This window comes from Canis lupus, chromosome 7 (assembly GCF_048164855.1).
Source record: "Canis lupus baileyi chromosome 7, mCanLup2.hap1, whole genome shotgun sequence".
NCBI classification, from domain to species: domain Eukaryota; kingdom Metazoa; phylum Chordata; class Mammalia; order Carnivora; family Canidae; genus Canis; species Canis lupus.
Window position 1 is genome coordinate 2,855,769 of NC_132844.1, and position 72,089 is coordinate 2,927,857.

Below are 72,089 nucleotides of genomic sequence, written 5' to 3' on the forward strand. Positions count from 1 at the left end.
CCCTTCCTTCCTGCCGTCGGCCTTCTGGGTAGTTCTGCTGCTCAGAAACACATCTCTGCGGCTGCTGCGGGCCGCGTCTGGGTGCAGACAGTGGCCACCCAAGGAAGCGGAGAGAAGGGATGACCTCGTGGCAGGAGAGGCCTTGGGATAAGCTGAGCCCGCCGCATGCCCGCCTGTGAACGCGGGGAGCAGGTGAGCCTTGGCACATGGAAGCACCGAGGTGGTCGGAGAGTCGCCGGGGCCGTGCGGCCCAGTGGGGAGCTGTTAAGTACCGGCTAATGGAGCGAAGCCCTAGAGCCTCCCGGGCCCAGAGGATCCCCAGGCGGCGAAGAGCTGCGAGGCCTCTCTCCTCGCCTCTTGAGACGGCGATAGGTCAGCGGGCGCTGCAGCAGCCCCCGAGGCGGCCCATGACAGCAAGTAGCGCTGGTGTCAGCAGCAGCAGCAGACAGTGAGGAGCTACCGAATAAGACGACGTATTTTGATTTGTTTTAAAGATTTTATTTATTTATTCATGAGAGAGAGAGAGAGAGAGAGAGGGGCGGGGGGGAGGCAGAGACCCAGGCAGAGGGAGGAGCAGGCCCCATGCAGGGAGCCTGATGCGGGACTCGATCCCGGGACCCCAGGGTGACACCCTAGGCCGAAGGCGGCGCTAAACGCTGAGCCACCCGGGCTGCCCAAGTATTTTTGATTTTAATGTAGTTTTATGTCAGGCTGGGTTCAAGCAGGCGGCAGGGTCCCACGGCCTGGGTTCCAGTCGGTCCCTCCTATACGCCAGCCCCGGGACTATGGGCACGTTACTCCCTTGTCCTCTCTGAGGCCTGGTTTTCTGTGAAGTGGGGGTAAGACGGTACGTTCCTCATCACCGTATCATCTTTCGCAGGTGGTTTGGCATTGTAAGAAAAATGGGCAGAGAGAAATCCGTGTTAAAAAAAGTCTTTTTCTTTTCTTTTTTCTTTTCTTTTCTTTCTTTCTTTTCTTTTCTTTTCTTTTCTTTTCTTTCTTTTCTTTCTTTCTTTCTTTTCTTTTCTTTCTTTTCTTTTCTTTCTTTTTTCTTTCTTTTCTTTTCTTTTCTTTTCTTTCTTTTCTTTTCTTTCTTTTCTTTTTCTTTTCTTTTCTTCTTTTCTTTTCTCTTTTTTCTTTTCCTTTCTTTCTTTCTTTCTTTCTTTCTTTCTTTCTTTCTTTCTTTCTTTCTTCTTTCTTTCTTTCTTCTTTCTTTCTTCTTTCTTTCTTTCTTTTCTTTCCTTTTTTTTTTTTTTTTTTTTTTACCAAAATACTTTTTTTGTCCTTCAAATAGCAGTGTTCTGGGACACGTAGAATATTCTCTCCAATTTATGCAATCTTGACTTAGAAAGCCTCATGTAATCATATAAAGTGATTGTTCAGTCCCCAGGGTCTGGATTTTGTCCTCTTCTTTTTTTTGTCCTTTCCAGAAGCCTCAGCTCAGTCACCATGGCAAAAAAGGTGGCGTTTGGCAGGAGAAATTCTTCAGTTCTTTTCCGTTGACTCCGGCAAGTCAGCACGGGGACGGTGTTACTCTAAGGGTGCGTGTACCATCGGGGGATGCAGATGAACTATAACGTACACACTGAGAACTTGAGCAGTGCCTGGAGAAATTTAAGCAATCTCCCATTCTCTGATGTAAAAATGGTGCTCGGTGGGTAAGGCATCTGCCTTGGGCTCAGGCCACAATCCCAGGGTGCTGGGATCAAGCCCTGCATCAGGCTCCCTGCTCAGTAGGAGCCTGCTTCTCTCTCTCCCTTTGTTTTGGTCCCTGGTCTCTGTAGCTCTCTCTCTCTCTCTCTTTTATTTTTTAAGATTTATTTATTTATTATTTATTTATTTATTTATTTATTTATTTATTTATTTATTTATTATTTATTTTAGACAGAGAGAGAGAGAGAGAGAGAGAAAGAGAGGCAGAGACACAGGCAGAGGGAGAAGCAGGCTCCATGCCAGGAGCCCGACGAGGGACTCGATCCCGGGACTCCAGGATCACGCCTTGTGCCAAAGGCAGGCACTAAATCACTGAGCCCTCTGTCGCTCTCTTTTAAATAAACAAAATTAAAAGATACCCTACAGAATGGGAGAAGATATTTGCAAATGACCCATCAGATAAGGGGCTACTATCTAAGATCTATAAAGAACTTATTCAACTCAACAGCAAAGAAACAAACAATCCAATCATGAAATGGGCAAAAGACATGAAGAGAAATCTCACAGAGGAAGACATAGACATGGCCAACACGCACATGAGGAAATGCTCTGCATCACTTGCCATCAGGGAAATACAAACCAAAACCACAAGGAGATCCCACCTCACTCCAGTGAGAATGGGGAACATTAACAAGGCAGGAAACAACACATGTTGGAGAGGATGTGGAGCAAGGGGAACCCTCCTGCACAGTGGGTGGGAATGTGACCTGGGGCAGCCACTCTGGGAAACTGTGTGGAGGTTCCTCAAAGAGTTAAAAATAGACCTGCCCTACGACCCAGCAACTGCACTGCTGGGGATTTACCCCAAAGATATAGATGCAGTGAAACGCCGGGACACCTGCACCCCGATGTTTCTAGCAGCAATGTCCACAGTAGCCACACTGTGGAAGGAGCCTCGGTGTCCATCGACAGATGATGGATAGAGAAGCTGTGGTCTATGTGGACAATGGAATATTCCTCAGCCATTAGAAACGACAAATACCCACCATTTGCTTCGACATGGATGGACCTGGAGGGTATGGTGCTGAGTGAAGTAAGTCAATCGGAGAAGGACAAACATCATATGGTCTCATTCATTTGGGGAATATAAAAAATAGTGAAAGGGAATAGAGGAGAAGGGAGAAGAAATGGGTAGGAAATATCAGAAAGGGAGACAGAACATAAAGACTCCTAACTCTGGGAAATGAACTAGGGGTGGTGGAAGGGGAGGTGGGTGGGGGGTGGGGGTGACTGGGTGACGGGCACTGAGGGGGGCACTTGACGGGATGAGCACTGGGTGTTATTCTATATGTTGGCAAATTGAACACCAATAAAAAATAAATTTACTATTAAAAAATAAAATATTTAAAAAAGGAAAAAAATCTATTTAAAAAAATGATAATGGATGTATTGCAAGGTCGAATTCAAAATTCACATTAAGACTTTAAAATAAGTTCACACTTGAGGTGGGCACAATATAAAATGTGGAATGTGGAAGTCTTCCTCCCTGGCATTAAGGCGCTGTGAGGCCCTTATGGAGAAAGGCAGTGGGCTCCGCATTCCTGAGCTCAGCTTCCACCCGTCTCCACGGTGGACGATCACTACTCGTAGTCCCATTGGACTCCTGTGAGACTCATCTTGTGGAAGGAAATGGTTTTTGTTTGACTATTTTTTCTAGTGAAAAAGAGATAACTCTTTGCCTTCAACTATGTTTTTTAAAAACTAACCCAATCAGCTGAATTCTTATTAATTACTGCTGTTTACGCTTGTCGATTTGTTGTAATATTGTATACACATGTTTCTCATTCTGTTCCTCCTTCTCCTTTTTTTCATAACCAAACCAAGAATTACCATTATTCCGGTGTTTACGGGAAATATATAATTATCCCTCTAAGGCTATCTTAGGTAACTACTGCCTTTCAATGTATATTTCTTGAATTTTAGACGAATAGATGAAGAACACTTTTTTATTTTTGAAACTACACAATTTTAATTAGGCACTACAATGATTTTCCTAAGTTTACTTTTTTTTTTTTTTTTTTTTTTTTGAGACAGAAAAGGAAAAGAAAAACTGACAAGTAATGCATCTCTTTGACTTGACACCTTGGATTATATTTTTAAGACATCAAATTTTTTTGTTGTTGTTTTTGGGTTTTTTTGTTTGTTTGTTTTTTTGAGTTTATTTTTTATGACATCAAATTTTTAATCACATTTGAACCGTCTCCTTATTGAGTTCTTTTTAAACAAACAGGACTTTTGATTTCTAAATCTATATTAAAAAAAGAATTTGGGACGCCTATGTGACTCAGTGGTCAAGTGTCTGCCCTCAGCCCAGGGCGTGACCCCGGGGTCCTGGGATAGAGTCCCACGTCGGGCTCCCTGCATGGAGCCTGCTTCTCCTTTGCCTGTGTCTCTGCCTCTCTCTCTGTGTCTCTCAGGAATAAATAAATAAAATCTTAAAGAAAAAAAGAGTTTATTTGATTTTTATGGGTATAAATTGACTAAAACAGGGATTGGCAAATTTAGAGCCTTTGGGCCAGATCTGGTGTGCAGCTTGTTGGTGTACAGTCTAAGAGTTAGAATGGCTCTTACATTTTGAAGTGTTGTAGGAAAAACAAAGGACAGTATGCCACAGAGACTGTAGGTGGTCCACAAAGCCCCGGGTCTAAGGATTACATGAAATGTTGTCTTTGCATTCCTCCTACTGCGGTCCTCATCCTTTCCAGGACTCGCTGCTGCCCCGTGGTGCAGCCTCCTCATGGAGGACGGCTTCAGTTAACCAGCGCGATATCTCAGTTCTCACAGAAAAAGTTGTTTTTTTTCCTGATTGTTTCATGACTTAATACAGTAACATCTTAAATTAACTCTCTGACCTTATGCTAACTAGGATTACCCTTCCCTGATCCGGAGTAGAATCTCGATTTCTGGCCGTAATCATTCAAGACTAATTCTCCTTAGTGGGTGATAAAGGAAAGCACTGAGGTTTGGAAGACTAACTAGTCTTCGAACTCAATGACCCCACCTGCAAAGAAATCCTCTTTCATAGAACAAGACCGAAGCTCAGGCATTAACCAGTTAAAGAAAAAGTGCTTTTGCTTTTAAAATGCAGATAAAGGGACCCCTGGGTGGCACAGCGGTTTAGCGCCTGCCTTGGGCCCAGGGTGTCATCCTGGGGTCCCAGGATCCAGTCCGAAGTCGGGCTCCCTGCATGGAGCCTGCTTCTCCCTCTGCCTGTGTCTCTGCCTCTCTCTCTCTCTGTGTGTGTCTCTCCTGAATAAATAAATAAAATCTTAAAAAAAAAATGCAGATAATGGAGAACAATCCAGGGTCTTGGGAAACTAAACTGCCACTTGTGTTGCTTTTCTCTTAAGTGGAAATGCACACCTGAAAAACAGCGTTCTCTTCCTGCAGGAAGAGAGAAAACCAGTTCTCAATTACTCTCTCGTTTCTTGTGACCAGTGGTGATTTACCCCTTGCAGTCCAGAACATGAGCTCCTGCTGACATCCTGGCCCTAAATACCTGACCTTCGTTTGTACCATTTCATGCACAGAATTCCTTCCATTAACTGAAGAATGGCAAACAGCCCCGTGCAGAGCAAAAAGCAGTAACTACAGAAAAATACGATCTAGAGCAAGGAGGTTTTGAAACAAATAATAACAATAAATTAAAAAAATATTAGATTAATATTATAAACAGTTATCAGACACTCGTCAGGCCTGTGTAAGATTATTTCTACAAGTTCTCTGAGCATTTCCTTCCTTGTTTCCAAAAATCTAAAAATAATTTTACCTACGTGTAGTATTAAATATTGTTTTTTTTTTTTTTCCTCCAGTGATTGGTTAAATCTGTGTATTCCATTTGCAATTCTCCTGCCTGCCCAAGTCTGTTCTCATTTTGACATCAGTCTCCATGGAGCAACAAAGAAACAGAGGATTAGATGAACAGTTTTTACGTAGACAGGCAGGATTTGGGGCAGGTTCCTTAAAATTGCCTTCAGCTCTTGTGGGAACGGTACAACCCACCGCAAAGCCATTCCTGGCATATTTACTCTTGTTCGGCTCGGGAAGATTTTTGGTTGTCACATGGCCTTGGCGAAAATGCACGGCCTGGCTTCCTGGCTAAGGGGCCCCTTCCTGAGGTGCTGGCTGTAGTTCTCTGCTGACCTTTGAGGGAGGGTGGCGTCCACTTCCTGGCTGCCAGCTAGCCTCAGCCTTGGGCCTTCCTTCAAGAAAGCAAATCTCAGGGAATGGGTGTCCAGGCGGAGGAAGTCAGGGAGCAAGGCAGGGATCGTACCAAAATGAGACAGATGGAGCGTGTTCGGCTGACTTCAGGGAGCGCACTGCAAAGCTGCAGCCTCTGATCCACCCCATTTCCTTCCAGATACATGTTCAGAGCCGAGCAACACCACGTGTGACTGCCTTCAGCGCGCAAGGCCGCTTCCCACCCGGCCAAGCAACCGCCTTGGAACCAACAGGCTGGGATCCGGGCCACCTCGTGGTTGTTTAAGTGACAGTACACCTGTCTGAAGATGCGTGGGGCCGGCCGTTGTCTCTGGACGTTGGGAGTGGGGGGAGAGGGCGAAGCTGCGTCACTCCAGTTTTAACTACACATTTGCGTATGCGTGTGTGCGCACAGACACACACACACACCTGCACACAACTGACTGGCGCGGGTCCCCCTCCAGCATTACCTCTCACCGCCGTGTTTAGAATAGTCCCTGCATCGTGGGATGTGCTCAGCGGCTGTTAGCTATTATTATTGTTGTTGTTGTTGTTGTTCTTTTAATCACAAAAATGTTCCAGCTCTAATTTTTGTTAGAAATTAACAAATTTAAAATGAACAAAGATGGGGAGCTGCTAACGTTAGTTGTGCCAGCATTCTCTAGACCTGCCTGGATACCAAGCTCCCCTCCTGCAAATACGTCAAATATCATCTCGTGGACGGGGGGTTCTACAGAAGGTATTTTAGAAAGTGCAGGCCTAGTGGGGCCTGTGTGGAACCTCAGGCAGAGCGGGCCTTCATCCCAGAACCGCCTCTTTGCTTGTTGCATGGCCTAAGCGTGCTTCCAGGCCTCCCTGAACCGCTTTTTGGATTCTCTGGAACACGGTCGGTCACTCTAGCAGGGATGCCTCGGGGTGACCGTCGGTGATGAGTGCCCTCGTGTAGCTTCCTCTTGAATGTGACTGTATCCAGCCCACGGAATAGGGCAAAGGCGATGGGCTGTCCCTTAGATGAAGACGCAGCCTTTATCTCGGCAGCCTGGAGAGAGACCGTCCTGCTGACCTCAGAGGGGTCCATTGCTACCTTGTGAATGGCATAGAGGGGACCACACGGCAGCGCACACGGGCTGCTTATGGGATCTGGGCCTCAGTGATACAGCAGCAGGACTGTGAATCCCGCCAACACTTCAGAGTCCCCGGCAGCTCTGGCTGACTGCAGGCCGTCGCACCTGGGGGCCCACCTGGTGCACACTGACCTCACGGAGCCGGGAAGGAAGCCCATGCTCTGTTCCCTTTCTGGAACTCGCCATCACTCTCCCTCCCAAGCAGGCGACTGAAAGGGCCGGAATTGGGGCGAAGCTAGTGCAGGGTCAGATTCTGTCTTGGTGTAAAGTTTTGATATTTTATTCAGTATAGGTGCTTTCTGCATTAATTTTGATTCTTAAAAATATTGCGTTAAAATACACAGAGTTCTCAATTAGCGAGTTTTGATGAGTGAGTCGCCTCCCTAAGATGTGTACTCACGGGGTGAGTGACTCACTAGCCTCGCCCCGGTCCCAGCCCTGCAAGAAGCCCAAAAGTTAACATTAATGAAGGCCTTTCCAGATGGAAATATCAGGAACAGGGGATGTATTTCTACCTGCCGGGATATTTAGCAGCTTAGTCAACCGTACCCTCCTGCAATTGTGCTAAGTTACTCAAATAGTCGGGGAAACGTTTACTTCTTCAGTTGATGTGTCACAAAATGGGTATTAGGGGTCCTAGAACGTGACTGTAATATTCAGCGAAGCTACCAAATAAGGTGGGTCCTAATGGTCTTCAGAACCAAGTTGTTCTTTGCAACAAGCACTTGCTGTGCCTCCTTTCCCCCTAATTAAAGCCCAGAAAAATATCTGGATATATTAAAAAAAATACAAAAAAATGTAAACACAGATTTGGATTTGTGGAGCTTAATGCATGAATGCGTCCAACTAAGTCTTGAGTTATTTTGTCCATCGGGAGAATTGCCTGTTCTTTGACAAGTGTGAGCCTGCCTTTGGAATTCACAACACATTCCAGGAAAATCATATTCTAACTGATTTGTTGTTTACCCCGAAGAGGGTATTTTTGCACCTCATTTTTCAACTCTTGAGTTTGTTTACATGGAAGCAAAACATTCTCACGCAGGAAGAGACTAGATGCGCCGTCTCAATGAGGGGAGGCTTCTCTTTTCAGGGTCAGCAACTTCATGTCCTCAAATTTAATTATCACGAGATTATAGCCCAGTCCTTCTGGCTCCACGTCTGTGTCTCTAACCTTCCAAGGGCTCGGTGCCACTAGATATACCCCAAGATAGGCAAAGGATGGAGTCTAACTTGAAGAGCCTCGTTAACTTGTTTCCTGATGCTAATATAGAGATTCATAGCCCATTTAGGTGCATTTGAGAGAGCTCAGTTCAAAAGGTGGAACTGCCTGGACTAACAGCCTTGCCCAGTTAACTGCAACGCCTCACATCCTCGCAGCCAGGCCTGTGATGGAAGGCCTTTTACATTTAGGCAAGGTCTCAGCAAGTCATCGGACCAACTTTATCAATTTTGTAATTTGGCAAGCTTCGACCAATCAGAAACAGTATTTCTGATTTGCAGCTTACCTTGAAGCAAAATCTAAGATCCTGGCCATTAGGCAAGTTTCAGTCCATTACAAAAGCTTAATAATTCAGAAGAATTGTTCTGAGTCTAGAGTTCTGTTCCAGACGGCTTTCCCCACCTGACCACCTGGGCCCGTGCTGTTCGACGTGGTGGCGTCAGCCACTTGTGACTCCTGAGCCCCCGCAGTTGGCTCCTCCGAGCGGAGATGTACTGTAAGCATAAAATACACCTGAGATTTTAAAGGCCGTGGAGGTAATATTTTTAGATAAAAATACCTGTTTCTTTTTACTTTCTTGAAGGGTGCCACTAGAAAGTTAAAAATCACGTATGCGGCTCTCATTCTATGTCTATTAGACGAGCACTGGCCTGGACACCTCGGAAGTAAGCGTCATGGAGAGACCCTGTGGTATACTTTGTGCATTTATACTCCCTTTGAAGTACTCCAGAAGCAACATTAATTTACATAAAACCCTTGTGAGGAGGATAGAAAAATGCCTCTTACTAACATTTCAAGGCAAATAACTTCAAAGCATATTGTCGTCATGACTGTGATTCATGAGTCAGAGAAAAACTTTGGGTTCATGCTTCGGAGAATAAAGCATTCAGGGCCGGCTCTTTCCCTCACTGCTAACTCTTCCTCAGGCCCAGTTGGAAACCAGAAAACTCTTGGGGTGGGAGCGGGGAGCGGTGTGCATTTGGGGAACTACAGGTAGGTAGTAATTTTGGCAGAACACGTCGCAGAGAGAGGGTTTTTAAGAAATGCTTGTTACACTGAGGGAAGGGGACTCACAAACGGAGGTTGAAAGCCTCGTGTTGCCAAATGACAACTGGCTGGAGGGAAGGCCGTGGCCCAAGACGGCAGTTCAACGCCTCCTCGCAGTGCCAGTGGTCACCGTCCCTCGGTGGCATGGCTAGGACAGGTCTAGCGACAGTGACGAAGATGGGGATCGCTGGGCAGACGCCAGGCGTGAGGAGCTAGTACAGGGATGTAGGGTTCTGAGGTGCTAGAAAAAGGGAGAGGTCAGGGGTCTAAGGACATCAGGACACCATGCAAAACGTTGTGACAAGAATTCAATGTGTTTCAAGCCAATGAGCTTCAGGTCATTGAAAGAACTGCACCCAGGGGTGGGTGTAGGTACAGTACCGAACCTGCCAGAAGAGGAGGTGAGGTGTCAGGGGGTGGGGGGGGGGGAAGCCCCGCACAGCAAAGCTTCGAGCAGCCACGTGCCTCTGACCTACCTCCGGCCTGAGCAGTGACGGTTCCGGATCACATCCGAATGTCTCGGTGCCAACAGGAGCGATGTCACTTGGTTGCTGATGGGATGGGAAAGGAGCCCAATGTGGATTCTGACAAATTTTCTAGGCGTTCGGGGTGTTGCTGTTTAAAATATGAACCAAGGTCCTTTATTTTTATTTATTATTATTATTTTTTGAACCAAGGTCCTTTAGTCGGTCCGTGGGGCTCTGGATTGGAGGGAAAAGGACAGAAATGAGGGGCTCTGATGCTACCGTGGCTCTTCAACACGGTTTAAGACAACAGAATGCTCCTTTTCTGACATCACCGCTGATACTGGGCATAAACTACTTGGCGATCGAGACATATGGTTAAACACTTCCCTTTTCTTTATGTTCTTTGCCTACGTGGAGGAACAGAACCAAAACTAAATATGTGGCATATAGGAAGTCATCATACATAGGACCATCTGCTTTCACTATAACAATCTATCAAACAAGCCTAATCGAAATGATCCTGTCTCAAAATGATTGTAGGGTATCAAGCTTGAGAGCTGGTCTTTTTAACCTTAATATTATAAAGTATAGATGATGCCCAGCAGAGGAAATGCCTTCATGATCTTGTGATCCTAATCTGGGTTGAAATAATGGCTTTGGTGCCTTATTGATTTTGACCAAATGACAAAATTATCAGTTTAAGTAGCAGTTGCTTAAGAGCTGTGATCACTCTGCTGCTCTGGGGGGAATTCATGGGGTCTTCGTGCTATTATGATGCTTTGAAATCAAATTGATGACCCGTGTCTGAGCTAATAGCTGCTCTGAGACCATCCTTAATGATTTAGCGATGGAGTCCAAATTATAAGCGCAATGTTTGGTTTCCTCCAAGAATCCGAATCGTACCTTTTTCTTAAATAATCTCTGGACAGCATTGTTCTCTCTTAAAAGATGAGCTTGTCTTTACCTCATTCCCAGTTATGTGGTGAATTATAAAAATAGATACAGCTCTCAGATCTGACAATTTAATACTTTTCCTCAGTACTGGATTTATGTAGAAAATAGACATCTTCAAATTCTTGGTTATGGAACATCTGAACAAGCACAAATACTTCTATAACCCATAATTGCCAGTTTGGACCAAAAGGAAAAAAAAAAAAAAAGCATGGCTTTTTGTGGATTAAAGACTTAGATTTCAAGCACCAACTCCCCTCATCTCCCACTACCAAATCCAGCAGTCTTATAAATACAACATAAATTTGCATGCACTATAATTACTGTGGTCAATTATGCCCAAGCAAGCACATAGTTTTTCCTCAAACATTTTCATAAGCAAGGAAGAAACTGCCTTTGTGACTCATTTTTAGAGATGGCCCAACAAATTCAGGTCATGTGAGAGCTGACTTGCTGGTTTTTTTTTTTTTTTTTTTTTTGCTTCCACATTTATGATGTGTTCATGTTTAGGAGAATCTAACTAAATCAACTTTCTATTACTTTGATCGGGTCCAGACGAAAAGTAACTACAAAATAGGTCAGAGTTCTTAATCCTGAGGATGTCTTTATAATAAGCAGACCTCTTGCTTACAAAGTAGTTTATGACCATATATCCTCTAATATAATGCAATTATTAAAAAAAAACAGCTTTGTGGGAGTATCCTTTACATACTATAACATTCACCCATTGTAAGCTCAGAATTAAAAGATTTTTGTAAATTTATGTAGCAATGCAAACATTACCATATTTCAGTTTTAGAACATTTCCATTATCCCTAAAACTTCCCTGGTGCACTTTTATAGGTCATCCTGCTTCTACCTCTAACTCCAAGCAAAACGTTGATTTGCATTTTCCCTCTACAAATTTCCTTTTCCTAGATATTTCATATAAATGAGTTTTACAGCAGTTATGCCACTTGTGTCTTCTTTTTTGGGATTCATCTATGTTATACCATGTATCAGTTGTACTACCCTTTGATCGCGGAATAATATTCTATTTATGGATATTTCACATTTTAAAAAAAATCCACTTACCAGTTGATGAACATTTAAATTGTTTTCGTTTTTTGGCCGTTATGAATAATGCTGCTGTGAACATTCACTCGCGTGTCTTTGTGTGGACGTATGCATTCATTTGTCTTGCGTAGGTTCAAGAGAATTGAACTGCTTTGTCATATAGTAACTTTATGCTTAAATTTTTAAGAAACTATCAAACGTTTTCCGAAGTATCAGGGCCATTTTACTTTGCCACCAATAATACACGAGGGTTCTCATTCCTCCACATCGTTGCCAGTATTTTGTATTGTTTGTCTTTTTGATTATTATGCTAGTAGATGTAAAGTGGCATATCATATGGTTTTAACTTGCATTTTGATACTGACAAATCCCCCCCCTTTTTTTTTTGCCCATTTTTAAATTGGAATGTTTGTCTTATTACTGCGTTGTAAGTGTTCTTGACATGTTCAGGGTTCAAGTCCTTAATCAAACACATAATTGGTAAATATTTTCTTTTGGTCTGTGGCTTGCTTTTTTGTTTTCAAAAATGAAGTGCAAATGTTTGTAACCGTGATGAGGTGAAAATATTCCAAATTTTGGTGGAGTCCAATTTATCAGTTTATCAGCTTAAAAATATTCATGGGCTTTCCAGAAACCATAAGGGCACAGTCCAAAATCCACAGCACGACATACAAAGTCAGATGTGACTTCTGCGCATCACTGTAAGGCTTTAGCCCTTGACCTGATTTTGTCTCTTGTTCCATGTCCTAATCAAAATGGTATCTCTTGCACTCTCTCTCTCTCTCTCTCTTTTAAAAGATTTATTTATTTACTTGAGAGAGAGAGAGAGTGCATACAAGTGAGGGGAGGGTCAGAGGGAGAGAAAGAATCTCCAACAGACCGAGCCCACAGCCCTATGCAGGTTCAATCTCATGACCCTGAGCTCATGACCTGAGTGGAAATCAGGAGTTGGAGCTGAGCCGACTGAGCCACCAGGCACCCCTCGCTGGCACTCTTTTAATTGACCATGTCATTCGGGCTCCCTGTGCCTTTGTTCAGGTTGCTCTGTCCACTCAGAACAACATCCTGCTCTCCTTTCCGGAAACTCTCTGGCTGAGTTCTCTCTGTGACTAACTCCTCTAACTAAGATAACCTGGAAAAACCCTCCCTATGACCCAGGCTGGGTTAGGTGCTCTTCCGAAATGCCTATTTCAGTCTTACCACATCTCATATTATTCTATAACTTTAAAAAAATTATATTGTCTATTCTCCTTATCCAAGAATAAAGTCCTTTAGATGAAGGGCCATATTGCAGTATTTCTTTTTTTTTGTAGTGCCTTGCATAACTGCAATTGTATTATAACTACTTAATAAGTATTGATTCAGTATACTGTGTTTTGGAAGTCATCAAGAGCCTGGCTTTAAAGAAAGCCAATCGACTTAGTGGATTATAGACAAGCAAAGAAAGGCATTTATCAAACCTACATGTTCAGGGGAATAAGAAGGATTCTGGAGTCAGCATCAAACCATTTATAGTTCATATTCTGGAAAGACACTGAACTATGTGCTTTACATTCATTTTCTCTAATACTCAAAACATTCTTGTGTGAGAGAGGTAACTTGATGTTCCTGATTTATAGGAAAGGAAAGTCAGACTTAATGCTTTGACTGAGGCCACCTAGCCACTTGTAACAGGAAATAGTACAGGTCATTTATAAACTTAGCATGAGAAGAAATCATGGCTTCAAGGAACACATTTAACAAATGTCAGCGCTGTATGCCAGGCAGCATTCAAGGAGCTATGATTTAGAAGGAAAAGAAGAGACAATGTTTTCTGCAGTCATGGAGCTTACATTCTAGGTGGTAATGGATATAATGGATGCTGCTCTAACCAACGTTTTGAAAAAGACAATTATGAGCATTCAACTCACTTGAGATAATAAAGATAGGAAACGATTAAAAAAAAAAAAAAGTGAGCCATACAGACATGGGAATGCTTGTTTTATCCTTCATTTTTTTTTCCCCCTAAGTGGTAGTTGAGAAACAGGAACAGATTTTCATACACATAGGGCTTTGCCAGCAACATAGACATCATAACCTCGCCCTGGTCCTGGCCCTGGCCCTGGAGTAACTGTTTGGCCATGATATTTGTTAGAGAGACCAAGCAATGTCTCTGTGTGCAGTGTATGCTGAGGAAAGGGTCAGAAGGGAAAGGAAAATTGGAAAAGGCAGGATAAGGTAGGAAAGTTGAAAATGCAGCAGGAAAGAGAGAGAGCAGAGACACATAATCACTGTCAAGACTACCAGCTGTGGTTCTGCTCTCTAAATCCTCAGGGTAGGGCCTGCCCATACTGATCATTCTTCTTCTCCTCCTCCTCCTCTTCTTCCTCTTCCTCCTCTTCTTCCTCTTCCTCCTCCTCCTCCTCCTCCTCCTCCTCCTCCTTTTTCTTCTTCTTCTTCTTCTTCTTCTTCTTCTTCTTCTTCAATTTTATTTATTTATTCATGAGAGACACAGAGAGAGGCAGAAGGAGAAGCAGACTCCCTTCAGGGAGCCCGAAGTGGGACTTGATCCCGGGACCCCAGGATTGCCCCCTGCGCCAAAGGCAGAGGCTCAACCACTGAGCCACCCAGGTGCCCCACTGATCACTATTCCATGATTTAGGGCCTAACACAATGCCTATCACTTAACTGGTGTTCATTAAGTGTATTAGAAATATGATTTATGAAATAAGTCTATTCTTTACATCAAAAAATATATTTGTCGATTGCTCTGATAGCCTAATCATAGGGTAAGGTTTCGGTCTCTGCCCTCAAGGGATTGCACCCAATATTTGGGGAGAGAAACATAATCAGATTATTCAAAGGAGAGTATGATAAATACTGTAACAGAGAGGTGAATAAAGTGCTATGAAAATGCTGGAAAGAGATGCTTGCTCTGTCTCAGGACTAGGGGAAGGCTTCATGGAGAGTATGGCATTTGAGCTAGGCGGGTTATTTAAGGCATGGTCCGCATATACTGAGAATGGCACAGTGGCTAGAAACAAAACACACGGACAGAAGAGGTTGGGGACACATGTGAAATTTGCAAGGCCAGTCTAAACATTTTTGTTACGGCCTGGAACACCTGGCAGGCAGTAGGGGCACGCATTGGTTCACCCCCTGCTTTGCCATCAGAGCTATCTTCTTAAAAATATGTTTTACGCTGCTAATACCCTTCTCAAAGCCACAAAGCCACTCAACCATCACAAAGTATTATGTAATATGGGTTTCCACATGCTGATGAGGTCTCTAGATAGACATGAACACGAAAGTCCCATTGTGGAAGCCCTAGTCCCCATAAGTCATTGAACTTTCATGGCCTTGGCCCCGCTTCCCCGTATCCATGACTGGTATAATCCTCACTTTCACTGAATTAGTGTAGGTCTGTGTAACCAGTGGGACACAGAGGGAATGAGGTACGCCTCTTCTAAGCTACATCATAAAATATATTGGGGCATCTGTCTTATTCTCTCTTGGTTTACTTGCTCTGGGGAAAGCCAGTCACTATGTCCTAATGTGGCCTATGGGGGCCTCCTGGTAGCAGCTGTGTAAATGAGCCACCTTGGAGGCAGACTCTCCAGCCCTGAGCAAGCCTTCTGACGGCTGCAGCCCCAGCAGGAATCCCGACTCCAGCCTTCTACGGACTCTGAGCCAGAGCCACCAGCTAAGCCACTCCCAAATACCAGACTATTCAGCATTTTTAGATAATAAATGTTTGTTGTTTTAAGCCACTATATTTTAGGATGATTTGTTAGGCAGTAATTGATAATTCATATATCATTGATCATAAAGTCTGGTTAAAAGGAGCTCCAGAGATTAAGTGGGGCAGGCACTGATAACCGGGTTCAGCATTTCCCACTGACGCTGGAAGAGATTTGATCAGAGTTGGCACATGCTGGGACTTCTTTATGATCCCCAATTCCAAGAGATGTAGGGCTTAGTCCAAGCTTGCATGTTTAATTAATGATAAGAACTCCAATTTCTGACTGTAAGTCCAGGTCTCCTGTCACTATATTGTCCTATGATCCATAAAAATGATTAAATTTAATCTTTTTCATTTATAGGAGATATCTACCCACTTGCCGAAGATCAGTCACTCAGTTTGTCCAGAATTACTCATCTGGGAAGAAGATATTATAGTGTTTAGGAGAATGGAAGTTTGAATGCTAATTGTGGTGGACTGGATAACAGCCCCAGAGATATCCAGGTCCTAACCCCTGGAATCTACACAACCTTTTTTTTTTTTTTTTTTAAGATCTTATTTATTTATTCATGAGACACACACACACACAGAGAGACAGACAGACAGAGAGAGAGAGAGAGAGAGAAGCAGAGACACAGGCAGAGGGAGAAGCAGGCTCCACGCAGGGAGCCTGATGTGGGACTTGATCCCAGGTCTCCAGGGTCACGCCCTGGGCCAAAGGGAGGCGCTAAACCGCTGAGCCACCCAGGCGTCCCTGGAATCTACACATCCTACCTTATATGGTGAAAGTGATTTTGCAGATGTAATTAAGTTAAGGATCTCGAGGTGGGGAGATTATCCTGTATTATCTGGATAGAATAGAATCTAAATGTGATCACAAATGTCCTCATAAGAGGGAAGCAGAAAGCTATTTGATAAAGGAGAGGAGAAAGCAATGTGATGCAAGGAGAGAAAAGATGATGTGGGGATCCCTGGGTGGCGCAGCGGTTTGGTGCCTGCCTTTGGCCCAGGGCGCGATCCTGGAGACCTGGGATCGAATCCCACATTGGGCTCCCGGTGCATGGAGCCTGCTTCTCCCTCTGCCTGTGTCTCTGCCTCTCTCTCTCTCTCTCTCATTGTGTGACTATCATAAAAAAAAAAAAAAAAAAGATGATGTGATGCATGAGCCAGGAGCCAAGGAATGAGGACAACATCCATCCTGGAAAAGACAAAGAAACAGATTCTCCCCTAGAGGCTCCAGAAGGGACCAGCCCTGCCGACCCTTTGATTTTGCCCTACTGAGATGGATTTCTTTTCTTTTCTTTCTTTTTTTTTTTCCTGACATGGATTTCTGATTTCTGACCTCCAGAACTGTAACAGAATCCATTTGTGTACTACCACACAGAATATTAGTTCCAACACATCCTAATCCTGTTAGTTTGTGAAAGATCATCTTTCCAAGACTCGGTTTTGTCCTCTGTAAAATGGGAACACCAAAATGTCTATTTCACGGAGTTGCTGTTAGGTTGAATAGGATCATTCACGTAAAGGCTCCGGATAGGGCTTGGCAAATGGAAAGTTCTTTATAAAGTTGGCTGCTGAGTTGGTCTAGACAGGAAGATTACAACATTTTTTTTTTTTTGCCTCCTTTTGAAAACCCAAGTAGAGTACTAAGTCGTTCTTGCAATATAGAAAGGGTTGAATATTTATTAGCTGTTCTCTTGTTACTACCCTCCCAGGCACCCTGACCCTATTTGCTTCATCTTCTCTGATCGTCCTTTCTCAAGAGTTGACTGCAGGATGCAGAAAAGGCCAGTGGATGGAATGGCTGGAAAATAACCGACGAATGAGAGAACTAAAGAGGGGTTTGAAAGGATTTCTTTGCCTATTATCTGCTCAGAGAAAGCCACACAAAACAGTTGAAAAGTTATCCTGTTTGTAAAGCTCTCTAGAGAGGAGGTGCCCACTAACTTCCCTGGTAATTCCCCTTGGTGCCTACGAAGACTGTTCTTGATTTTCAAAGAAGCCTTCACTGATGGCTGTAATTCTTCTGTGTAAAAAGTAACAGAATGGTTTTATTTCTGAAAGCTCCTTGACACCCAATGCTGCTTGAAAGAGTCTATCACGAAAGCCGCCCTGTGTAAGTTAGGGGGCCGTGTCTGCAGCTCAGCTTTGGGACCACTGAAGGTAGGAAGCAGCATAGTCGTAAAAACTGTTTCTTTTCCTTATCCTGGATTCAATTTCAAAGTTTCACTAATGAAAAAGGAAAATATATATTTATTATAATAAATACATTCACTTACATTATGCTTTCCCACAACTCTGTTTTCCGTAGATGCTGATATGTTACCACGTTCTACGGATTTGGCGTTTGTATCCTGTTGTTTATACGTACTGATTGCATTTGCATAGATGCAGCGCTCTGTGGTTTCCGTCATGAGCCTTCGTGGGCAGGAACAGCTCCTGTGCCATCCTCTCAAAGGGGACATCTCCAAGCTCATCCTCTGTGCTTCATGGAACCCCTTGGGCCCTGTGATCGTCTTATGATGATAGAGATGATGCCGTCAGAAGATGAAGCCAAAGGAACCTTTTTAAAGTAGGCTCAGGTGCTGTTGGGTCTTCTTCAGGGGGTGTCTCTCCGTTTACAGAGTAGAGAACTGAGGAATCACTGCTGTGTGTATCATCATGAACAAACCCCTATGGCCAAACAGCCAAGGCCAGTGATTTTCTAAAGCCCTGCAAAACCCTGGTCCTGTTAGTGCGACACGGCTGCGGAAACAAGTGAGTCTGGTTCACTGACTTGGCCTCTAACGCCAGATGGAGGACGGAAGACCAAGCTCCATCTTTTCTCTGAACGTGCCTCAATCGAGGACATTGTCCGTCTCCATCCCTGAATCCTATGTTTGCCCCCCACCACGGGCAGCAGTTTCATTAGAGGGGAGTGCGTTTTTTTCCCTAACGTAGCCTGGATGGGCGGATACGTGTTGAGCTAACAAGGTGTGGGGCCTGGTACAGGAATAAGGTCAATCTGAAGTCAGCTGACTCGGAGGTCTTTCCCTCCAATGCAGACCCAACTACCCAAATCGGAAATGGAGGCCGACCTCTCTTGATTGAAGTGGCCTTGTTCAGCCAGCAGAGACCCATAGGTGAGCTAGAGCCCGCCTCCACCATTCGGAGGGTTACTGCCTCGCAGCTGCCCCCGGATGGTAGCAGCTGAACAGAACCCTAGTAGGTCTTTCCTGACAGCTTTGGGAGGAGCCACGCGCAAATAACTGTTTCCTAGTTCGATGCTCTGGTTGTCCAAGGTAGGTGAGGGATGAACAAAGGCGGATCTCGAAGGAGATAAGAAGCTCACACCAGCCCTGTGCTTCTGTAGGGAATCGACATTTAACACAGAACCTAAAATCCTCCCGGCCTTAGGGAACTCGGTTCACGGGTTCTAGAAGAAAAGACGAAACCTTCATTCATCTTTACCCTTCACGTGGAGAGATCCTGTTGCCTAACTGCCTCAACCCAAAGCCCGTAGATTTTGATGCATTTTATCTGTTTACACAAGATCAGCTCCCACCGTAAACACGGAGTTCTGTTTATAACAGAAGGGCAGTATCTGCGGGTCGCCGGAGCAGAGAGCTCCAAGCTCTTTTTTTTTTCCTTTTCGCAGAGACTCCAGAGGAATGTGCCTTTGCACCGGCTCATAGCATCCCTAAATCATGATTAATTTAAAGCCCTTTCTCTCCCTGGTTAGGCCTGACACAAGCAACTGCTTTGCTGTCACATTGATTTTTCTGTCCTTGCAGATTCAAAGCCAGGGCTGAGTCCTCCTAACAGGGCGAGTTCTCTGACAAGGAAGTTTTGCAACCGAATTTACAGCTGGAGTCAAGCTTGTCAGTGAGGGCCAGAGGGGAACTGTCGCAATCCACTGGTTAAGTATGCATTTAATAGTGTTTATCCAAGCAAGTTTGTGATTTCTTCACTCTCTCCAACAAATATGTTATTTGTAATACCTATCTTCTCCAATCTAGGTGTTCGAAAAATGTCTCTAACGTGTGTGGGCTAGAACACATTTTGTTTTTCTGTGGGTATATTATTTAACAAGGGAAGTCTTTGAGGAACTATCAAAAACTGCTTGTCATCTTTCCAAATCATCTCTCTCTGCAGTGACCATGACTTAATCCTGAAGGAAAACAAGGTAATCTTTTCAAATAAACATTCTCAAGGATGTTTAGAGGGAACTCAATTGCTAGTATGCAGAGCCCTCCCTGTGACTGAAATAGTTATATTGAAGGAGTCCAATTACAGTAAGTTGGAGTGTTTGTAAGCATTTGGGTATTTTCAGATGATTAACAATAATAAGCTAAATTGCAAACAAAGACTCGTGCGTGTGTGTGTGTGTGTGTGTGTGTGTTCGAAGAGTCACTTGGGATCTTGTTGCTCAATGCTGTTGGTGGAAAATGAAGCACAGGGTACATAACCACCTTCAGGAGTAAGGGGGGTGGTGAGGAACATTGGCAATATTTGGAACCTAGGCCCATTAGCTTTCGTGGGGCCAACCCGCTTCTGGTAAGAGTAACCAAGAGATGGAGAAACATTTGGTCATGAAGTGAAAAGAGAGCCCTGAAACCAATGCAATTGGTTGTATGCAACTTATCAGCACACTACCCTACTCTCAAGGAACTTGGCATGCAATAAAAGGGGAAAATGCAGAGTATGGATTGAATGCACAAAGCTTACGTGGCTGAGAGAGTTAATTCAACCAACACAGCCCATGGACACTAGAGTTTATCGTATTGCTGACAGCATTATTTTGTATTACAATCTCCCCCCCCCCCCCCAACCCCCAGTCTCTTGCCTTCTGGTCACTGAGCTCTTGAAGGACAGATGTCTTTTCATGTTCGGGCCCGAAGTCCTAGGACTTGAGGCTAATCCTGGCACAGAGGAAGACAGGGAGGGGTGAGTGAATAAATTCGGTCTTGGGTTTGATATTTTTTCCTCCTATTGTTTGTGGTCCTGATGTTCTCTAATTTATCATTTGTTGCTTAAGATGCCTTACATTCAGGGCCACCTGGGAGGCCCAGTCGGTTAGGCGGCCAACTCTTGATTTCTGCTCAGGTCATGATCTCAGTGTCCTAGGATTGAGCCCCGTGTGCTCAGCGAGAAGTCTGCTTGAGATTCTCTCTCTCCCTCTCCCTTGGCGCCTCCCCCAGCTTGTGCTCTTTCAAATAAATAAATAAATCTTAAAAAAAAAGATGCCATACCTTCAAAGCGTCTTTTGAAATACGTCCCTGCTTATATGTGACATAAATATATTATTTCTTTGTTAAAAACTTATAGCACTGCCAGGCAATGGAATTACAACGTGAGCCACAGGCACAATTTTACATTTTCTAAGAGCCACATTAAAAAAGTAAAAAAAAAAAAAAAAAAAAAAAAAAAAAAAATTAACCAAACCCATCTAGAGCATTGCCATTTCAACAATAAATTATCAATTAACAAAATTACTAGTAAGAGTCCTTGCATTCCTTTTTTCAAAGGCTTTTAAAACCCAGTGTGTGTTTTATATTTAAGAGTCATCTCAATTCAGACCTACTTTTGACTACAATGAAGGCTACCATATTTCAAGTGATCAATGAGCTCATGTAGGCGCCGTGTTGTTGAGCACAGCTCTAGAGTTGGTCTGTCGGGGTAGGGACTATTTCCCCTGCCTGACACTCAACCACTGCTACTCTGTACATTCTCGACGCCCATATTCAGAAATAATCCCATCCTCAGTGCTCCACGAAAACTGGGAGATCAACCATCCTGATTTACCCAAGGGTTTTCTGGGACACAGGACTTGGTCTCCAGCAAAGCAGAATGGCTTGTCATCCCACATGTAAACCATGCCCGTCCCATTAATGCATCTTATCCTCTTGGCCACAATGAGTGGCTCAGACGTAGAACACATAAACCGGTTGCCAGCCAGGGGATTTTGTGGGAACCACTGGGAGAAAGAGACTTATTTTCTGCTGCAGTTACTATCTTGAGCTTCAGCTAATATTCTTTATATCACGAGGAACCTCACTGACGATAATTCCTATTTTGGAGAAAACCAGAGGTAGGGAAAAACTGAGTCTTGTTTGACTTTTTCTTTTATTTTTAGTTCCTGGATCTAGCCTTGTGTGAAGCTACTCTGCCCTTGACCTTTTCAGTAAGCCAATAAATTCTTTACCTCTACCTTCATTTTTTTTTTCTTGTTTGTTTAAACCATTCAGGTTAGATTTCCATCACTTGAAACTAGATGTTTCATAAACATAAAAGATGTTTAAAAAAAAGAAGAGTGCAAGAAATCTACTTGGAATTCTTCAGGCTCATAAGAAACATAATTGGAGATTGTCTATTTTTCTTGCACATGGCCTTCTTGAGCTACTGGGGGGGATGTGTGTGTGCACGTGTACGTGAATATGTATGAGTGCGTGTGTGTGCATGAGTGAGTGTGTATGTGCTCTTTTTATGCAGCTTGGGAACATGGGGTCTCTTTGTGACAAAGGGGTTGAAGTTGGTGAAATAGCTACATATTGGCAATAACCTATGAGTTAGTGGGGATATTTTAAAGTAGGAAGCAAGGGAGACCTGCTGTTTGTTTTTTTCTTTTTTCTCTCCTGTCTCTTTCTCTCTTGCTCCCAAACCTTTGCACTTTGCCCCTGTTGTGGGTGCTTTGCTCCACTGTAATGACTTGCACGATGGATCAAGGTCTCATTCTAGGTGTTGGAACAATCTATACCTGGTGAGATTTCCAACGTGTGGGCTCGGGTCTCTTGGGAGATCGTAGAGTTGTGAAGTCGGGCATCTGAAAACCCATCCCTCCGTTTATCTCTTCTAAATCAAAAAGATGCTAAAAGTGAAATCCTTAGCATGTGGAAGGATTATAACATTTTTTGACAGCTCCAGGAGAAGAGTGAGCAGGTATTCCATAGATGTCATTGCGCTACTAATGCATAACTTGACAAGGTTAATGTTCTAGGTGAAGCATGGAACATATATTATAGCATAATATTTAGATGCCATTAAACAAATTTATTTTTAAGACTATTATGTTCTTGGCGTATTTAACATCTGGTGGAGAAAACAGGCTTAGAAACACATGTCTACAGAACCATGTGTGAGTATATAAAGAGCTAAGGAACACCACTGCAGAGGAAAGGAGGAGCAGAGGTGGGGATGGTGGGCAAGGGGCCTCGAGACCATCAGAGAGGCTCCCCGCAAGCCTGGCGCCTGAAGCCTGCCACGGTGAAGGGTATCTGCTCTATTGCAAATGTCTTCACCTTTTTCAGAAGGGAGTTCCATCATTTTACAATGACAAATTTCACTTTGTTTTTCCGCATCATAGCGACATAAGTGACAGGACCTTGACTTGTGGGGCAGAAGCATTGGGTTCTTCACTGGATTTGCTGGATTGGTTGTTGATAATGCCTGTGGGCAAAATCTCTTAAGTGTTTGCAGCTGGAGTTTCCTCATCTGTGAAGTAAGGCAGGTCAACCGATTCATCCAGAATAGGATCCTTCGCCAAGTTCAGAAACTACAAGTTCAGACACCTCTGTTTCTACCTTTACCGTCCTCCTGTGAAGAATCATTACCTGGAAACCACGATCTAGAAGCAAGGCATTGCAGCCAGAAATCAAGGGAACTCAGCCTACAAGGGAAAAATTACATCTCATTTTATTTTTTACCAAAGTCAAAAGATCATCCCATCACAGCAGCGGGATTTCTTCCCGCAAATATAGCCTAGGACAGACTAGTGAAGGTTTGGCAAATCAGGTTAAGGATGGCAGGAGGAGTCTCCCCAAATGCCCCAGTCTAGGATTCCTGGATTCACAAATAAAGAATAGCGAGTTTCATCTAATGTTTAATAAATATCTCAAACTTTTCCAATCTGCAAGTAGAACAAAATGAAAAAAAAAAACCCAAACATTTTTGTATGGGCATAATTTGGAAGCCTATCAAATTCTTAAAGTGCATTAAATGCATTTTAATTTTAGAATTTAGATTTTTCAAGAAATCGGCTTGCTTGTTACGTTTAATTTTATCATGTCGGGGGATGCATTGGTGCATGTAGTTATGAAGTCAGGTAGAGAGAGAGAGAGCTGGGGCCAGAGGTAGTGGGAGTCTATCTGCTATTTTGTGTTCCCCAGAGTTTAGTAGGTCCGCAGCTTGAAGATCAAAATCACCTTTACAATCACATAAGAAAATGAGACGCTAGGAAGGGAATAACTATTTATTGACCACATCGGTGCACTTAGCCTCTGACACTAGATTTTTTTGGTTTTTAAACACTTTTTAAGATTTGATAATATTTGATAATATTTTAATATTTAATATTTTCATTTTTTTAGATGCTAGTGCAAATATCTCCTTATGCTTCCCGAACACATGTGGCAGTTAATATCCCCTGTATCTTAATAAGCAGAGTAATATACCTTCACCTTAAAAATCCGTAGAAGATTCTATTTGGCTTTTACAAAATGAATGTTTTTCCTCACTGCAGGTTGGACTCGGTCTTTTCCTTCTCTGCAGTAAGCATGTGGCCGAGGGGTCATGCACCGGCTGTCCTGACGCTCTTCCAGGTTCAGCTGTTTCTTCAAAGGACACCGCTGCCGGATTAAACCCCGGATGCTCCTTAGGGTGTGTCTGGAGAGCCGTCCCATTCATGGTACTGGAGTCACAGACCTTGCCACATTCATCCAAAGCCAGGTTCCAGCACCTGCCTTTGCTAATTACTGGGTGACACTCCCAGGAACATCTCGGGGACCCTCCCCTCCACCTCTACTACGTTACACGTGGCCAGCACACCTCCGTCCTGCACCGTGCTCGGTAGAAAAGCCAATGGAAGGTATGGCCAAGCATCAAAAACAAGCGTCCCCAACCACTTCCTGCTGAGCGTGACTGGAGCTCCCGACCACTTAGTAAGAGCTCAAGGCCTTCGCCGTCTCAGAAGCGGATGTGTCTCTAAGTTTGTCTTTCTCTCCATCTCTTGTCCCCCCTTGGTGGCCCTTCCCGCCTCCCCCCCCCCAGCTTTGGCCTCACTGTCCAGGCTGCCACAGCCGCCTCAGGGGCCCAGGGCTACCTGGCTGCAAAGCCAACGGGGCTCCCCTTGTGACACACTTCTGCTGCTGCACATTCTGGGCCCTTCTGCTGGGGGTTCCTCCCTTAACAACTTGCCAGGCCGAGCTACTGAGCTGCCTACCCGCACCCCCACCCCCCAGCAGCAAGGAACCTACAGTTGGAATATTGGGCTCCCTTCTTCCTTAACCCACAGTGGAGCCCCGGCCTGGTGGGGGCAATAACCGTGGCGGCCGGGCGGCCTGGTGGTAAGGACCATGGGGCCCCTGGCTAACCCTTTAGGACCGTGGCCCCCCACCTTTTGTCTGCTCTCCCTTGAACCTTTCGGCCCCCTGCCACATCTCTGCTCGACAGGAGAAGTGACGCTGCTCGAGCCAACGACAGGTCGTGCCCTCTAGTTCCCTCATCCGGAGGCTGGTGCGGGGAAGGTCAGGCTTACCCACCGTCCAACCACTCACCCTGCCCCGGTCTCAAGCCACGTGGCAGGAGAGAGCAGGAGACCCTCCTGTGTCCATCTGTCAGCCACTCATTTGGGGCAAACTGCAGCCCTCTGAGCTTCACTGGGAGGGGCCCGGCGAAGGCCTGCTGGCTGCTCTGAGAGGGCAGCCTGTGCTCCTGCCCTTTCAGCAAGCCTCCCGGCCCACAGTCCAAGCCGCAGGAGGGCCTTCCTCCTTCGGGAATCTCCACTGAATCATAAAACCTGGGGGAACTGTAGTCTAGCACCTTTCCCAGATTTGCTTTCCTTTGTTCCCCTAAGCGCCCTTTGCGTGGCAACCCAACCGCACCGGTTAGCATCCCCTGAGCCCGGCCAGGTGCCCCTGCCAGCCTGCACAACTCACCCGAGGGCTCCGTCCACGCCCAGCCCCTGCTCTGCTCTGCCCCCCCATCCCCCCACCCCCACCAGGAAACACCTGGTTCCTTTTCAAAGGCATGTTTCAGGTATGTCTTCCATTTACCTGGTAAACTTTTCTTTTGCCTGTGGACTCTGAGAAAATGACAGAAAAAACAAATTTTGGGGTCTAAAGGATCTCCTTCTGCTCTTGGGCTCTACTGCTTGCTACATCCCATTGGAGAAACTACTGGGGCTCTCTGGCCTCAGTTTCCTCAGCTGCAAAGGGAGCTGAGGACACTGCAAGAGAGTGATGGTTTTCTGATGGGCGTCATTCACGTGAATGACCCAGCACAATGTCTGGCACTTTGTGGGCACTCGCCAAATATTAGCCAGTATCCCTTCTTGGAAACCTCCGCTGTTACATTTCTGTTATTTTATTTTATTTTATTTATTTTATTTTATTTTATTTTAATTTATTTTAATTTATTTTATTTTATTTATTTATTTGAGAGAGAGCAAGTATAAGCAAAGTGAGAGAGAAAGGGAGAAGCAGACTCTCTGTGAAGTGGGGAGCCCGAGGCAGGGCCCTATTCCAAGACCCTGGGATCAGGATCTGAGCTGAAGGCAGATGCTTAACTGACTGAGCCACCCAGGTGCCCCTAAATTTCTGTTTAAATAGCTGTTTGCAGAAATATATCCTGTGTTAGATGCCAAGCCAGTTAAGAGTGGGCACTATGGAGGCACCTGGGGGGCTCAGCGGTTGAGCGTCTGCCTTTGGCCCAGGGCCTGATCCTGGCGTCCCGGGATCGAGTCCCACATTGGACTCCCTGCATGGAGCCTGCTTCTCCCTCTGCCTCTCTCTCTCTCTCTCTCTCTCTCAATCTCTCTCTGTCTCTCATGAATAAATAAATAAAATCTTAAAAAAAAAAAAAAAGTGTGGGCACCGTGGCTTATCAGCACAGGGTTTCCTGCAGCCTTGCACCTTGCTGTGTACCCGTTGGATGTGCGGGCACCTTGGATACACCAATGTGTTTCTGGGAAGGTATGAAAGATCATAGACCTGTGAAGCTTGGCTCAGTAGGTGAAAGCAGGACTGGGTACAAAGCCCAATTTCTTGAAAGCCTTTGCTGAACTCGGCAAGGTCCTTAAGGATAGGGTGGTTGCAGGGAGGAAGTGTCCATCTCTGTGTGCAGGCTTATATTATTTAGGGCCCCAGGGTGACCTCTCCCTGGGATCATGAACAAGATGAATCAGGAGAAGAGAGAACAGAGATGGGGCCAGCTGTTCTCAGATCCTAAGACATTCCAAACAAGGGGGAGAGACTTAGTTTTTCCTGATTAATCTTTGATGATTTATTCTTTGGACATCATTTAAAAGGAGCATTTTAAAGTAAATTAATTGAACTCCCATGACCTTTTACCCTACTTGTATCATCAAAAGAAACTAGATCTTGAAATTAAAAAGAATACTTGATTTATTTTCTGTGGCTTACAAACTACTGAGGAATGTCAGATTTTTTTTTTTTTAATTACAAATAAAAACTGTAGCCTTTTCAGCAGCAAGTTGAAGTATCCCGTTTAAAACATCCCAATTTTAGCAAATGGGTGTTGAGTGAGGGGTGTCATCTGCATGGATACATGATAAATATATAATCTAAGACACACAAAAATGAGATAGTATTAGTCATCTTTAAAACAGTCATTTCCCCTTTCACCATACCGACCTGATAATATTCTTGAGTTCGCGTCTCTCCAGCAATACCCAAATAAATTCTCATTAGTACAAACCAGTGTTTTTCAACATGCAGGTAGCAGTCCATTAGGGAGTTACAAAATCAGGTTTGTGGTCTTTTTTGTTTTTGTTTTTTGTTTTTGTTTGTTTGTTTTTGTTTTTTGATTAACTGAATAGAGTAGAATAGGGAATAAAATAAAATAGAAGGTATCTGAATGTGTCACATAGTAAGGATGATTTTTTTTTTTTTTTTATAAAACTTCCATTTGCCTTTCATATGGGCGTTCTGAAGTGTATTTATGCATCCAGTGAGTTGGGGTATAGCGTGTAATTCTCACTCCGAAGTGTTGAAAGCTGCTTAATCTGTCGGGCTCCTTGGTGCTTTAGTTACAAATTGGTGATTTTTCTTAAAGCTCTGGCCAATGAGATGTCAAGGGAGGTCGGCTGGGAAAGGTGGGGTTTGGGAAAAGATTCTTCCCTCAAATTATGCTATGTCGTGGAGCTACTGTCTTGTCTTCCGCTGGATCTTGTCGTATCTGTAATGCTTTCTAGAGCTGGGGTACCCCACGCTGCAACCGCAAAGGGAGCCCATATGAGATCACGTGGAGTGTAGCGAAATGGAAGGAAGATGGAGGGAATCTGGGTCTTAGGTTTACTGTTAAACTGTGATATTAAATACTTCTGGAAATACTCTACCTCTGGGCTGGTTACATGAGATAATAAATCCCCGAACTGTTTAAACCACTTGGGTTAGTATTTTGTGACCCACGGCTGAAAGAACCCTGAGGGATAATGAACATCTATGTCAGGAAGCACAAGTAAACTGAACACTGGTGTTGAGGTGTGGCGGGAGGAAAGCTTGGAGAGGTAGCGGGGATCGGATCATGAAGGATGCTAAATTCCTGGACCAAATGTTGATACGGACACAGTATAGGCTTGTAGTATTGAGTATAGACCCAGGAATAGACTGTTTGGGCTCAAGTCTATGTCCTACTTATTAGCTTGAGAAAGCAATTGTTTTGAGCAGTGGGTTGGAATGCTAAGCGGTGCCATTGTCCAGTATGGATTGAAGGTTGGGAGAATGGAGACAAAAGAACTGGGGAGAAGACTGTGGTGACAAGCCAGCAGCGAGCAATGGGGATGTGCTCTGGAGATGGAAAGAAAACCCATAGGAAGGAGGCACTAAGCAGGTGGACTTGGTAGACTGGTCCTGAGCGATGGATGGGGCAGGGGAAGGACTCCAGCCCGGTACTGATTTCAGTGCTGGAATCCTTAAGTGGGGAAGGGATGTGGTGGGGTGGGGGTCAGGAGAGGGTGGGGGTAACTTCCCATGATCCCCCTCACGGGATAGCATGGACTTATAATTTCCTCATCCCAAGCCTCATTTTGTGGATGTTGGGCCAAAGTCCTGAGAAGTTAAGATCTTCTGGTTGATATGTAAATGGAAAAGCTCAGATTTAATCCCAGGCCCTTTTTAGTTCTCATCTCTTGAGAGTTACCCAGGACCAAGACAAGAAATAGAGAAATCATTGGGAGGTGAACAGGTTCTAGTGAGGAGATAGGGTTGAAACTGCAGATCCATAATACAGATAAGTAAATAAAGGAGAGAGAGTGAATAGTGCTTGAGGACAGATCTTTTCAAAATAATGTTTTTTTAATGGGAAAAAAATTAAAAAGCCAGGTGAGAAAACAAAGACAACTATTAGTGGAGACAGCGTGAGGAATGGCTGTGAGGAGAATGAGGATGGCATAGATGTAGTGAGTTCCACGGGAGAATGTGCAGCAAGAGACAGGGAGGCCTCTGGGGCCACAGCGAGAGGGGGAGAGGCCTCTAGGGCCACAGCGAGAGGTGGGGAGGCCTCTGGGGCCACAGCGAGACATGGGGAGGCCTCTGGGGTCACAGCAAGAGGTGGGGAGGCCTCTAGGGTCACAGTGAAAGGTGGGGAGGCTTCTGGGTCACTGCTTTAGAGACAAAGGGAGGCAGGGGCCAAGAAAAGAGCACCAAATACAGTAAGAAATGGCTTCCTGGTGACTTTCAAGCAAGAAAACCCAATAAGCTTGACAACCCTATGGGCTAGATGATAGGATAGCGGGAGCAAGCGGAGGAGACTGTGGACCATTCATGAAAAGTCACAATGGAAAGGAAGGATTTGACACAAAGGGAAGATCTTTTCTCGTGTAGAGTAAAAAAAGTCAGGGGGGATAATGTGGGGGAATTTTAGAAAAGGAGAATAACTGGTGGAACAGAAATCTGGAGCAAGGTAGACGGAGGGGAGGGAGGAAGAGGGACCGAAGAAGGGGAGGAAGGAGATGGAGGAGGAGGAGGAAGGAGTGGTCCCCAGCAAATAGGGGGAGATTTATTTTCAGGGACGCGGGGGAAGGCATGGAGGTAATATGTGTATCAGCAGCCTTGTCATTTATTTATTTATTTATTTTATTTATTTATTTTTATTTTTTAATTTTTTTTAGCCTTGTCATTTAAAAGAGGTGGGAGTGACGAGGCCACCCACAGCGGCCCAGGGGCTGTGGCTGTCCCGGAGCACTTGCGGCCTTACCCTGGAGGGAGCTCGCACCCACTCCCTGACGCGTTCCCGGTTGTGCCCCCCGTGGAAAGAGCTCAGAATTCTAGTCCTGCCTCTGCTCTAATTCGTTGGAAAGTCTTATATTTAACGATTTCATTTATTTTTTATTTATTTGACAGAGAGAGAGGGAGCTGGATCGCAGGACCCTGGGAGGACGGCCTGAGCAGAAGGTGGACACTTCCCTGACTGAGCCACCCGGGCTCCCCGGAAAGTCTTATTTTTAAAAAAACTATGTAAATACTTAAATATTCCTTCCTTCATTCCATTAAGGGAGTTAGTTTCTTTGGTTCATATAATAGACCACCGCGCACACGTCCGCACTGTCTTGTGGTGGCGTCCACTAAGGTGATGACGAGGACGACGGGGATGGTGAGGACGGGGACCAGTCCCAGGCAGCCGATAGCAGCAGCACGTGCACGTTGGCCTTCCTTCCCGGGGAGGGCACGTCGTGTCCCAGCTTCCCGCACACGGCCACGTGGTTTATGCCATCGGTTCTGAGGCTCCTCGGCTCGCGCCTGTGTGCAGGGCACAGGCAGACACTGCTCAGCTCAACCACTGCAAAGTGACAGAGCCAGGGTTCGGCCGGGAGCCTGGCTCCAGATGGAGGACCTTGGATCTGTGAAAGCCGTACATACACTTTGCCAAGTATCATTACAAAGGAGACAAATGATCATATTCTTTAAAAAAAATTATTTATTTATTCATGAGAGACACACAGAGAGAGAGAGAGAGGCAGAGACACAGGCAGAGGGGGAAGCAGGCCCCATGCAGGGAGCCCGACGTGGAACTCGATCCTGGGACCCAGGGGTCATGCCCTGGGCCAAAGGCAGGCGCTAAACCGCTGAGCCACCCAGGGGTCCCCATGAATGATCATAATCTTAAAGCACAGGCTGGACAGTTTTGCACAAAAGACATGTTTAAAGTTACTTATTTTGATTACTTAACGTATCTGTTTTTCTGATCCCATCAATTCGTGACAAGACGGCATCTCCGTGATTTTATATATATATATTACATCAGATTCAAAAAAGATAAAAAATCATCTCCAGTGCCGGACAGGCTGCCGACCTAGCAAGGACTTGATCCCAACTCTGGTGGATCAGCCTCTGAGTCGGTGTGAATGCTGCGGGGCTGCTGCTTTTGATATTTCAGGGGATCTGCTGACTTTTCTTAGATATTTGATTTCCTTAGATGTCCCCTGATTTTATATATGGAGCATGCTCAGGAATGCCAAATGCCCTTGTGCTCTAAAACCCAGGCTGAGCTTCATTCGTAAAGTACTCTGTATGCTGCATTTATACTCTATTTCTACCCTTACCCCAGCTCCTCGATGGATTTGGGCCCAAAGAGTTGAAGCTGGTACTAAAAGCTCTGACTTTTACCTTCTTTTCATTCAGAATGTGCCAAACCATACTTCTAGGCTAGAGAGACCTTTAGTTGTTCCAATCCTAAAAATGGATCTTCTAACATTTTTTTAGTCTTATGTTTTGTTAGAAAGAAAAAAAAATCTAAAATAAACCTGTTTGTACAACAGCCTCTTCCCCTGCCCCCCGCCCCCCCATGCCTCAGGACTTTTGCTTTTTAGCATTATTACTATTATAGTTTAAGTTCCCTTTGAAGGCGGAGGCTTATCTTGGTTATCAATGTCTCCTTGAGTTTAAAAAAAAATATATTAATCAGATTGTGGCACTTCTCTACTTAAAACTGTTTGTTGGTTTCTCAGTACACTGAGTAAAACAACTAACTCTGTCCATCGGTCTAAGGACCTCCATGATGTAGACTTCGCCTCATTGGAGGCCACAGCCCTGGGCCCTTGGTCTCCAGTCAGGCCTCTTTCCAGTTCTGCAAGCTCGTTCCCACCCATGCTGGTCCCTCTGTCTGGAATGTTCTTTTGCAAGGATGACTTCCTCTTGTTTGCATGCCACATCTTCAGCTATGTCTTTCCCAACTATCTTTTTTAAAAGATCTTTGTTTGAGAGACAGAGAGTGAGTGAGAGAGAGAGAGAGAGAGAGCCCAAGTGAGGGGAGAGGCAGAGGGAGAGGAGGAAGCAGACTCCCTGCTGAGCAGGGAGCCCAACAGGGGGCTTGATCCCAGGACCCCTAGGGTCATGACTTGAGCTAAAGGCAGACACTTAACCTACTGAGCCACCCAGGCGCTCCTCCAACATACTATTTAACTAGGTCGTTTCCTGTCTTCCATAAGCCCCATCTCCTTTTCTGTATTCAGCAGCAGTTTTGTTTCCTTAGATATGCTTACCACAGTTCATTTGTTTTCTTGTTTATTGCCTGTCTTCTCCACTTAGTCTTGACCTCTATGAGGTCAGGAATCACATGCCCATGATATTTCTGGAGCTCAACAGGGTCCATGCCCACAGTAGAGATTCAACAGCCAGTTGTTGAATGATGTGCCACATATTTATCAACTTCAATGTGGCAGGATGGAAAGACAAAAATCGAAAAGGCAACTTGGGTCCAGGTTATAGAAGCCCTTGAGAGTGTTCTGTAGTAGGTCACCATCTACAGTAAAGCGTTTTTGAGTGGGGGACTAATGTCACTTGGCCTGTATTCTAGAAAGATTGATCTGGCAAAAACATAGTATGCTTGGTTGTAGTAGAAAAATAGCCTGGGGGAGACCAATAGTAGGAAATGGATTGACACTAAGTGGGGGCTGGAGATCCGGAATAGAGCTGCCTAAAAACTTTGATAAAGTAAAGCAGGTAGATGAGAGAAAACTTCTCCTTTTGACGGCTGCTTCATTCAAAATACATGTTTTGGGAGGGCTGTTAGGGAAAATGGAATAAAAAGTTACTTCCTGCCCAACTCTCCATCCTGAGACTTAGTTTCTGAGACACAGCTTGATGTAGTTTGGCATCATTTGGTATTTTTGTTCTATAGGGTCTTCTGGTTGTGTCTGGGGTAAGACAGTTAAACAGTTGTTTTGTTGCTGTTGTTGTCTTTGCGATCTTCTATATCTTCCAGAACAGAGCCACAGGAGTTGAGATGCATTTGATTTTGGAATGCTTTTTTTTATGGAATCTTATGGGAAAAGAGGGCCAGGCTGCATCCCTTTGAGAGTAGCAGTGTCAGTAGATGGAATATAGGATATTGAGGGAGATCTCTTAGGCTTGGGCCTTGGCTCTATCCTGCATGAGGCAACTAAAATTGGACAAGTCATTTAGCCATTTAGCAGGGCTCCCTAGTAAGTGGGGAGAAAACCCGATTTTCTGATCCACAAAATGGGACTCACACTAAGGACTTTAAAACTATCAGCTGCTGCACACACCCCAATGACTGGGATTCACAAACACTATACATCTCCATGTAGTTACACACCAACATCTTAATCTCTATCTACCCAGAAATTAGTGAAAGGGGATTTATGGATGTGAAAGATAAGGAGGAAGAAAAGGAAAGAGAGAACAATGTGTCTAGATAATGGAAGAGCAGTAGTACAGAGTTCACGGGCTGCACGCCTTATTTTACAAATAAAATCATCAGGAAATTATCAGCAGAAGACACTAAATTATCAAATATTGTAATTTGTAAACATTTTTTTTTCCCTCCAGTGAGTTTGTGAGGGTGTGGTATGTCGAGAAGGCGGAGAGGATTTTGCTGTCATGCTGTCACTGCTACTGACCTCACTATTATCACTGTAAGGCAGTGGCTCCTGAGCTCTGTTGGGTCTGGGACCCTTCGGAATCTCTGATGAGAGGGAGAGACTCTAGAAAAATTCCCATGGACATATTTACCTCCAATTGTGCTTATAAATCACCTGAGACCTGCCCCTCAAAATGGCCATTCCTGGACCCCAGGTTAAGAGACCTGGTCCATAAGGCAACAATGGAGTTTTCTGTTTATATTTCAGTCTGTTTTCTGTTTTGTTTTGCTCCATTTGGTTTTAAAGTAATTTTCAGTGGAATCGTTCCCTTGGCTCATAAGCAGTCATGAATGCCTGGCATCATGTTAGGAACTTCCTCAACCTTTAACTCCGTTAGTCCCTTCAGTAATCCTACTGAGTGATGGGCTTTGTTGTTGTTTACTTAGCATTGACTACATGACTGACCAAGCCAAATGTTTTGGGTTGCTCATGGGTGAACCTGGGGAGCCTGAGTGTACGTTCTATCAGGAGACCATTGGCTAATTTATGCCTTTGTCCACAGAGCAAGATGTATCCCTTGGGCAAGGCTGCCCTTTTCTAACAGGGATACAACACAGCACCAACCCTGGAAAGGCCCACGCAGAGTAAAGGAAGGAATAGTACTCTGACACCGGGGGTATCTTACAGTATATCAGACCACCATGAAACCCGAGGAGTTTGTGTGTGTGTGTATGTATGTATTTTAAAAAATACAAAGTGTTCTGCTATTCAGACGTTCAAGTTGGAAGAAGAAGAACAACAGATGCCTAAATTTTATTGAGATTAGAACAAATTTCCCAAAGATTTGCTTTTCTACGTCGTTAGAATTTCTATTCCTGACCTAGAGAAGAATGCAGATATCTATTATTTATTCTGGTACCTCTTACAATAACAGACGTTTAATTCCGATAACACCTATAATGAATTCCCAGGAAGCAAGCTGTTTCTAGAACATCAAAAAGTGCACAGGTATTCCTCAAGCTAAGTGTATAAACGGTTGAAATGGTAAAATTGAAGGATTCTGTGTTTTTGATTAATGATGATATTTGGAGCAACTTTACAGAAGTGCATATACATGAAAAAGCAGATTTATTTAGGTAAAAATCAAAGTATTTATCAATAAAGCCGCCTGAGATGCTCAGCGGAAAGGCATTGTAGAGGTATAAAATATCATTATTGTGATTACCATCCCCATTAACAGCTAGCCTAGTACGTAATGATTTTCTTCAAATTGCTTTAGTGGTATTATTGGCATTGACTTTTTGGTCTTGGTTGCAATTAGGGCATTACAAGCTGCTGATTTGTATTAACTCTGGGAATTAAAAGAAAACAAACCAACCAAGCACTACCAAACCAGAAACTCTTAAGAGGGGCGAATTTTTCATGCCTCAAAGATACTTTCATATTTACTTCTAAATGTACAATTTCTTATAAATTAGCATTCCGAAAGGAAAGTTGGTCATATCAGAGAAAAACAGGAATTTTGCTAGATCTCATACTGTGTGATAACTCTGGGTAGTTATAGGTAATGACCATAGTTCAGGCTGCATTAAATTTGAATTTTAGTAAATCGTGTCAATAGAAATGACATTATCTTATTCAAAGTCAGAAAGCCCAGTGACTCTGAAATTGGTTTTTTGGAATGGGTCCATATGGTTAGTTAATGTGATTTGATACTATCTGGGTGGTGCTCTGGAAAGAAAACTTGCTTTTTCTGCAAAGAAAAACCAGATTTCAAATACTCTCATAGTTCTTTTACTGCACATTGATACTTTGTTCTATTTTCAATCCTTTATGAACATAGACATTTTGAACCATGGTGTGTTTAGATAGAGTAATAGTACACTGAAAGAATGATTATACCACCAAGTGAAAAATTCAGCTTGGTAAAAAAAAAAAAAGGAAATGGTCAGCAATATAAAGTCAGGGTATCTGACTTTTAAAGGAAAATTTTTAGTCACACACATGACAGAGGGGGGAGAGAGGAGAAAGGAAAGAAAGGAAAGAAAGAAAGAAAAAAGAAAGAAAGAAAGAGGAAAGAAAAGAAAAAGAAAGAAAGAAAGAAAGAAGAAAGAAAGAAAGAAAGAAAGAAAGAAAGAAAGAAAGAAAGAAAGAAAGAAAAAGAAAGAAAGAAAAAGAAATTCTATTAGTTACAAACTGATTAAAAAAAACTGTTAGGAGAAGCACAATATAATTATAGAAATGTTAAAAGTGTCACAATGATGAACTCCCTTGTTATCAGGTCTTGGATGGATGATTTTACTCCTTAAAAACTGAATTATAAGTCTTGGCAACTGAAACCCAATAGGGGAAAAACAAAACAAAACTCTCATCAAGTGGAGAGCATTGACGAATTAAAATTTCAAATTAAACAATATTTTAAGGAGAAAAAATACCTTTAATTAAAAAACTATTTTATAAAAACTTTTAAAAATAAACCAAAACCAAAAAAAAAAAAAAATTCTACCTTAGAAAATTCATTGAGATGAATTTCTTTTGCCAGTTTTAATTGCAGAAATGTTCTTAAGTTATTTAAGAAATTGGGACTTCGCACCATCAAAGTGCAATTGAGTACTCATTGTTACAGAGCAGGGAGGAAAATAAACAGAAGTGGACTTAGTACATAATTAAATGATATGTTTTTGCTACGTGGAGGCAAAATGATATCGTGGAGAACCATGCAAAAGATGGTTTTACCATAATTGGTTAAAGAGAAGTAATGGGAGTTTAGGCCTCCGCTTGGCACATGGGACAGAAGCGCAACTGCAAAGAGCCTGGGCAGACGCAGTTGGCACCAGACTCCCAATGCTCAGGCGGTGAGCGAGTGTCGCATGAGAAACTTTCTTGCTTGTGTATGAGAAGCTTGTAAAAGTTCAATAGGAATAAATGCAGAGGTAAATACAAGCGAAAGATTTGAAAAATTCATTGATACTCTTTTTTTTAAAAAAAACTTATTTTATATTGTGGTTCACTATTGGACTTTATTGATAATGGATTGATGGTAAAGGTAAGTTCATCATCAAAATTTTCCCCTTTGAAGGTGACTGTACAATCCTGAAGCTTGAGGAAGACTGATAGGAATTCAACTTAATTTAGACTCCCTCTAAACTGCCAAAGTCGTTTGAAATAAAGAAGCACCCTAATAACAGCATCCTCTTTTCCTTCCTTCCGTTCCTTTTTTGTTTGGTTCGGTCTTTCCCCCTCTTCTTCCCTTCTCCCTTCCCTCTCTTCTGATCTTCCTCTCTCCCCATTTCTCTTTCTCTCCTTCCCACCCCTTTGTCCTGAAGCTGAGAAGAGCAAGGTAACACCCAGTTGTAAATTCTGAATAATCAAGATGTTATTCATCAAACTGAGAGAATTTCTAACACAAATGTAGAACACATTTTATTTTTCCTCGAGTGGGTCAGCATTAAAAACAGTTTGAGGTTCAGGATATTGGGCTGTGTTTTTTTGTTTTTGTTTTTTTCCCCACTGATTTACTCAGATTCTGCTCATGTAAAGACTCAGAAATTGATATGAAATTAGAATCCACTATTCTTCAAAGATCTAGATGTTCTTGGAAACAACTTCCACTGGAAAAATTAACTCTTTAAAGACGTAAATTCAGTTCAGTTCAATAAATAATATTTGGGAGCATGCTATGTGTAAGACACTACCCTAAGCCTTGGGGGTAAAAAGATAAATTGGATGTTATTTCAGTGCTGAGGAATTTAGAATCTGGTGTGGGACACTAGCAGGAAAAGGGGAACATGATAATATTTTCCAAATTTTCAAAAACGTATTTGTATATTTTGTGCTAATCTACTGTTTTTTTTTACTACTTTTTATAAAAGATTTCTAGCATTTTTTTTAAACTAGAGTTTTGAGCTTATGAAAGCAATATTTCTGTTTTCTTTAATTTCACAATGAGAGAGAAGAGGCATCATTATTACATATACTTTTAGCAAGATGAAAATATCCTCAGGCTGGGACTAATGGATAACAGCGAAAACAAAATAAAAAGTGAAACACTGGTGAAAGAGGGACTGAACATCACACAGACACATTAGTGGTGTTGAATGACAAATGATAACAGTGTTGGGTCGGTTTCGGGAATAGTGGCAGGGGGTAGAAATGAAGAACCCAGATAGCCATGGGTGGTGTGAGTCACTAAGGGGATTTTCCTGAAACTTTTCTTTTTCTTTGCATTAAAAATAAATACATAAGCCCAAATAGTGCAGATTTAAAAAAAGAGAGAGAGAAAACTATAATCCTTAGAATAACATGGTCCTTAATTGCTGTGCTTTGATTTAAAAAATGCTCAGTATTAATGGAAGGAGGACTATTTAAGTCATGCTTAAGAAAACAGGACACATGACTTAGTACCACAGCTATTCAGAGCCAAAAAACAAAACAAAACAAACAAGTGAACCATCAAAAAACTACCTTCCTGCTATGTCTACTTATGCAATGAGATGTGTATAAGGGCAAGAATATTTGTGAGGTGGGTGGTGGAATGAGAGTGGTGAGCCAAGACTGTCTTCTTTAGATCTGAGGGCATAAAGTATGTCTTGATGGATGCTAATACCACGGGGAAGAAGCCTGTGGTCAAATAGGCTTGAAAGACGTTGGGACAAATAAAGTTCAACAGACTTGTTTTCCGTAGGACTTACTTTGGATTTTAATATGCCGATGCGCCCCGTACCTGGCCAGAGGAGGACTATAGTACCAACGTTCCCAAACGCATTCATCGATGGAATACATTTAGAAGAGCTCACAGGGAAATAGGTCCTTGGGTCACAGTTTTTGGAATTTCTATGTTTAGTACTGAGCATGTGGAAATCACAATTCTCACTCCTGATTTTAAGAGAAAAGAAATGAAGCCAAATTAATTATCTCTTGGGCCCAACATGGAGTTAGGTTAGGTGTTGTCTAGTTTATTCTGATCTTTTTCCTGGCCATGCACCCCATTCCTGTTCCCAACGGGGTAGATTAGGAAACAGGATCCGAGAGGGTAAGTATAGAGTCCCGGTAAACTGGTAAGACTTAGGCAGGGATTAAAATTTACAATTTTTTTTTTTAAAGCTTCATTCTGGAAAACTTGAATTACACTGAAGTAAGTGAAATAAGGCACAGATTGGATCATGTGATCAATTCATTGCCGAATTCAAGGGGCACCTACCTGTGAAACTCTGGTAGCATAGGTGATGAAGCAGACGTGGGAACTTCTTGGGAACTTAACATTTGGTGGGAAAGGTAGACCCATGACCAAGTAACTTCAATGCGATATGGTAAGTGATTGAAAGAGGTACACACGCTCTTTGCTTTTGTTCCTGATATTATCTCTCCTTGAAGAACAGTAAACCTGAGCCCTCATCTGCACCCTTTCACACATATCAGAGGCATTAAGATTGGATTCCAATGTGTGTTCCCTGGGAAACGTTTTCTAGACATCTTGCCTCCTTCCTAGCTGGAGTTAGTTGTTCTCTACACTACGTTCCCATAGCACTTTCCTTTCCCTCCATCAAAACCCTTATTTTCAAAGTAGGAGTTGAGATGAGGTCTGTTCATCTTCCTCTTGCATTGGGGAGTTGTTGGGGGATCATGTTGTCTTAGACATTCCTATAACCACCACTGCCCCAAACAGTGCTTTGCACAATGCAGGCACTCAACAAATGTTTTGTTCATTGCCTGGTTATTTTCGAAATAAAATGAAACTTATTTATCTTTAATTTTACCATTGTTTAAAAATCATTAATAACCTAAACTGGAGGATTAAGAAAATTTTTTAAGATTTTATTTTTTTAAGTAATCTCCATACCCAATGTGGAGCTTGAACACATAACCCCATGATCAAGAATAGCATGCCCTACTGACTGAGCTAGCCAGGCACCCCCAAGAAAACTTTGAGAGGCCAAAAAGGATAGAATGTTCTTCCTATTTAATTTATTTTATATTTTGTACCTCCCTCTGTTTTCTCATTAAGTCATAGAATATGAGGACAAGTCAGAGGAAATAGAACAGGGACTATCTAACTCATTAGGAAACCCACAAGAGCCTTCTCATGAACTAATAGTCCGGTTCGATTACCAGGCAATTTTAGCAATTACAGAGAGAAAACAAAGGCTAAAAAAAGTCCCTTACAGAGCCTTTAGCACCAGTCTTTTTTGAAATCTTGAGTTGTAGACAAGTCCCAGGGTGTGTCAGTCAAGCCTGGGAAAAAAAAGAAGATTATTTTAACCAGTAATAATTACATTAGCAAGAATAAAGGCATTTATTTCAGCCAAATCTTGTCCAAATTTTGTGGACTTTGAAAAACATTTAAATATATGAAAGGATCTTTCTTATCTGTTTGTCATTTGAAATTAGTTGGTTATTTAAAAAAGAAAAATCCATTGAAGGAGGGAATCATAACAATATACAGGACTCTTACCCGTGTAGGATGGTGGCGAGCCTAGTGACTTGGGGGTTCGTCAATTATCAAACCCACATCATGCAAGACATGTTTAAAACTGTAAATATATTGCCTCATGTTTCCAGCCTCTAAAGAGAGGGCGTATAAACAAGTCAAAGTCTCAGGGTAAGTACGGGAACACACAACCAATTTTCTTTCAGAGGAAACAGTTGGGGCTGGAAAGGGTTGTCAAACCTGTAACCATTTCGGATTTACTTAAGCCAGATTTTAAACCTAGATAATCTCTGAGAGAATTATTTAAAGCAGGGGTGAGCACATTTTTCCTGCAAAGAGGCAGACAATAGATACAGGCTCTGTTGGCGCCACCGTCTTGAGAGCGACCCTTTGGCTCACGCAGGGCCCAAATAGCCATGGACCACACGTAAATGAATCGCCCACTGTATTTAACAAAACCTAATTTACAAAGGCAGCCAGTGGGCCTGATGCAAAGCATCGTCACTGCTCTGCGTCCAGATGACCTGTGGGAAGTGGCTGGACGTAGGCGTAGACACCCAGTACTTGGTGTGCGGGACCAGCGGTCTCCTTCCTCTGAGAAACGCTCAGCCACACTCACTGCGATGGAGGAGTTCGGGCCTACACACTCTTGTTTGATTGAGAGTCTTCTTTTCTTGAGCAAGAGTCTTACTCTTTATTTCATGGAGTCAACAAATTTGTCTTTGGCCTAAAGTGGTCAGAGTTGTACCACCGTTTCTTGCTCCTTGCGAGGGTCTTGCTTGTACAAATGAGTAGGCGCCGGGCTCTGGGGCTGGAGAGAGGCTGGGAAGGGGGTAGGGAGAGCAGCTGCTTGTGCATGTAGCTGGTTAGGCCAAGGTGAGGACCCCCGACATCTTCCTGGGGGAGGCTCTGTGGGCTTGCGCAGCTGGTGAAAGCAGAGAGTCTCCCAGATAGAGGTGACTGTCGACGAGGAATCATCTTCCCTTGTAGAATGGCCCATAGAGCTCTCCAGTCAGTGCCACTCTTGGGGGGCCCTTTGGCCTGCTTGCCCCAAGTACAGACCACAGGTCGTAAACGCGGTGGCTTCTCCATGCTGGGCTGGAGCTCACTCGGGCTTGCCTGTTCTCTAAGTGGTGTAAACATCCTAATCTCTCTGGAAAGCTTCTGTAAAGGAGACTACTTTGTTTCTCATAGTCACCGCTGGTCCCCCGAGCAGCATGATCTTGGGAAAATTTCAGCAAAAATGAGCAGAAGCCACCTCAGATGGGCCTGTCTCTTCTTGTCACTTAGATCATGGCCTGGTCCGACCGGCTCTGTGTCCGCTCATCCTCTCTCCTGGGGCAGGTGCGTTTCTGTTTCAAGCTCTGAGCAATCAGCAGCCCCCCCATGATCGCAGGGGCATGCTGTGACGGGGTTGTGACTGGGTGGACCCCCACACAGGATAGTCCTGGTCGACGGTCCGGTCAGCCGCTCCCAGATGCACACGGCTTGGCACATCAGGGGTTTATTGAAACGACTCTGCGGTGTGTGAAGCCGCAGTTCAGTTGGTGTTGAGTGTCTCCCTGGGCACTCCCCCTGAAAACAAAAACTGGGCTGATGGCACAGCAACAAGTGACTAATACGCATCCAACATGAGGGTGACTAAGGCAAGTTGAAATACAAGCTGGAAAGAGCTCTAATCATTTGTAGGTCTTCCTGTATGATTATTTAAACTTGTTCCAGTTAATGAGATCTGTCAATGCTGATTGGGTTAGTGGTTTAAAAAAAAAAAGACAGATCTGCTTCGCTGAATCTGAATATGAGTTGTGCCATGGAATAACAGATGGTGATGTATTAAGTGATTTCCAAGTGAGAGTATTAAGACAGGCTTCTTCTTTGATCCCTACAACGAAACCATGAGGTAGGTAGTGACCCCATCTTGCAATGAGGAAAACCGAGGCTTACAAAGGTCAGATAACAAGTTCTTGGCCACACCAGTGGCAATGATGCAGCCAGGAGCAAAATCTATGGAAGCACCAGAAGCAATCCTCATTACCTGAGAAGAATAGATGGATCCCCAACTTACCTTTTTTTCCGGTGGGGACCAGGGTGGTAGTGTCCTCATGAATTTTACGTCTTTGCTGAATGCATTTGCAAATGCACAATACAGGGTTTATTTGACAACCTTAGTCAATAGTTTATCCTCAAGAGCAGCGGATTTTAATCAGGGGCAATTCCCCCCCACCCCCCACCCCACCCCCAGCACATTTGGGAATGTCTGGAGACATTTTTGGTTGTTACCACTAGGTGGGAGCTGCTACTGGCATATTGTGCTTTGAGGCCAAGGTTGCAGATTGCTGCTGAACATCCTATAAGCTACAGGACAGTCTTCTCCCAATAAAGAGTTATTTTATTGAGAGAATAAATGTCAGTAGTGCCAAGTTTGAGAAACCCTACTCTCGATGCTCTGGAAACTAAAAGCAAATCCTTGGAAAGGTTGAGAGCTTGGACAAGCAGTGCTGTACATCTCTACGGAGAATTTTCTCCATCTGCAGCAGCTCTCACGTGTCAGCTCCCCTAGTACCTGTCCTCAGCAGGACTAGTCACTGGGATGTCACCGAATATTATAAAAGAGCTAAACTGATATCAAAGTGGTGCCCCAGTGCTTCCGAGAAGTGGACTTCAGCACCATGTTCCCCAGTTCTTCTTCCATGTTCCTTGGCAGCCATGTTCTTTTTTTTCGTACACTGAACGCTTTTTCCAAAAATTGGCAACTTCTAAAACTATGCCTCTTCTTTTGAAACACAGCATTTGCTTGTTTAAGTGCTCCATATAGCCAGAGTTCCAAATGCAGGGGTTTTCACATTTGTTTCTCATCATTTTTGACAATTAGCCTCCCTTATTTCGATAAACATCTCACTCTTAAAGAGTAGTTCTTAAGTACCATTTATCTTTTCCTGGGTGGAGTAAAGATTTCCCATGAACAAGCATTTCACATTTTTCTTTGCAAAATGTTTTTCCAAGTGTTTAACTTTGTGGGCAAACCTACAGGGTAGACCAAAAAAAAAAAAAAAAAAAAAAAAAAAGATGTTTTGAGAGTTGAAAGTCTTCTCTAAGGTCTTAATACTCATTCTTTAGCTTCCACATTAAGGAAAGCCCCCGGCCTCTGAAAACAGTCTTGACTTAGCGCTGTGGCTATGGCTTCCCTTCAACACAGGCTAATAACATTCTTGTTGGTAATCATCCAAGATATAGAATATTTTAACCTATTTCTATAAATACGCGAGTTCGATAGTCTTTTACTATATGAATAATTTCAGAAATTCAAGACAAAATAAGGAAAAGTTAAAATGATTAATTTATAAATTTTATTAGAAACAAGTAAACAATGGCCAGTGTGTCATTCCTTTTAGCAACTAGTACGTTTAATCAAATACCATCATTCCTAAGTCCTGGAAAAGTGTGGAAATGGCTGAGTATTTTATTTTATTTTATTTATTTATTTTTTTATTTTATAAATTTATTTTTTATTGGTGTTCAATTTGCCAACATATAGAATAACACCCAGTGCTCATCCTGTCAAGTGCCCCCCTCAGTGGCCGTCACCCAGTCACCCCCACCCCCACCCACCTCCCCTTCCATCACCCCTAGTTCGTTTCCCAGAGTTAAGAGTCTCTCATGTTCTGTCTCCCTCTTTGATATTTCCCACTCATTTTTCTCCTTTCCCCTTCATTCCCTTTCACTATTTTTTATATTCCCCAAATGAATGAGACCATATAATGTTTGTCCTTCTCTGATTGACTTATTTCACTTTTAAAAGTCATGTCTGGGATCACCTCTAGATTATGAAATTACCATTTTCAAGGCACTCCTGCATTGGTTTTTTGAGAGACCGCCTCTAAACCAGAAGGGAACTGGCTTACCAAGAGACAAGGTACTTGTGATCTGCATGTAGACAATAAAACCACAGTCTACCTACTTCATCCCGACATCACTAAAATCAGACAAAGCCATGACATTGAGTCGTTCTCCTGTCCCTATCTTAGAGGTGACTTTTGTGTCTATATTCCTTTTGAAGAGAAAGGAATTCCAACATTCAAAATATTATGTTAACTTGATCTTATTATGAATGGGCACACTGAACAATACTCGCCTAGGGCCTTGCCCCCAGAGTAGGCCCTGACAATAACAAACGAAGGAAATGCCTTTAAGCTTATAAATTTGGGAGATTGGTTTAGACTGAGTGGTAATCTTTGGCCCCACTGCCCTGACAGCCGAGAAACAGGGTTCCTATGTTTGCGTTGTTTTCCTCACTAAATCAAAGTTGTAAGTGTGTGTGTGTGTGCATGCATGTGTGTGTGTGTGTGTGTGAGTGTCTACAAAATGTACAACCACTATGTGGCTCATAGGAAAACTCAGGCAAGAGGTATAATATGTGCCATGGTTGGGTATATCATTTATTTGTTCTCCAAGGAACTTCTCATTAAAAACGAATTGCTGATTTTCTCAGTCTACCTTGTAAACTGCTGCAGCTCCTCCCTCTTCTCTTCCTCCAGTTCTTTCTCCTCTTCTTACTCTTTCTCCTTCTTCCTCCTCCTTCTCTTTCCTCCTCCTTTTTCCTCTTCTTCTTCTTTTTCTTCTTCTCCTTCCTCTTCCTCTTCTTCTTCTCACTGGCAGCCAAAATGAGGAAATGTAAGGAGAGACCTAATCTTTACCTCCATCATAGTGTGAATTTTATGAAGAGGTACTTTATAGTCTGGATTTCTTGGTTTGTGATTTTATTGGCTTGCACAGTAGGCTGCTCCTCCCTGGAGAAATTAAGTCTTCAGATTTCTGGTTGGCAAAGTCTTTGAGTCCCTCTGCTGTGTTCCCCTTCGGGGATGGAAATGTCTCAGGTTGGTCTACAATGACTCCTCACTACTGTTCCAGGGGAAACTGCCAATTGGCAACCAGACATGAGTGGTCTGGACAATTAGCAGGCTTCTGTTCAGTCGTTGGTCTTATTGACTGCAAAGCAAGCATGTCACTTGGATGAGATAGGAATTCAGGCATGTGAAGTAACTGGCCTGGATCCAGTGACAATACCAAAGGTGGCTGGGGGCAGTGCTTTAGTTCCCTACCCCAATCTCCATAACATACCCTCCAAACACGTCATATGTCTAAAAATCTAAATCAAAACAAACAGTGAGCTTGCTATGCATGCAAATTCAAGACAAACATATAATCCTCCTCTTCCAAAATGTAAGCTCTTTTTACACAGTAATGCTGCAACTAGTCATGATAATAGCTTAGAAGGGAATATTTTCCAGATTAAAAAAGAAAAAAAAAGAATTATGGTTGTCATACTTGTTCCCTGATATTTCTTAGTCATACTCAGCTTCCTTGGATCATGTAGCTTCTGAAACAAAATCCAAACCTGAAAAACCTACAGAAGTCTTATAGTTTTGGAGGTTATAAGAAGCTGAGCAAACACTCTGACTAGAGACATCTTGGATAACCAGAAGAGACATTTAGGATTAAACTAGATTATTAACAGATGGTTGGTAAGCATGTAGAAAAAGAAGCCGTGATTGTTCAGAAATTCCATGGCTTCATTGAAAACAAATCATACCAACGAAACACCATTTCCTATTTAAATGAGCTTTGTGAGTGGTAGATTACAAAATGCTACAGGTATGTTTTATTTCAGTAGGATATTTGATAGAGTTTCATTGAGGTGGTTTTGGTATAATAAAACAATCTTTGGATTTAGAATCAGAAAACTGACCCAACTCTCCCATTTATCAGTTCCATAAGCTTTCACAAGTCACATAGCTTTTCTGAAGCTAGCTTTACTTCATCTCTAAAATAAGCATATCGATTTATGTATTTTCAATGAAAATTACTGGTTTCTTGAGAACAAGGTTAAGAATTGTGGCTTGGATGAAACTGTAGTTAGGTGGACTCACAGTAAGACAAAAAACTAAGCTCATGTCAATTATACTTCGATTACTAAAAAATAATAATAATTAGGCGAAAAGACCGTTGGTCAGTAGATCAATGTCAACTTTATATAAGGGTCCTAGTGAATGTCCCTCACAACTCTAAATTCTATCCTGCTCCACATATTATCAATATGCCGTAGAAATAAAGAATTAATAATTCTTAACGCCATACGTAAGTATGAGAGGATACCTTCCAATTATAGAATCCAGTCATCAAAATATTTTACATCTGTAAAACTGAGCTAAAACACAATACCAGGTTTATTGTGCATAAGCATATTATTATGCACAGACATATTCTTCAAATTATAAAGTATCAGTAACATTATTACAAGATGAGAGGTGACTATAGTAACAGTTCAAGAAACAAAGCACTGAGGAATGTAATTGAATATAAGCCAAATGGGTGAAAAATTCAGATGATTTTCAGAGTTCTCTCCTTTCTCCACTTGTGCAAATATTTCACTTATTTCAATGAAACAAACACTCCTTGCTTTTTCTCAGTCCCTGCCCTTGCAGGACTCACACTTAACCGGGAGGAATTATACTACAATACAATCCATGTTGTGAGAAAGATATGTAAAAGGGATGGTTGGAGCTGAGAAAAGGATGAGTGAGATTTTTTGCAGGTGTGCATATGTATGTTTAGATGTGAATGCACCTATACAGGTCAGTGGAAGCTAGAGAGGCAGGATCTGCTGAGTCGGGTCCTGAGGAATTAATTGGAGTTATCTATTTGGACAACGTGGGGAAAGACATCTCAGATAAAGGAGACAATGGCATGGAAATGAAGGCATGTTTTAGGAGTATTACAAGTTTTATATGGCCGAAACATAGATTTGTGAGTTGTGTTTAAGGCAGGTTACAAAAAGCTTTTAATTAACAAAATATTTGATCTTCATCTTGCAGGTGAAGTGAAAATATCATGAATTTGAAGTTGGTGGCAATATTGGATTTATGGTGGAGAAAAACAACTCTAAGGGCTCAGGGCTTCATTGACTGAAGCAGGGAAACATGTTAAGAAGTAGGAAAGTCAGAAGTCTTTGATCGCAAGGGATAGAAATCTAACTTGATCTAGTTTGAACATAATAGAGAATTGATTGGATCCTGTATTCAAGGGTAGATGCAAACTGCCCTTACCAATTACTCCATATGGATCAGTGCCTTGAGTGCCATTTGGATTTTCTTTTTTTTATATCTTGTCTTCTCTTCATGTCAGCTTCCTTCTCTCATACAAGGTATTTTTAAAATTTATTTTTAATTTTTTTTATTAGGCTTAATCTGTGACTACAGGAGGCTGTCTTGCCAGAGTTTCAAAAATCTTATGTAAGGGCTCTGTTGGCTGAGTTTCAGTCATGTGCTGCTCATCCATGGAAATATCACTGAGGCCATGAGACAGGGTGTAGATAGGCTTGGGGCTCACCTGCCTATTCAATACCTAGTTCCAACCTCTTAATTGATAACAGAACCCTGAATTTGTTCAGGATGTAGTGGGCCCAGCATCATGCAATTGATCATGATTTGTTTAAGCTGAGCATTACAATCTTATTCTGTTTTTTCAACTTTTTTTTTTTTTTTTTCTTCACTGGAGGTATCCTCAAAACCTACTTCAATCCAATGAGATTTGTGTGTTGTAGGAGTTTCTAAAAACTCATTGGTACTCCACTCTTGCACCTTGGCTCTTGATGAAAGGCACTGGACTTGATGGGGAGCCACTTTCCTTCTGCTTTTTCTTCTTGGCCTCAGAACAGATATAATGCTTTGAGTCATAGTAGCCAACTAGTGACGATGAATTGCTATTTATGTGGAAAAGCCAAGGGAATGGCAAAGACTATAGGTCTCAATTTTTTGAGCCACCATCACTAATGTAAGAACTACCTACCTCCAGCATTCTCATTATGTGAGAAAAACAAACTGGGTTTGTTTGAGCTACTGTTGAACAGTTATGGTTAATTGCAACCAAATGCCTTGCTAAGTGTTATGCAGTACTTCCAGTCAAATACTGTGGCCAGGGAGGTAATGTCAAGCAAGAAATTGGCATCTACTATTCAGAGCATGTGTACAATAGGATGGGACCCATTTCTCCCAAAAGAGAGAGCAGGTGTATCACAGAAACAGTCACTGTGGGAATCACTGTAAATGGGACAGAAACTCCAACCTGAATTTGCCGCAGGGATATTTGGAAGAATGACTGCCTTAACCCAGCCATAGACTCTGGACAAAGACAGAGGAAATGGGGCTGCAGAGAAAAGGGAGTTGGTAAAGGGCATGCACAAGGGGGAAATCAAGGGGAAAGTGCAGTATATGTGTGTAGTGGCTTAGTGCTAAAGAGCACACGTAAGTAGAAGACAGTGATGACAGGAAACTCTAGGCAGGTGACATTTTAATCAGCAGGGATGGAAGCATAGTATCAAATTTAAGGAATGTTAAAGAATCTGCAATCTCTCTCTCTCTCATTGTCATCTGTCATCCAGCTTGCTAGATATCAAGGTAATTATCTCTTCTCTGAATTTCACTTTTAACAAGGTATAAGTAATTCACGAAGAAGCATACATTATTAGAAGATAAAATAAATGCAAGATAAATAAAAATTGAAGCAAAGGGAAAGTCAACACAAGACAATAAGAGGAAATGTGCACAAAACATGCATGGACGCATGAAGTCCTGTATGCATGCGTGGGCAGACCCAGTAGGGATAGTTGAATAAGGTATGGTGAGGAGGGACTCCTAAATCATGATTTAGATTTTCTATCAGCAAGCTAGGGTAGGAATCACTTACAATTGATGTAATGTCCATGCTATTAAAGCAAATGAGGTATCTATATGAAGCATCACTATTTCTTTTTTTTAATTTTTTTTAAATTTTATTTATTTATGATAGTCACAGGAGAGAGAGAGAGAGAGGCAGAGACACAGGCAGAGGGAGAAGCAGGCTCCATGCACCGGGAGCCCAATGTGGGATTCGATCCTGGGTCTCCAGGATCGCGCCCTGGGCCAAAGGCAGGCGCCAAACCGCTGCGCCACCCAGGGATCCCAGCATCACTATTTCTTATAGGCAACCAGAGGGTGGTTTCTCCCACAAAGGCTTTCATGCAACTATACTTACCGTAAATCTGGGGACAGATTTTATAGAAGTGTTTATCATAGTATCCCCCAGTATGGGATGATGATACCATGTCGAGTACGAGTATACTGAACAAGTATCAAGTATATTGGACCTTACGTTCAATATAAATTGACCTTTGGGTTTGGAGCCAGGTAAGCTAACGGCTCTGTGCTACTCTATGATGGTCAAGTGTGTCTGGGAATCTAGGATCAGTTCTGGGACATATTTTACAGAAGGCAATTACCATTCGTGCAGCACCCAGTACATGTTGTATTCTTGGTCAATGCTTGCTGAATGAATGCATGTTTGAATGAATGCGTGACCATTTATAAGAACAGGATCTATTTCACTTGTATAAGAGAGGCTGGTTTCCCCCTCTCCATGCAATTGCTTGTCAATTACCTGTCTTTTGATTAAAATGTGAGTTTCACAAGGGCAGGAATTTTGTCTTATTTGTCTTTACCCAATCATGCAGTGTCTGGTAGTCAAACAATAATAGTTTATTGAAGAAATAAATGACTGAGTAAGCATGTCTCAGAAAACCAGGAGGATCTGTAATCTTATCTCAGGATGGTTTTAACTCAGGTTAAGGGCAAAACATAAAGTAACCCTAAGGTTTTGAGGCAAGATGTTTATCACTGAAAAAACCACCAGGAATAAATGTTTAGAGGGTATTTGTGCTTATTTTTGTGGCATGTAGACCTATGTTCTCTCAGGTGCAGTAAATAGAGCTCAACAGGGCCCATATTCTTTCCCTGCCTTCCAGAATCTTATCAGGGCAGGTGTGCTGTGGTCCTCCACCTGATGTCCTCTGCTTGTGTACTGGAGTAGAGGATGCTTGTTGGTGCGGGTGTTAGGGGAGAAGGTACGCATCCAATTTCCTTGTCACCCTGATTACTGATCCTCCCGATGGAAGATTTAATGAAAAGAAAGAAGAACTAGCATCTTCCAAGTTTTTCAAAATATTCTCCATCTTTAGAGACAGCACACATTTGTGATTAGAGTCTAGGCTCTGGAGCCACAAGATCTGAGTTAAAATTTTGACTTCACCACTTCCATATTGTATGGCACTGGGCCAACTACTTAACTATTTGTACTTCAGTTTTCTCAGTGATAAAGGAGAAATAATGATAATTCTCACGTCAGAGGGTTGTGAGGATTAAACAGATGAGTTCATGCAAAGCAGTTAAAAGTGACTGTCACATAGTCCTCAGGAGATATTAGTAATATTATCATTGTTCCTGGATGTTTTCTTTTTGTTGACTTTTCCATGTTTAATATAAAAATATTCATAATTAAAAATAAAATAAAAATATATGTCACATACCAAGTATGTCCAAGGCATTATCAGACTATATAGGGATTACCAACATTGCCTTCTAAGACCTTATAACCTACTTGTTGAGGCAACGTACAAAATTCACAAAAAATGGGAATACAGAGAAATAGAAGTAGGAACATGTACAACAAGGCAAGCAATATCACAGGGTGGTAGCTTACTGCTTGGCAAACCACATACATATACGGACAATGGGTTTTTAATGCGTATGTTTACTGAATGAGAAAAGTTGGTAACGTTTATGATCATTTATTTTGATATTCCTTTTTAGCATATGCTGGGAGAGCAGCAACTTAAAAGAAAAAAAAAATCAAAATGTGAAAAGCAGAGCAAGCAGAGATTAAGGTAGACCTGAAGTCTCCAAAGGTATGAAAAATTACAGATGATGTGGGCCATTAATAAATGAGTGAAACATAAAGCAGGCTTCCAGCATTTGTGAAGAATTACTCTTGGAAGCAGATAGGATGAAAATGTGGTATGAGTTTATGAGGAGTTTATGTATGTATCTGATCCTGGGCCAGGAACAGATTCCAAGCATATCCACAGAGTTGGTCGCACATGTGAATGTCCTGGGAAACTCAGCCATAATTCTATTTCCCCAAGTTGCTCAGCCCCTGACTGAAATGTTCTTGGAAACATAAATATGCAGAACACTGAAGAAATCAGAGCGAGTTATAGGATTGTTTTTCTACAGAGAAATGTTTTCATCTTTGTAGAAAATAGGGTTAGGATTTCCCAAGATTTATTCATCATATTCTGATTAAAATCCTAATAGTATTAAGAGCCATTTACCTTTCCACTAACACAATTTAATAGCTTCCATCTTATGCAAAATTACAGTTTGTGTTACACACAAAGGAAACAGAAAGAAGTGGAAAGAGCCAGGCATCAGCAGAGTTAAACTGGAGAGCCCAGCCACAAAATTCCAAGTATTTTAATAGACGTTCTTGGTTTTCCCTGGGTTTTAAGGAAAATTTTGCTACTTTTGCAACAGAAATCGCATTAGTTTTTTAGAGGCTAGTCTATTTGGAATCAGAGGTTCACAAAGCCTTGAGGTGAGAGGAAGCTTTTGAAATCCCACCTGCACGGAAATCTTTCCCGCAGCCTTGCTGACAGTTGTTTATCCAATTTCTAGCTGAGTCCGTCCCGTGATTTAGTAAGTACCTTATTAGGGCACAAGTCAGCCCATTCTATTGTTGAATACATCGGATGGCAAAAAAAAAAAAAAAAAAAAAATGTTTTTCCTTATATAATTCAAATTCTATTCACCTTTTCAGCCTCTGAAAATTTGTAAGATTATGTTTCCATTAAAATCCAAATTATGCTGACTTAGAGTCCCTGTGAGCCCTTGTAAGAAATTGAGGTTTTGGTGATTGTTTGTTTGTTTGTTTGTTTGAATTCGCTTCTCAGAAATTTTTTTTTCATTCCTCCAGGATGTTAATTTACACGTGACCTCAGTTCTAGCCCAATTCTTCATTTTGGTCCTCTTCAATCTGCTATGCTACTGGCTTAAACCCAGATGGTCCTGGGTAGCCCGGGTGGCTCAGTGATTTAGCACTGCCTTCAGCCCAGGGCCTGATCCTGGAGACCCGGGATCGAGTCCTGCATCAGGCTTCCTGCTGGAATCTGCTTCTCCCTCAGCCTGGGTCTGCCTCTCTCTCTGTGTCTCTCATGAATAAATAAATAAAATCTTAAAAAAAAAAAAAGAAAAGAAAAGAAATTGGTTGGAAGGAGTGTAGGTGGCTTCCAGAATCAGGCTTGCAAAATAGGCCGTGACCTGTAGCCGTTAGGCTGAAGGAATAGCTCGGGTCCAGCTGCAGCTGGGATCTGGCTAGAAAGGTGCCCCTGGAGCAGTCACATCTGGACACCTGTGTCACCACCACTGCCAGACTCTCTGTTCCTTTTACCTTTAGATCTGAAACCAGGGCTGTGTAGTAGAGATTTCCATGACAATGAAAGTGTATCTTTACTATTCAACAAGCAGCTCCTAGCAACATGTGGCTATTGAGTATTTGAAATGTGTCTGAAGAACTAAATTTTTAATCTTAAACTAATTTTAATTAAAATGAATTTAAATAGCCACATGTGACTATTACCATGTTGGACAGCACAGCTCTAATCCATCAGAGCCTATTTATTTTATTTTATGTATTTATTCATGAGAGACTGAGAGAGAGAGAGAGGCAGAGACACAGGCAGAGGGAGAAGCAGGCTCCATGCAGGGAGCCCCACGTGGGACTCGATCCCAGGACCTCGGGATCACGCCCTGGGCAGAAGGCAGGCACTAAACCAATGAGCCACCCTGGGATCCCCATCAGAGCCTATTATCTTGGAATCTCCATCGAAATTTTCCCAGGAGTCATTTTTCCAGGTGCAGAAAGTGCCACCTGGACTTCTTTCCCTGGCTCCTAGATCTCTCTCCTTGGCTTATGTGAGAAATCACACAACTTCAGTGGGTCAGTGGATCATATAGAGAATGCCCTCCCAAAAAGCATTGTCCATCTACCACCGCCTAAGGATGGCTTCAATGGGCCCTTCCATCATTTGTCAAGGCCAGCAGCACCTAGCGATGGGGATAATGAAAAGGGCAGTGGATTGATCCATGTCCATAGGGTCTCACTTAAATGTTAGGGCTCTAAAGCCATACTTCCTAGATGTGAATTCGAGCTCCACCATTTACCAGCTCAGTGATCTTAAGTAAGTTATTTAGCTAAGGTATTTTGCCTCAGAATCCTTGAGGATATGATTAGAGCACTTAACCCTAACAGTAGATGATAAATTTGTATAAAGCACAGGAGAGCACCTGGTACATAGTAAGCTCTCAATGAATATTGGCTATTATCGTCATCAATGCCACAGACACACAAATGATTTGCAATGAAAGATCCAGTGGATACTAATCATGAAAGCATGAATGAGTATTTCTACCAAAGTACTGTGAGTCATAATATGAGCTCAAAAAGGTAAAGACACCAAAAGACATTGTGAAGCCTGGTGGCCTGACTCCTAGGGGGCAACACGTACCTTCTTAAATAGTCAGGAATCGAGACTACGTTGCAAGATATTGCCTTCTAAAAACAAGCAGCAAAATACTTAATGACGAGACTTCTAGTCTGTATGTTGAAAGATTAAAAAAACTTTAAAGTCTGCAGATTTAGGGTTGAGAGTGTGGAAACACACACAATGAAGGAAACACTGCCAATGAGGCTCATCTGTGCTGACTCCGAGAAACACATTAGTGGCTTCAGGAATTATTCCTCTCATTATATTGAGGGTTTTTATTTTTATAAAAACAGAAACCAAAAATGCAGAAAAGAACTCCAGTGCTCAGATTAATACATGGAGCACTGCAGTGGTGAAAGAAACTATGCTTGTCTTGTGTTTAGACATTTATTTCAGTCTTGAACTCTACTTAGACCTCACTGTGGGCCTTCAGCAACCAGTATTTGGCAGCAGAGTCTTGTCTTAGGCAAGATTTTTCTTTCTTCCTTTGCAAAAAGGAAGAAAGAAAAAAATACCTAATAATCCTAATCTCTCCAAAATAATTTCCTTTCTTTCTAAAAAGATAAAAAAAAAAAAAACTTTGCTTCCTTTGCTTTCTTTCTAAAAAGATTTTTTAAAAATAGGAATCTTTGCTATACTTTTTGTGTGAGTCTCTAGAAGACATTGTATTATCTAGGCAGCACAATTTTCCATCTGGTTTTAAAAACAAATATTTTATTTTAGTTTCCTATCATGTATGTTATAGGCAGCAAATAAAAGAGTTATATAATATGACTTATTCCACACACACATAAAAAATCAACCTGGAGATCCTGCTTCTTCATATGAGATCAATAAAAGTGCCCCCACATGCATGTGCATATAAATTTTCAAGTCTTTTACACATGTGTTTCTCAAATGCCACTAGCTCATAGAAAATAACAAATCTCCTACTTTTCTAGAAACCAAATCAATAAGACATGGAATCTTCATCAGTCAAGAGCCAAGTACTTTGAAGTATTCATACATACCAGCTGGAAGAAACATACCACGGCTACACTTAAACCTAAACACGTGCACTGCATGATAGGACTGCTAAATTGGATATATTAAGGTTCACAATTTCTTGGAGGCAACTGTATGTATTTAGACAATTTCTAGGATGATAGAAAGTGAAAAAATAAGTTATCTAAACTGATACTTTCATGTCTTTTGTAACCGATTTTCTAAAAGAACATGACTTGCTATGTATATTTTTAAAATAGGATGTATGTTTTGAGTTGATTTCCTGATAGTGGCAATGAGTTTTCCTCAACACATGTGTGTAGTGGTTCTGTGAATAATGGCACACATTGACGAGACAGCTGGCCGAGGAGAGAACATTTATTCATGTAGAGATACCACGGTCATATGACAATGAACCCACGAAAGCTTCACAGCAGCACCATGACACACCCAACCATATGAATAAATCTGAGTGGGGAATAGTTATACTTGGCTTGTGTTATTCATGATCCTCTTTGGGGATGAAAAAATCCAGAAAAACCTGCCTTTATACACAGAATTTTCTGCTTTGAAACTACTAGAGCCAACAAAGAGTGCTCTAAGGGGGTCACTTCATCCTAAAGGGCAAATAGTCAAGGGACGTAATGGGGAAGAGACCAAGGAGGCCTCATTTCTCTATCCTCTTCCACTGAGCAGCATTGAAGTACCTTCCCATCCTGCTTTGTGTTAAAGACATGGGGTTTCTTATCTCATTAGTGTACCTTTGAAAGACATTGGGCAATGCAGCGAGACCATTGCAACTGATGGTTCTTCTTCCCTAGATTTTTCTCTACATAAACCCTGAACGTAAAATTTATTAAAAACAAAAATCCCCTGTGAAACTGCTTCTTCAATTTACCTGCAAATCTCTTCTTCCCTCCCCTGTCTCATTTCTCACAAACACTAGCTTGCTACAGTAGTCCCTTGTTACTAAAGGAAGGGATTGGGATACAATTCAAATGAATTAATATTCTTTGATAAATAAGAAAGAAAATCTCAGAGATTAATAAAGACCTCGAGGGCCATTTTCTCTTATTTTGGAAATAAATTAATAAGGGCATATTTTCAAGGAGAATTATATAAGCATACGTTGTATTAAAACACAGGGACCTGGTAGAAATGCAACCAAAAAAGAATCTTCTAAGTGAATAGCAAGCTTGGGGGATGCAAGACCAAGTCTAAAAGGCTTTCCAAAGCACACAACCAGAGTCTCTTCATTAGATGTATTTATGCAATGCTTTAACAATTATTTAGAGAGTAAAAGTTTTAGATGGTGAGGTGGCTATTTCCTTTATAAAACCACAAGTAGATTGTTTTGCTTGGATGTCTGATTGACTAATTTCTCTCCTTTCACAACTCATGTTCTCATCCGCATACGCAAACAAACAAAAATACAGGCCACACAACTTGGTATGATATCGATGTCACAGTTGAGTGTGAATAACCAATTTTGGCAATCCTTTTGTAATCTGATCACAGTGATGTCTTAATCCAGAGGTTTTTGTTTTGTTTTGCTTTGTTTTCTTAAAACACAGACATTTAGTATCAGGTTTAACCGTTACCTATTCTTGAGTAGGAACAAAATGCAAGTAGTCCTTCGAACCACACTTCTAAGTGTCTGACCAACCCTAGAAATATCCTCGTACTCCAAAGAAAAGTATGGTCAAAATATTAAATCTATTCTTTAGAAGGTCACTGGAGGTTTATGTTCTATCTTTTCCTCTCATGAAAATCTCTGGTGCCTGATGCCTCATGCTGAGGACCAGTAGACAAAAGCATGGTGGCGGATCAAAGTTGCAGTTCAAGCCCTGAAAGAGAATTTTTATTAAAATGGACAACAGATGTGAACAAAGAAAAGAAATAGATCAAAGATGTGAACTCCATTCGTGAGCTTATTTGCAAACACAAAGCATGTACGTTTTTGTTATTTTTGACTTTTATCAATGCAGCCTTTTGAGTAGAGGAGGAAATAACACCCCCCAAAATAAATAAATAAATAAAATAAAGAAGGGAGTGGGCCGTTACGGAATAAAAAGAGTTGTATCTGAAGAATGGATTTAAAAGAAAGCAAGTCCACAAACTTTTTTGAGCACCTTATTGAGCACGCTGAGGGGACAGACAATGCAACATAATTATGATCTCCACTTTGGGAAGCCCGGAGTAATATGGAATTTAGAAAAATCCCAATTACAAAATTAATATAAGAGAAATGAGAGAATTGTAGAGGATACAAAGTAAATTACTCATTATTTGCGTTTATACAAACCATCCATATCCTTTTCAAAATATTTGACTTACTTTTATATTCAAAGAAGGATCTGAGCAATGGTTAGCTGTTGCATACGAATTGAAATAATTTGGAAATAACACAAGCAGCTGTTGGCTCTTAGGATTTACTCTACCCTTGTGCTGGAAAGTCTGAAGTCGTTCTGCAGAATAAGTAGCGGAGGCCGCAGACAGTGAGTTTGGAGCATGTGATTTTCAGGACTTTGCTGGATTGCTGCTTAAGGTTACTCATTTCCTATAATTTTGTGCTTCACCACATCTCTCATTTCTTACTGACCAATTAACATTCACACCACAGCTCACAATGCCTTTTATTTGCTATTTGGCATTCCCAACCCCAAGTAAATACTCACAAATTAGCACTACTTAGTCCAGCTTTTACAATTCTTTGGGTGCAACGTTAAGGTTTCCTCTGAAAAGACCGAGTGGTTATCGAATACTTGCTTATAAAGCTTTCATTTTTCCAACGAAGTGTTAAGGTCAGTGACAACCGTCAACCAAGCCTCAAAATGTCCCTAGAGTGACAAGGAAAGAATAAGGTAACAGCACTTACAATTTGGTTATTAAGCAGAATAAGTTATTAATAAATTATTAAGCAGATATCGCGCCACTGTAGATATCAAGAAACTTCAGGTGAGAAACTTTACCTAAGGTAATGGAAGAAAACAGGAAAAGTACTGGCTTAGTCATTACTTTAAAAACTTCCTTTTTATTTTAAGAAATGTCAACCAGATCAACAGTGAAAAATACTAACACTTACTTCTGGAGCTTGAAAATGTTTTAAGGTCTATGGGACAATTGTGAAAGTGTCTTCTTTTAATAAAGACATTTGTGTAAGCAAAGGAAGGCTCTAATTCTAACTTACCTGGACAATGATCTCAAGAGATGGGGACACCCAAACCCAGTCCAGAAGCTGTTCCAGATTCTGAATCAGAAAACAAATAAATTATTTTGAAGTATTTGAATAATGTATAAGTTATAGCTAGCCTATTGTATGAGTCAATAAAGTTGCATTTTTATGTGTCAATTTCTTTTTCATAGTGAGCATTTACATCAGTTTTATTCAGTGAAGAGAGAATTGCCTTAGAAGGTTAAATGATCGTAAAGGCACCTGGGTGGTTTAGTTGCTTAAGTATCCGACTCTTGATATTGGTTCAGGTCATGATCTCACAGTAGTGGGGTTGGGCCCCTGCTGAGCCCTGCTTTGGGCTTCATGCTTAGCGTGGACTCTGCTTGTCCCTCTCCTTCTCTTCCCCACCCACACAAATAATAAATAAATAAATAAATAAATAAATAAATAAATAAATAAATAAAATCTTTAAGATAATTCTTGTAGAAGTTGCTTCTTAAGTTTTACTTGCCCAAAGTATATCCACAAAATGAAAGAAAAATTTACTTTTGATTTCTCTTATTCTGAGTGGCTAGAGCCAGCAAAAAACAGAGATACCCACGCAAATGAAAAAACTTAAAAAAAAAATCTCCTGATTTATGTTTTTTCTTTAAAAACAGTAGGTTCCATTTTGAAATCACCTTTTTTTTTTAAAAAAAATATATATATATAGCTTCTGGGAACATACTGTGATAAGAAGTATGCTTGCACCTTTAAGTAATGTAACCTCATGGATAAACACGTTAATTAACTGGATACGGTAACATCCAGTTTCCTACCCTGATGAAATAGGAAAAGGACATAAAGTAAAAGCAAATCAATAGAACTTCAGAGTGATCAAATTATTTTCACAGTAAGTGAATGGATTCACGGACAAAGTGAGTTCTAAAAGGAGAGTCTGAAAAAAAAAATAAAAGAGTGAGAACGTAAGAAGCAGGCAGCTATTTGAGGCCTATAGGCTTATGAAAGGAAGTCAGAACGGGAATTCAACCTAACAACATAGCAATTTTGATAACTGATGAAGAAGAGCATGTTTAAATGAAAAATAAAGAAGAAAAGGCCAACGTTTCTTGTTCTAGTGACTTTTAACTTCCATCTCCCCACTATGTTTTTGTTTGTTTGCTAATTATTTGAGTACGGTTGATACACAATGTTACATTAATTTCCGGTGTACAAAATGGTGATTTGACAACTGTATACCTTATGCCATGCTCATTACAAGTGTGGCTACCATCTGTCGCCATAAAATGGTATCACAGTATCACTGACTATACCCCCTGTTCTTTCATCTCCATGACTTACTCATTCCATAACTGGAAGCCCACATCCCCCACCCCATCTGCCCATTTTGCCCATCCCCAGCCGGTCTTCATCTCCTCCTCTAGCATCCTTCAGTTGGCTCGCTGTATTTGTTTTTAAAAGCTATCTGCCTGCACGTAATAAAACTATCTGAAGTCAGCATAACCTGTTCTTTTCATCCTCTTGGCCTCATCATATAGCTATAGATCAGAGAAGGACTTAGTTTGAAGGAGAGAAGCAACATTCTGAAATAACGCCTGAGTGGATGATCAGTTTTGAGAAATTAAGGACTCACGGTCATCGTCACAAAGGAGATGCTAGGGTGACAGGAATAGCAGAAACATTTAAAGACCATAAGCAAAAGCTGATGCACAGTGGCTGAACGTTCCACAGTAGCCTGGATAGCAATGGAGTGGGGTGGTTTTGTGCCTGCCTCCCATATGTTCATAAATGAAACAAAGCATACGTAAGGAAACAAATTGTTTTATCTCTCAGGGGACATCATGGAGCCAATTCCTGGGTTCATAAACTGAACTTCCTTCTTGCAGTTCCCTCTTTTGTCATGACCCATCTTGTACTTCACCCTTTAGAAGCACCGAAATGTTCACCGTGTTCTCACTCCTCCTACCCCTTCTTCCAGCACTAGGTCATGCTATTCCTTAAGATGTTCTCTCTCCATGGAAAAAATTCCCATATTTTATTGCTACTCATTCATCTTTTAATATATGTAGTTCAGGCATTATCTTCTCTGGAAAACTTCCCAGATCCCCTACGTCAATGTAGTTGCATCTCTAGATACTCTAAGTAAAACCCAGTGCAATTACATATGTAAAAATACCATCCATTTCCTTCTTTGTCTCCTTTGTAGACTTTTAGCATCCCTAGAACAGGTACATGCTTTAACCACCTTCACCTCATAGCAGGGCACTGTGCTCAATATATCCTTAGTGAAATAAATTCAACAAAACTGAAAGCCAGACTAGATCAGTGCTAGTCAAATGTGGCCCAACCAGATGGTACCAGCTTGCAGACGGTACATCTGATGCTCTGCACTGAGATATGTACAGAAATTGAGAATAAGCATTTAGGAATTTTTACTGCAACTTTATATTATTGTGATATTTAAACTCCTGATTTGTCTCAATGCAGAGAGCATAGACCAATTAGACCATTGTCAAACTTATATGGTGTCATATGTGGCATGAAGTACCTAATAATCATGTGTAGTAAGAATACATTACGACATGTGATATTTTCAGGTTGGTGAACTGTAACCCAAAAATAGAAAAGAAAAATGTAAGCATTTATTCTATAACTTATAATTTTCCAATTATTATTATTATTATTATTATTATTATTATTATTAAGAGGGAGGGAGAGAATCTCAAACAGGCTCCTTGCCCAGCACAGAGCTTGACGTGGGGCCTGATCTTATGACCATGAGATCCTGACCTGAGCCAAAATAGAGTTGGACACTTAACCAACTGAGCCACCGAGGCACCCCCCCCACCATTATCTTTCAATCAAATTAAATTTATAATTTAATATTATTAGCTAAACAACAGACATAGCATGTATTATTTATTTGCATTTCCTGTTAACATATGGCAAAATAAGGTTCACTGGATTATTTTTTGGTTAATAACTATCAATACAGAAACAAAATGCTGATGATGGTGACAATGATTCCAAAAAATGAAGATCAAGGAGTTTATCCTGCTTGCACTTGGAATTATGATCCTTCATAAACAAGTTCTACTTTGTATCCATAATTGATGGTGGGGTATTAAAATCACGGTTGGTTATTAACTAAAAGGTACTGATTAATGAAGTAAAGATACCATTAAACATTAAGAATAATTTACATAAAAATCATGGATAAAAAAAAAAAAATAAAAAAAAATAAAAAAAATAAAAAAATAAAAAAAAATAAAAAAAAAAATAAAAAAAAAATAAAAATCATGGAGCACAGGTTTTTGTTTTTGTTTTTTTAAAAGTCTAACAGTAAGGCTATTAAATTCAAAAGTTGACAGAAGATGTTTCGTATTTCACATATAAATATTAGTAATTTTTGGTCTTTTTGTAAAGTAGCACTTTGGGCTGTTAAGAATAAGAAGTTATCCAAATGCTTAAGCACTTGTGAAAGGCCAGATCAAAGATGCTTTGCTAGAAATACTGGGAAGTCTGCAGAGGAGAATTAAGGCTATGCATCTGTTCCACATTTCATACTGATATTTATAATTTTAAAACCAATGATTCTACAGAAAACCACTGACCCAGTTTACCTTCTGTGGAAATGCAACATGGAGGAACTCTTAGGCCATTGACTTGAACCAAATCAAACCAATGATGTTACAGCTTGATGTTTTCAAGAGCTGGTAGTTCTACGGAAGATCTATGCAAAGAATAAACTGAGTTAGCAGGATTTTTTTTAATGACACTTGAGAAATGTACATGTATTAACATAGCAGTTCTTTTCATATATGTGCAATCTGAGCATGATGGTGTATAGAAGAATGATTTGTTTGACCGAGCTGACCATGTATGCTAGCTCTGAACTGTGTAAAAGGAAGAAAACTATGAAGGATTATACTATCAACAAATCTGGTTTGGGGTTTAATTTCTGTGCAGGGGCATGGTCTGGTGGTGCGTGACATGTTGTGATGCTGACTGTGACAGAAGAATGTTCTGGGGTAGTCATCTAGTTGAGGAGATTGGGGTAGGTTGCAAGCAATGCACTACTTTCCTCAATAAGAGAGGCCTGCTATTAAAATAAAAAGACAGCAGTACTAAGCAGTGCCCCTAGCAACACAGTAAAAACTATGAATTATGTAAAGCCTGATGCATTAAATTAGAGATTGTTCTCTTTATTACGAGATAATATGGAAACTGATTATCGACTACTATTATTACACGCTGAGGCAAGAGGGTGAAAATTCCTGTCAAGAGGGTTTAAACTATGAAATACATTCTTTGTGCATCTGCAAAATAAGAAGCAGTTCGTTCCCAACTGTTTAAATATGGGAATTGGTTAGCTGGACTTTCTTATCTTTCTAATATATTTGATTTTGTTTTTTTGAATGATAATAATCTTGCACGTGTGCAAGGAAAGTATGCAATGTGTTTTCCAATGGCAGATAAAATTGAAAAGCCAAAATAGAAGTCAGAAGCTTGAAGGACTAGAGCTCCTCTAGGTTATGATAAATTGCATAATAGAACAACAATTTTCAACAAAGTGAGGGTCAATCCTGTTGCTGCACATTTGTGAAAAGTTGTCACCAAACACCTGATAAATTTGATAGCATGCTCTTTTGTCTGTGTATAATAGAAAAGTCATATCTGTAGCAGTTTGTATGCCTTTGTGTCTTTTATTTAATTATTCTAATAATTTACTTTTATTATATTTTACAAAAACATAGATTGTAAAGAAATCACTAAACAAACAAAAAAACAACCCAGTTCACTCACCACAATGTGACAAACAGTTTGAGACAACTGTTTGAGTTCTGGGCTTCTCAATTTTGAATGGGCACATGCATCATCTCAGGATCTTGTTAAAAATCCAGATTCTGATTCATCAGATCTAGGCCAGGACCAGAGATGCTGTATTTCTAACAGCTCCTGAGTGATTCTCATGTTGCTGGCCTGGGGACTACACTTCGGATAGCAAGTCTCCAGTTAATAGATCCTGACATTCTTTAGATAACATTTTTAGTAATTAAAGTCACTACACTCTTCCTTTAAAGAAAAAGAGACTTTGATTACTGATGAGTCATTTAAAGAGCACATAGAAGACATAGGAACCTCACAGGGACAAGGCGGTTTCCCTGCAGTGACCACCATGCCCGGTGGGCAGGTTTGCTCTGACTACCTGTGGCCGTGCCTTCTGATGACTTCTGAGCCCAGAGGGAGTAGATGCTGGTCCGAGTGGTGAGCAAGCTCAAAGATTGCTTTGAGGAAAAGGATGCCAGTGTAACTCTGCAATTTGTCAATAGTAGTTCCCTGGGGACTTAAGCCATGATTTTAAGCTAGGATATCCAGCTCTTTAAAAGAACATTTTCCCTGATTTTTTTTTTTTTTTTTTTTTTTTTTTTTGGTTCAAGTCAATGGCCTAAGAGTCCCTCCATGTTGCATTTCCATGGTAGATTGGGTCAGTGGTTTACGGTAGAATCATTGGTTTTAAAATGATAAATATCAGTATGAAATGTGGAAATTTAAGGCCCTGTTTCCTGATGTGTTACTTTTTTGAGGCTAATGTATGGTAAGAGCCAGAAAAATAATTAGTTCCTTATGAACAGTAATTTCATCTAATAGGTGTGGGTGAACCTCTGATGTTGAACTAACATAAATGTATCTTTTTAGTGCCAGGTACTTTACAGTCCATTCAATGTTCATATTAGGTATGTTCAGCTAAATATAAAAATACAACCAAGAACAGTGGAGATGAAATGAAATGAAAGCAGAAGCTTATAAAATCTGCAAATTGATAGTTTAAAGAAGAGTTTTATTGATGGCACACACAGAATAAGCAGACCTATGTGGGTAGATTGTGACTTTGAATAGAACCAAAGAAATAAATGCAAATATAAAAGTTATCCCGACAAAGCATCATTCTGATTCCATCAAAGAAATATAATTTCTCAGTGTTATGCCAATTTCTGTACATTATCTTATTCTATAAAACATGTCATTATCATTCTACTTTCATACTGATTTTCAGTAGTGTTTATTTGAGAAAGAAAATATTGTGCATAGATAAACACTAATTTTAAAAATTGTAATCTAATTTAGACTATTTGAGGAAACAAAAATATTGATACTGCGAAGTAAAAGGTTTTCTTTTTACTTATCTTTCCCACAGAGCTTTCTTCACATTTGTATACATCATAAAGCTAAACTTAAAGGCTCACATGAATGAGTTATGGTACATTACAGTAATTACCAACTCTCAAAGCAAATTGAAGAATAAATGATGGCATGAAAATTCATTTAGGTATGCATAAGTATAGAAAAAACTTACTTGATTTGTAGAAATTATATGCTGTCATTTGAAGAGGACTTTTAAAGTAATAATGATAATGATAAAGATGTTCTAGTACCTCTATCTGTTGACTATAAAGTATAACAAGAATCCTCATTTAACAATGTTAACACTTACCAAAATTTCCAAGATGAACACATGACATTATTTTCTAGCTTTCTGAAGATGTTATTTGAAGTCTTATTTTCTGAAATGTTTAAGATAAAATCCCTTTTTAGGTTCACATTATTTCCTTTTCTTTCCAATGATAGTCAAATCTGATTATTAGCAAAACGAGAGTACATTCTGGCAACCAACCATCAGATTCACGTTGGGATTGAGAGAAAAGAGTTTACTAATAAAGACAAGAAAGGAACCAACCTCTTGCCTATGCCACATATATTCATGGGGTGTTTTTGAAAAGGAGAGGTCAGAACAAAATTGTATTTGTGAACCGATGAAGAGAATTTCCTTGAACACTTTTACTTTCTTATGACCAGAAGTGATGTCCAAAGCAAAGTAAAATCCAGGAATATTACATTAACTTTTGTCTAGGATTTTAAAACCCTCATAAAAGAAGAATGCTTTATTGGGTTGAGTGAATAATCACAGTAGATTATTTTCAAATAACCAACTGTACACTGCTTTTATGTGTGTATGTTCTTTCATATAATTGAGTAATCACAATCCTTGTTTCTAGGTAGCCTATAGATATTTTTGCAATTTCATCTTAAAATATGGCTTTCAGAGATCTCTGTTTTATTAGGATTTATTTTTGTCATATATTTTATTCTTAAAAAGACTTTAATTCCAGTATAGTTAATATACAGTGTTATATTAATTTCAGGTGTACAATATAGTGATCCAACAGTTCTATACATTACTCAGTGTTCATCATGGTAAGTGTGCTCTTTAATCTCTATCACCTATTTGACTCGGACCTCCCCTCTGGTAACCATCAGTTGGTTCTCTACATTTAAGAGTCTGTTTTCAGGTTGGTTTTGTGTTTTCTTTGATTTTATTCCACACATGAGTGAAATCATATGGTACTTTTCTTCCTCTGACTGACTTATTCCAGTTAGCGTTATGCCCTCTAGCTCTATCCATGTTGTTGCAAATGGCAAGATTTCATTTTTTTTATAGCTAAGTAATATTGGATTGTGTGTGTATGTGTGTGTGTGTGTATATATATATATATATCCCATTTCTTCTTTACCCATTCATCTATCAATAGACACTTGGGCTGATTCTATAACTTGGTTTTTGTAAATAATGCTGCAATAAACATAAGGGTGCATAGATCTTATATCTTTTTGAATTAGAGTTTTTGCGTTTTTCAGATAGATACCTAGTAGTGAAATTATTGGATAACATGGTAATTCTGTTTTTAATTTTTGAGGAATCTCCACTGTTTTTCAGAGTGGCTGCACCAGTTTGCAATCCCACCAACAGCTCATGAGGGTTCTTTTCTCTCCACATCCTCACCAACACTTGTTGCTTCTTGTGTTTTTTGATTTTAGACATACTGAGGTATGAGGTGATATCTCATTGTGATTTGATCTGCATTTCTCTGATAATGAGTGACGCTGACCATCTTTTCAAGTGTCTGTTGGCCATCTGTATGTCTTCTTTGTAGAAATGTCTGTTTCTCTCTTCTGCTCATTTTTAGTAGGATTATTTGTTTTTTTGGTGCTGAGTGGTAGAAGTTCTTTATATATGTTGGATACTAACCCTTTATAAGATATGGCATTTTCAAATATCTTCTCCCATTCAGTAGATTGCCTTTTAGTTTTGCTGATTGTTTCCTTCACTGTGCAGAAGCTTTTTATTTTGATGAAGTCCCAGTGGTTTATTACTTTTATTTCCTTGCCTCACGAGACATATCTCAAAACATATTGTCACAGCTGATGTCAGAGAACTTACTGCATATGCTCTTCTCTTGGATTTTTATGGTTTTGGGTCTTGAATTGAATCCATTTTGAGTTTATTTTTGTGTTTGGTGTAAGGAAGTGGTCCAGTTTCATTCTTTTGCATGTAGCTGTTCAGTTTTCCCAGTACCATTTCTTGAAGAGACTATTTCCCATTGTATATTCTTGTCTCCTTTGTTGAAGATTAATTAACCAAATAAATGTGGGTTTATTCCTGGGCTCTCTATTCTGTTTCATTGATCAACAGACAATTGACACATAGACATTGACACATATGTGTATTTTTTGTGCAGGCACCATACTGTTTTGATTACCAGAGCTTTGTAGAGTATCTTGAAATCTGGGATTGTGATACCTCCAGTTTTATTCTTCTTTTACAAGATTGCTTTAGGTACTTGGGGTCTTTTATGGTTTATCAGGATTTATTCTTAGTTTCTGAAAATAGTTGCTTTGATTTAGTTATCTAATTCAGATTGTTGTGCCTATACCAGTTTGTATCTGTTGGGATCCACTATTTGATTCTTAAGTCATTGCAAATGAATTCATTTTTTAAGGACATGATGAGATATCTTTGTAAGAATGCCACTCTACAGTGACAAAGCTTGGTGATGTTTTGCTTTGATTCTCTTTTCAATCTGACCTTAAGTCTCCATTCTTACTAACCTAATACCTTGGGGGTTATAATTGCCATGAAAAAGATGGTAGAGGAAAAGATGACCATGCATAATTAAGACAGATAACAGCATGAAGGAATAGATGTTCCTTATGAAGTTTGAATATGCCAACCAATGTTTTATTCACCATTTAACTGACTTTTCCCATATCAATATTTCTTAAATGGAACTGAGGTCAACTGAGAAGTTTTTAGATACAGATGCTGTGAAAATAATTTTTAAACTCCAAGTTTCTGCTACTTTCATGACTTTGAATAGTATTTGTGCCTATTAGGAGTAATTCAAGTCTGTAGTTTATGAGTGTTGGCCATGGAACATGTATTAAAGAAATAAGTTAGATGAGTACTATATATTGTGATTTTTCTCCGTGATTTAATTTTTAAGCTACTGTGGTATATGCACTTATTTTTAATGAAATAATAAACATGGATTGAGATGGCCTTAATTTGAGACTCCATATCCATTGGTTAAACATTTACATTGCTAAACTGACCTTCTCCGAAATTGGAGAGGTACGAGAACAAGAATAAAATCCTATGTTAGATATGCACTATGTGTCTAAATATTTAAAAAATATAACCTGAGGTATCAAACTTTTGATTAAATTTGTTCAACCCTTCTACTTTTTCAAATACTTTCTGACCAAAAATGAATTTGTTCAAAGCTCCGATTTTTATACATTGAGAGCTGAGAAAACATGAAAGACAACTGAATTTAATTAATTTTGCACATGTTTTAGTACTTTATTTATAAATCAGATTTTTTGATGGGTAATAATAGAAATACATAAGTTATTTCAGAACATTTCTGTTCTAATTATATTACTATAATAAAAATTTCTAAGTTATTTTTGTGCATTGACAGTAATGATCTAGAGGATTAGAAGTATACACATTGAATACATTGTAGTCAGGATATAAATTAAAATAAATGTAAAGTATTAAAGGTGGTTTTCATATATGATTTTAAGAAAGTATATTTTTCTTCTAAAATATTAAGTTTATCTAATTAAAATAAAATTAATTTTAAAATTTGCATAAATGTATTAATAAATTATTTAAATATTTTACATTTAATTTTTAAAATTTTATTTAAAAAGTTAATTCAAACTCGTTAAATATTTTTTTGTTAAAATATTCAAGCATTCAGTACTCATTTAGTTTCCAATGTAAAGAGTCAATATTATGCCTTTGGCATGTTATTTGACCACATATGTACAAATTTAAAGGTAATAGGAATTATTTAATATTTCTAAATTATTGCAGAAGCTACAACATGCAACTGTTGTGTATAGTAACCTAATCTGCAAGTACCTTAAAACCACAAATTGGGACACAAAGAGAAGCATTAAAGGACGCTGTCAGCACTCCTGGGAAATAATATTTCATTATGCAAAAATTCACTGTATTTATGCTGAGAGAAAGGATTTGGTAAGTTAATTAATTTGTCTTTTTTTTCTTTCCTCGTGTTTGACTCAGAGTTGTCCCTGTCCTTTGAAGCAGTGTGTACCTCTCATGGGACACTTCACAGACCTTTGAGGATATGGAGCAGAAGGTGTGATCAAGTGTTTCCCTGGGGCTTGAGTGATGTTAGGAAGGCAGGTTGTTTAGGGGCCACGTGGGGACACAGGAAGTGGGGGGCAGCACTGGTGTGGCCAGCCCCTTCAGCTGCGGCCTGGGGCCCACACTCGGGGCATTCCCCCCTGCCTGCTGACTTTACTGCTAACCCCCACTGGGCCAGTTCCCCCAGCCTCAGAACCTCCTCCTGGCCTTGGTGGGGGAGCTGGGCCGAGCTCTGTCACTGGGAGCCCTCTGGGCGCCCCCCCCAGGGAACATGCCTGGCCCCCCAGGGAATGGGCAGCCCTTCGGGAGGAGCCTCGTGACGTCCTCCTCCACCTGGTAACATCAACAGCTCGCCTCCACGTGGCCCTGCCCCAAGCGGTGCCCTCCAAGGTGGACCTCAACCACCTGCGCCACCCGGCACACCTGTCCCGTGGCTCTGCCCTCAAGCATACAGACCTGCCCTGCAGGGCCACCTCTGAAGACCAAGCTGGGGGGCCTGCAAACCTTGACTGTGCATCCACAGGCCAGGCCTATGACCTAGACACATGGGCACGGGACTTGCAACTCAGCCTAGCGTCTGGGAAGCAGAGGGTGGCCTGGACGGAGAACTTTGTTCCAGTCTTTTCCTAACAGTTCAAGGGCGTAGGGGCCCTACTGCCTAAGGTCTGAGGCCCAAGGACCTCCAGAAGACAGCCTCCTGGTATTTTTGCTTTCAATGAAAGTTTTGGTTAGCAACTTTAAAAAAAAAAAAAAAAGTGAGCTCAGGTTCTGGAACTGAGCTCTCCATCCTGAGTGAGGGAGGCATTCATGTTTTCCCTTTATGCATTTTTGTTTGCTCTTTGTGATATGCAGGGTCCTTTAAAATACAGGCCAACTCTCTGCAGGGAGCCTGCTTCTCCCTCTGCCTGTGTCTCTGCCTCTCTCTCTCTGTGTCTCTCATGAACAAATAAATAAAATCTTAAAAAAAAAAAAAAATACAGGGCCCAAGGCAGGGGCCCTTCTTGCTCAGGTTTCAGGCCAGAATTTTGTTTTTCTTTTGCTTTGTTTTTTACTAAATATGATGCTGAGGACTTAAGAAATCAGTTTGGGAATACAACATACAGACATATTCAGTCAAGATATATATTAAAGATGGGAAAGTTCAGATTCACTGAAACTTGGATTTATTTCAGGGGGAAAAAAAAGGAATTTTGGTTTGTTTCACAGATACTATTACATGATTTGCATCTACAGAAAGTAAAATCGACATGTTTTGGAGGTAAATGGGGTTTGTGCATAGAATAGGGACTTTTACAATTAATATTTGTAGATCAACACTTTCCTGTCAAGGATTACCCTGTGTGATCTTGAGAAAATTCTCCTGAGAGAATTCTGTGCACTTTGCAAAAATTTTGTAGTCATGTCTTGATTTAATTACCGATAATTAACACGATGCTAATTATATCTACGAATTATATTTCTGCTGAGGAAAAAACATTTTTATATGAAGGACAAAAAAAAGGAAAGAAGAAAAAAATGAAAACGTGCTAGCAAGCCAAATGGCAAAAGTCTGGCGACTTATAAATCTGCCAAATATGTCCTGCTGCTTTACAGTGTGGCCACCTGCCAAATAGCTCTGCATTGCATCCTCAATAGGTTTGACAAGAGGAAGTGCAAAGGGACTTCACTGTAATGCTATGGCTCAATTAATAAACACTCGTTTGGAAAACCTTTAATTGTTTAAATTGAGTATCCTGTCTGGTGGAATGTGCAGTCTTGTAGCTTAACAAGAACAGGGTTAATTCTGATTAGATATCTTAAAAATATTTGTTTTTAAAATATCTCTTATATATTAATTATGTGCCTTAAGACCCATATTTTAGACAAAGGGCAAATAAAGTACAAGTCCTAGAAGGTTGGGTTAGTAATAAATAGAGCATAAGCACAAACTCTTCCCATGTTCTACATCTGAAAATTTATGATTTTGGGTTTAAACCAAATTAAAATTTCAGGAGTAATGCTTCCATCAGGGTCTAGTGTGCTTCCATTATTCCTCAAGTCGGTTACATATAAGGTGTCCAAATGCCCAAAGTAAACTATATTGTTCTGTTGTTTTCATAATCATATGTTAAGATAAATCTTACATGAGGAGGGATAAAAGCTTTGCAGAATTAAACACTGGAGAAAAAAGAAAACAAACAAGAAAAGTCATCCAAAATATCCGAAGGAAATACACAGGACAGTAGAAATGTTCAACCTAGATTCATTCTTAAATATTTGTGATGGATGTTAACTTGGAGATGATTTAATCCAACTCTTAATTTTAGAGATGAACTCAATGAGGGCTTAGCGATTCTAGTCGAGTGCTATTCTTATTGCAGTTTTGTCAACTTTGGCATTCATTAGAAACCTCTAGAGAACATGTCAAAATGCTAATTTAGAGCCCCAGTGATTCATGTGTTTGGAGCGGCATAGCCGAAAGCCATATTTTCAGTGGATGCCCTAAGTGACTCTCAAGCACGTGGTCCATAGCCGTGTTTAGAAACCTTCCAGGACCCCACATTACTCCACTGCATAGTAGATAGTACGGAAGGTCATGAAGGCTGGGAGGAAGACGGCTAACCAGTAAAATGTAGGCATCCAAGAAAATAAGCATATTAATATCTCTCAACAGCCACACCCTGGGAAAGAGGAGTGAGGAGCAGTAACTCCAAATATGACACCAGTATTTCCATTTTGACCCTTGAGGTGGGACACTCCCGTTTCCAGTTCACACTCAGCACCATTCCCTATTGTCTCCTTTATTTATCTCTTTCTATGTGTATTTGTGAGTTGGACTCAACACCATGGGCTTCTTTCAAGGAAGGAACTGTCTTACTTTTTCATCTGTTCTTTACCTCTCTCCCCTCACTCCCAGAACTGTTTACATAAAAAGGTGTTTCATAAATAACATACTATGGAGAAGACCTGTTCTGAGAATTTGTCTCTCAGCGTGTCTTGTTATAAAAAAATCAGATACCTTTCATGTTGAAACTGAACAGAACTAAATATACCCATATTCTGGTGGTCTGGGAAGATAGTTTTAAAAGTGGAGGTTTGAAAGATTCTACGAAAAAATTGCTAGAAATGATACAGGAATCCAGCAAAGTTGAAGGATCAATGCACAGAGGTCTGTTGCTTTTCTATACACTGATAATGAGACAGCAGAAAGAGAAATCAAGGAATCGACCCCATTTACAACTGCACCAAAACCCATAAATACCTAGAAATAAACCTAGCCAAAGAGGTAAAAGATCTATACTCTGAAAACTTTAGAACACTTAGGAAAGAAATTGAGGAAGACGCAAATAAATGGAAAAACATACAATGCTCAAGAACAAATGTTAAAATCTCTATATTACCCAAAGCGATCTACACATTCAATACAACCTCTATCAAAATAACCACCAGCATTTTTCACAGTGCTAGAACAAACAATTCCAAAATTTATATAGAACCAGAAAAGACCCCGGTTAACCAAAGTCATGCTGGAAAAGAAAACGAAAGCTGGAGGCATCACAATTCTAGACTTTAAGCTGTATTACAAAGCTGTAATGATCAAGACAGAGTGGTGCTGCCACAAAAACAGATACATAGATCAATGGAACAGAATAGGGAGCCCAGAAATGGATCTACAACTATGTAGTTAACTAATCTTTGACAAAACAGGAAAGAATATCCCCTGAAAAAGGACAGTCTCTTCAGCAAATGGTGTTGGGAAAATTGGACAGCCACGTGCAGAAGAATGAAAACTGGACCCTCTCTTACACCAGACACACACAAAAATTCAAAATGGATGAAAGACCTAAATGTGAGACATGAATCCATCAAAATCCTGTAGGAGGACACAGGCAGTGACCTCTTTGACCGCAGCCACAGCAACTTATTGCTAGACACGTCTCCAGAGGCAAGGGAAACAAAAGCACAAATGAGCTATTGGGACTTCATCAAGATAAAGAGCTTCTGCACAGCAAAGGAAACAGTCAACAAAACTAAAAGGCAACCAATGGAATGGGAGAAGCTATTTGCAACTGGAAAATTGGATAAAGGGCTAGTATCCAAAATCTATAAAGGAACTTACCAAACTCTACATCCAAAAGATAAAAAAATCCAGTTAAGAAATGGGCAGAAATGAATGGACGTTTCTCTAAAGAAGACATACAAATGGCTAAGAGATGAAAAAATGCTCAACATCACTCATCATCAGGGAAATACAAATCAAAACCACAGTGAGAT

General features: G+C 41.0%; 2 long non-coding RNA genes across 2 annotated transcripts; both read left to right on the forward strand.

The window, feature by feature from the left end:
* Nucleotides 1-9,092: 9,092 nt before the first annotated feature.
* Nucleotides 9,093-20,266, forward strand: LOC140636207 (uncharacterized). Its single transcript, XR_012033507.1, has 3 exons — nucleotides 9,093-9,249; nucleotides 17,813-18,782; nucleotides 19,275-20,266. It is a non-coding gene; the product is annotated as an uncharacterized lncRNA (long non-coding RNA).
* A 92-nt stretch (nucleotides 20,267-20,358) lies between these two features.
* Nucleotides 20,359-31,133, forward strand: LOC140636208 (uncharacterized). The gene is made up of 3 exons (XR_012033508.1): nucleotides 20,359-21,664; nucleotides 23,999-24,343; nucleotides 29,838-31,133. It is a non-coding gene; the product is annotated as an uncharacterized lncRNA (long non-coding RNA).
* Nucleotides 31,134-72,089: the final 40,956 nt, after the last annotated feature.